This window comes from Emys orbicularis, chromosome 6 (genome assembly GCF_028017835.1).
Source record: "Emys orbicularis isolate rEmyOrb1 chromosome 6, rEmyOrb1.hap1, whole genome shotgun sequence".
In the NCBI taxonomy this organism is placed as follows: Eukaryota; Metazoa; Chordata; order Testudines; family Emydidae; genus Emys; species Emys orbicularis.
Window position 1 is genome coordinate 121,015,209 of NC_088688.1, and position 72,089 is coordinate 121,087,297.

General features: G+C 43.4%; 1 protein-coding gene across 1 annotated transcript; it reads left to right on the forward strand.

The window, feature by feature from the left end:
• The first annotated feature begins 8,431 nt into the window (after positions 1-8,431).
• On the forward strand, positions 8,432-42,485 carry KIAA1958 (KIAA1958 ortholog). Its single transcript, XM_065406885.1, has 2 exons — positions 8,432-9,605; positions 41,440-42,485. The coding sequence occupies exons 1-2, from the start codon at positions 8,432-8,434 to the stop codon at positions 42,483-42,485; spliced, it is 2,220 nt and encodes a 739-aa protein (XP_065262957.1).
• Positions 42,486-72,089: the final 29,604 nt, after the last annotated feature.

Sequence of the window (72,089 nt, forward strand, 5' to 3'; positions counted from 1 at the left end):
TCCATCAATGGCTATTAGCCAGAATGCTCAGGGATGCAACACCGTGCTCTGAGTGCCCCTAGCCTCTGTTCGCCAGAAGCTGGAAGTGGACAACGGGATGGATCACTCCATGATTCCCTGTTCTGTTCATTTCCTCTGAAGCACCTGGAATAGTCACTGTCAGAAGACAGGATACTGGGATAGATGGACCATTGGTCTGACCCAATATGGCCGTTCTTACATCAAAATAATTATAATAATAAAAAAGCTTAGTACAGAAACTCCCCAAGATAATGATCTCTTGAGATAGCGATGTGGTGAGATAATGACTTTGGCAAATAATGCATTTTAAAAATCTTGGCCTACTAGGAAACCTATCTTTATAAGTTTGCCAGTCACAAATCTAGCATTCTGGAGCGAAGTCCCTAAAACATAGTCCAATGCTCTGGCCGCTGTTGTTTGTCGTGCCACTGTTCACTCTACCGCTCCGTCCCCAATGGCCCTGCACTGTCACCTTCTGCTGCCACCTAGGGTGACCAGACAGCTAGTGTGAAAAATCGGGATGGGGGTGGGGGGTAATAGAAGCCCATATAGGAAAAAGACCCCAAAATCAGGACTGTCCCTATAAAATCGGGACATCTGGTCACCCTACTGCCACCTGCCACTGTGACCTCTGTGAGTCGGTCTCTCAAGGTTCCACCAGCTCTCAATGATTTCAGCTCTCAATGGGGGAACCTCGCTGCTAGTGCAGGCTGGGCTGTCTCTTCCACAGAAATACTGTCCCACAGCAGGTCTAAGCACTTAGACCTGATTATCAGTGATTTCAGCTCTAGTGGTCACTTAACAAACCAAAAGACTCTCTATGAAGCCTAATCAGCTCTATCTCTCTAAACAGGAGAGGGGGGCAGGTCAAATAGTGCCTGTGACTCTTAGGCAGAGCCCACACCACCAAGCAAAACAAGCTGTCCCCACCCTCTCTCTCTCTCTCTTCACTAGGATCTGGCATCCAAACCTCCTGCTTAGCGAGTACAGTTCAGTTGCGGGTGACCAGTGCTTAATTTGTAATGAAAGAGGTGCCGGTGCTCAAGCAAGTTTGTTACTTTCATAACTGAAGTGACAGGCCCAGAGGTCCCAGGGCTATGAACTGCCGAGCCTAGAGGTGTAGTGCCCAGCCCTGGCAAGCCCTAGCACAAAATAAGCACTGAGGGAGACCCCCTCATTCAGTCAAGCTAAGTACAGTTCTGCTGCCCTTTACTCATACAATAAGGATAACAACATTCCATGACCCCCACATTTAATACTTAAGGGATTTGTAACCCAACACCAGCCAAAATTGATCACTTGGGCAGCGTAGCTCGGTCTGCTGGCTACCTAGGCAGAGTAGGTGTGTTCATGTAAATACAGTCTGGTCCTGAAGCCTTTCCCCCCCACCCCTGGCTCATCACTAGCTTTCAGGGGAGAGCTCATTCAGACCTTGCTTATCAATAATCATTTGAAATTATTAGGTAGGCCAACACTGCCAAAACAAATATGCTGACATTGTCATAAATAGCAGCTGTATGAGGAGGCTAGTCTATGTTCATACTTTTCAAACCCATTATGCTTTCTCAGGTACGAGTATTTTCTCGTATACTGTGTATGCTTCTAAAGTGTGTATTAATGCAATTCAAATTTCCAACCAACAACTAAATTGGCAACACTGCATGTAACTGGGGGGGCGTTGGAGAAATTCGGGGGGGGGTGTACACCCCTCCTAGGAGGAGTCTAGGGAAATCCCTGCCCATCCCTGTCCTCTCCAGCCTCTGTCCGACTCACTCCTCGCTTGTCAAACCACCACTGGAAGAGCTTGTAGAGAGCCGAGAGGAAGGGGAAATGATGCAATGTAGGTGGCACTCTTTCTTCCCCGCCCCTCTCTTTAGCCCTCCCTTTCCGAGGTATTCGTTCTTCCCTCTAGGCAAGCAGCCAGAGGAGACACCTTGGTACATGGCTGTCACCTTTGTCAAATGCATTCCACGGTGTAGGTTAGTGAGGGAGGGTCTCAAGTCAGACTGGTTACTGATACTGGGGCTAGCTAGTGGACAATGCTTACGCTGGTGTAGTGTCTAGGAGAGAGCACTTTGGGGCTGCTTCCTGCCATCCTTTGGACTGTTAGAACTCAACAGTTTTGCCTGCAGGAGGCAGCCTGACATGCTCCTGTTTTATAATGGGAAAGAGGGATTGTAAGAGATCCCTTTGATATTATTTAAAATAGTTTGGTCGTTAAATATCTACTGTGAAAAGAGACGTTCTTGGTTACAGCCAATCACTTTCTGGGGTTGTACAATCACATGATGACTTATTGAATGTCCTCCTTTGACTTGAGGGAAGGGGGTTGCGACCTTAACACAGGCTAGCAGAGAGAGGCTTGTGGTCTGTACTAAAATGAAAGTTTGCAGTAATCACCATAGCAGCTGGTAGTAAATGAGGTTAAAAAACTAAATATGTCAAGGCATGCTGAGATCAAGCCTGATTCTTAATTTAGGGTCCAGATTACTGTATTGAATTTTCAGCACCTAGAGATGATTCACACAGGATTAGACATTGCTGGGCTCTAACCAGCAGAAAATCCTTCTAGAATAGTAAGGCTTTGCAGTTTTTAATGCAGTTAAAATACCAGCATTATTAACATTGGCAATTTAGCTCAGTTTTGCCAGCTACTGTATGATTTCCGAGTACTCATGTGAGTAGGCTGTAAAGCATGAGTCATCTTATTGAATCCTGCCAGTTAGATAGAAAGACTTAAACAACCTTCACAATGTGATTTAGCAAGTAAGACTGGACTGCCAGCCAGCAAAGAGCCATCTGAATGAATGGAAAAACTGCCCCTTTGGGAAGCCAATTCTTTTTTACCTTTTTTTTCTGACAACTGAATATAATTTTCCCCCTCTTCTATGAAGTTTCCAAAATAAGCTTCTAGGGTCAAATCATTTCCCTTTGCTGAGACAGAAGAGATAGGTTTGGCCCAGGGTACTAGGGGAAGCGATTTCTCTGTACACTGCTGCAATCTCTGGATTGCAATAGTCCCTATTGTTTCTGCACCTTCGGTTTGCAGGAGGGTATGGCCAGTGGCTTTGCAGCATGCTGGTTCCACCAGATTCATACTTAATCTTTTCTAGTGTGGTTCTACTCTGCAAAAGTGGCATTATGGGGTCCCATGTTTATTGTCCCTGTAATAACTTCGGTATCAAATGTACTCAATTTACAAGTAAAAAGATGTTGTTTTCTTCAGACTTCCAGCCCTTCAGACTCAACTTGAGCTCCCAGGGCCAAGCTGGCTTCTTTCCATCTTCTGCATTGTCACTAGCAATAAAGGTTCTGCCAGCCAAAATGGGCCTCCAACTGCATCTGTGCAACAGCACTGCCCTCCAATTACGCCCATAGCTATACCTCCGGAAGCCTGGGCTTGTCAGAGGATTTGCACAGGTATAGCCGATTGGAATGTAGTGAACAATGCTCCTGATGGTGTGCAAACAGAATCTGCAGCTCATTCCACCTTCCCTGTCCGCAGTGCTAAAAGGAGCCAAAGGTAGCATCTGCTTATTTCTATCAATGAAGTGAGCAGACAGAATCCTGAGAATGGTTGAGTAAGAAAGTGCCACGTTTACATAATTGCTTTGCACAGTAAAACGACTCTTAAGCCTTCCTACATGGGGAAGAGCAGGGAGCCCTTGTGGAACTGGTCCACCCAGTGTGCTGAGTCCCAGGCACTCTGCCAGAGTTTCTCAGGCTCTGTGGTGAAGCACTGGTTCCACTAGGGTTACCATATGTCCGGATTTTTCCGGACATGTCTGGCTTTTTGGTCCTCAAATCCCCGTCCGGGGGGAATTGCCAAAAAGCTGGACATATCCGGGAAAATAGAGAGGGGTCTTGGGGCTTGGGTCCGGGCTGGAGCCGCTGGGGCCAGAGCCGGAGCCGCTGGGGCCAGAGCCGGAGCCGCTCGACCAGGGCCGGGGCCGGGCCCGAGCCGCTCGGCCGGGGCCGGGCCCGAGCTGCTCGGCCAGGGCCGGGGCCCAAGCCGAGCTGGGCCGGAGCCACTGGGACCGGGACTGGGGGTGCTCGGCCGCCGGCCGGAGCTGCTTGGCCAGGGCCGGGGCCGGTGACCCGGGGCCCGAGCCGAGCTGGAGTCGCTAGAGCTGGGGGTGCTTGGCCGGGGCTGGGGGTGCTCGGCCGGGGCCGGCGCGCTCGGCCGGAACTAGGGCCGGCGCCCCAGGGCCCGAGCTGAGCCGGGCCGCAGACACTGGGGCCAGAGCCTCTTGGCCGGGGCCGGCCGGCCGCCGGAGGGAGCCACTCGGCCGGGGGGGCCGGACTGGACCGCGCCTCCTTGTGCCCCCCCCAGCCCCAGCCCCAGCTTACCTGCTGCCTCCCTGTTTCAGGCTTCCCGCGAACATTTGATTCGCGGGAAGCAGGGGAGGGGGAGGAGCATGGGGGCGGAGCGTTCAGGGAAGGGGGCGGAGTTGGGGCGGGGACTTTGGGGAAGGGGCGGAGTTGGGACGGGGCTGGGGGCGGAGTTGGGACGGTGCCGGGGCCCCGTGGAGTGTCCTCCTTTTTTTTTAATTAAAATATGGTAACCCTAGGTTCCACTGCACCTGGGGCCCTCAGGAACCAGGGAGGTGAGCACGGATCCTGTTTGTTCATGTGAAAAAAGGGAGGAGAAAGTTGGAAGAGCAATCTAGAATGGGCATATTTGACGTCCTGAGCTGTACTTTTACTAGGCTGTCTTTGCCCCTTTTTAGATACATTTTAAATCAACTTTCTCCAGAAGACAATTTTCTGCTACTGTGCCAGTGAAACTTATATGGCCTGAAATGTCAAGAACGTGCATTTACACTCTAATGGAAATACCAATAACTTCACCTTTTTTTAAAAAAAAGCACAGATGTGTAATATACAATACAAATTCTTAGTCCTGGGCATAGGATTTACTAGCTTGAATAGTGCCACTGAAAACAATAAGGTTACTCAAGTGAATATGCCTGGCAGGTTTTTCATGATCAGGCTCTTAATTGTATTTATTATTCTGCATGTAGGTCCCAACCCTGCAATGACCTCTGGATGGGCACTGGGAAGCAGGTTTAAAACAAAAGGAAGCATTTCTTTACACAACGCACAGTCAACCTGTGGAACTCCTTGCCAGAGTATGTTGTGAAGACTAAGACTAGAACAGGGTTCAAAAAAGAATTAGATACGTTCATGGAGGACAGGTCCATCAAAGGCTATTAGCCAGGAAGGGCAGGGATGATGTCCCTAGCCTCTGTTTGCCAGAATATGAGAATGGGTGACTAGGGATGGATCACTTGATGATTGCCTGTTCTGTTCATTCCCTCTGAAGCACCTGGCAGTGGCCACTGTCGGAAGACAGGCTACTGGGCTATAAGGACCTTTGATCTGACCCTGTATGGCTGTCTTATGTTCTTTATATGCACAAAGCTCATTGTGGCATCAGGGCCACAGTTTGCAAAGCTTGTTGGGAATAAAAGATGCTGTATTATAAAAATGGTATTCTCTATGGCAAGGGTCTCAAACTCGTGGCCCGTGGAGCTCTTCCCTGTGGCCCACCAAACATAAACATAAACTTAATCTCTGTTATTTTAGAAGAAGAACTCCGGTCATTTAAATTCAATTTTGTGCCAAATAAAGATGAAATTTCAAGTTATGTGCATTCCTTCTTGGTAAACCTTTCTTGCAATTGAAATAGCCTTTAGTTTAAAAGTAAAACTGCACTGGAAAAAGGGATACTGTCAAGTTAGCTTTTTAAGGATTTAAATTTTTTAGAAAGTGTTTTCAAACTTACATACAGTACTTTTTTTCAGAGTTTTTGCTTCAGAGAATGTTCTAAGGATCCCTGTAGTTTGGCTAGATTTGCCATAGAACTGCCATTATTAAAGCAGCGTTGTGGTAGCCGTGTCAGTCCCAGGATATTAGAGAGAGAGAAGGTGGGTGAGATTGGTCCAATAAAAGATATCACCTCACCCATCGTGTCACTCTAATAATGAAAGCAGGGCAATGGGAAAAAGGCTCCTTGGTTCCTATAACTCTTGCTGTTCGGAGTCGAAAAACTGCAGTGCTAAAAGAGTTGATGTATTCATTATTTTCCAACTGGTTAAAACAGTAGACTGGGGCAGCAGAGTATTGTGTTCAATTCCTGGCTCTGCTATAGATTTCTGGTGTGAATGTAGGCAAGTCACATAAGGTGAAATCCTGACCATAATTTAGGTCAAAGGGAATTTTGCCAATGACTTTCACGAAGATGAGGATTTCACCCACAGTCTCGCTGAACCTGAGATGGGAATAATAGTACTTTCCCACCTCATAGATATATTACGAGGCTAAATATATTAACAATTATGAGGTGCTCAGATATTACGGTAGGTAGATAGATCATTTGACTCTATCTAGGTTCATCTACAGATTCTATCTTGAAGTGAGAGTTGGTTGTTTTTTGTTTTGTCATTAATCTAGAATTGTATTGAACGTTTGACTAACTGGACCTCATTTCCAACTCTGGCCAAAGAAGATTTTTGTTGCTTAATTAAAAGTGAAAAGGTTTGGATAACAAGATAATGAACATTGACTATAGATTATACAGTCCAAAATAGTGTTCACAAGTACTGCAACTACCACAACAAATGAATTTTCATTTGAATTTTTAAGTGAATTTGCTTTCATTGTTTTTGCTAATTGTAAACATTCTGGTGAACAAGTTTACTGGCAAAAATGCAAAGGTGTCTGCCGGAATAGTAAACTTTATGCAAACATTGGATGCTAGCTGGAAATGCATATTTTGAATTAGTAAAAATGAGCATTCACATTGAAATCTTAATTCTAAATATTATATTAATCCAGTCAGAGAACAGAAATATACCAATACCATATCTAATTGTACAATGAAAAACTAACTCTCGGAGCTTCAGTATCAAAATACTTGCAACAAACTGCTTAGAAAAATATCTACAGTCCAAAAACGATATGGAGAAATTACTTGTGAACAATTTCTCTGTTTCTAGCTCAGTTATGTTCCATTTCCTTGCTTTTCTTTAACATATCTATGCCAGCATTGTATGGTTCTGAATTTTCCCATTCTTTTACTGAATCTTTCTGTTTGCTTAAGTGAATGAAGCATCTCTCCCATCTCAGATTGTCTCTTTTATGGCTGCACGTGATGCAAGGGGCCGAGAAACCATTATAAAATCTATTAGACAGTTTAATGCTTGCTTCACGCCTCAGCAGTCTTTGGGCTTGATCCTGAAAGGTACTTAGCAGCCTCAATTTCTACTGAAATCAATTGGAGTTGCGGGTTCTCACTAGTGGGATGAGACTTTGTCTGTAGGCTAACTTTATTTGAAAGATGGAACATGAGCAGGACATGCAGTTTGGGGCAAGTAAAAGACTGAAAATTCAACAATTTCTTGTCCCCTGTGTGGAGTGCCAGAAATGATATTTTCCCAGTATTTATTAACTTGGCCCCAGATTTCAATGCCTCTTGTTTCTGGGTTTCTAGATAGACATTTTTGAGAAGAGGACAAACACTATGTTTTGCTATTGATGCCAATGGAATCAAGTTTTGGCTCTATGAACTTGGAAGGTTTGATAAAGCAACAGAAGTTTTAATTCTCAATATTCTCAATATTCACTTTTCTAGACTAGCTTGAAGCTAGTAGAAAACAGGAATTTCTATTCGCCATTGGACACTTAGCGGCTACCAGTAGTCAGGCGGAAGCTAACAAAGAACCAATCACACAGTTACTTTGTCTTTAATACAAGGAAAGATTATCAATCTTAGGCCATCAAGTGGGTTTCTTTGCATCTCCTTTAAAAATAGTTCAAGAATTACATTAAATCTGATCAACGTGTGTGGAAGATTGGACTCAGTGCCTATAATGCTAGTTTCAGATTCAGGCTAAAAATTATAGTTAGAGGTTTTTTTGGCTTTTTTATTCAGTCTATCAGATATAAAGATTTGTACATGCACTTGTTTTAGATTTGAGTGTCAACATGTCGAATTAGATTGTCAATAGTAGCAAACTTGCCTGTTTAAAAAGCTATTTTATCTCACTGTAGATTTGAGGTGCATAGAGATATTTTTTTTGCCCTATTATTTTAAAGACAGCATTTTATAGATAGAGTGAGAAGAAAGAAGGAGCTTAAAAATTAATGCTATGTTGACAAGTGTCTTTTAGAGCCTATTATATGATAAAAAGATGATTTACCTATAACTTGTATATGGTTATTTGCCTTTGTAAACATTTTTGTATAAGGAATATATAGAAGTAGGTCTCAGCTCCTTTATTTGTAGAAAAAGAATGTGTGTTATGTTCTTATTTAACAGTACACAGTTACAACTGTTGAAAACATGTAACCTAAAAATTGCCTTTAATTTCCTTTTCTTTAGGAAAGGAGCTGTTGATCCTATAACATGGAGGATTGCCTTCATACCTCTTCTGAAAACCTTTCCAAACTGGTCAGTTGGGCCCACAGCCATGGGACCATCTGCAGCCTCATTCCAAATCTAAAGCACTTGCTTTCTGAAGGTTCCCATGGCAACCTGACAGCTATGTGGGGCTGTGGCGCAGGCCATGCGTATCATTGGCCACTGACTGCTACCTGCAGGGCTGGATCCCAGGAAAGAGTATGTTTCCAGGACAACAGAAGCTTCAACTCGGACAGTCCCAGCATCATAGGTGTGCCCTCGGAGACACAGACTAGCCCAGTAGAGAGGTACCCTGGGAGACCAGTGAAAGCAAAGTTGGATTGTAACAGAACCAGGGACTCCTGTGATTTCTCTTACTGCAGTGAGCCTTCAGAGCTAGATGAAGCCGTGGAAGAATACGAAGATGAGGCTACCCTCTTTGACATGGTCTGCGAGTCCTCGGTGACAGATGAGGATAGTGACTTTGAACCTCATACCCAAAGATCTCAAACCATTTCCCGCAAAAGGCCTGGAGCGGGCCAATCCTCATCATCTCTTTCAGGCTCCCAGTCTCAGGTCATCGATGAAAGTAGTAACAATGTGATCGTCAAAAAGATTAAGCAAGAAATCCCTGAAGATTATTATATTGTGGCTAATGCAGAACTTACTGGTGGCATTGATGGGCCTGCATTATCGCTGACGCAGATGTCAAAGCCCAAGCCTCAAACTCATGCTGGACCTTCCTATATTGGCCCTTCTAAGCCCACCCCTCCTGTAGCGCCTTCTCTCAGTGCTGAGCTAGACTTACAAAATGTGTCTGCTTCTCCCCCCGTCATATCGAGGCCTGCAGTTCAGAAGCCTGCAAGAGTAACTCTGGCTTCTCCAAACAGAGGACCAGCTAGCACCCCTACAGCCAACCAACAGGTAGCACTCCAGATGCCAGTCAGTACTTCCAATACCAGCAAACAGATTAGCATTCCTTTATCAGCCCTGCAGCTCCCTGGACAAGAAGAGCAAGCTGCTTCAGAAGACCTTCTCCAACCCGTGCCAAACCAGGTTCCTGCTGGCGAAGTAGCATTATCTCCTTCAATTAGCGCGGAGCCGGAAGTCAGCTCTAGTCAGCAACAACCTAACACTGCTCCTATCATCACTGCTGAGGCAACAGCACAGTCAATACCAGGTATGAAACTATGGAAAGCTCATACTGTCATGTAGGGAATTCAGTGTCATTCTAAAGGACACGTTTCTAAGCCAAGAATTGCAGCTGAGAAAGTGAAATATTGATCATGGTTACCATAGGTTACAGGAAGGTATTACTAGATAAATCAGTAGCTAAGCACCCTACATTGGAAGGGTGTTTGGAAAGCTTTCATTTAATAGAGCCCATAAGCACTTGATGTAGGATAATGTTAATCCAGGGATACTTCATAAAGGAACCAACAGACTTTTTCTCTAAAACAGATAGATCTCAAAGTAGGTTACATTTGACAGTCACATAGTTCTGTAGTGCAATATCTATATGGGACAGTATGCCGCTATCTAGTTATATATAAGGAGCTTTGAGACAGAAAAGCAGACTGTTTGATTCATTTGCTACATCAGAAAGATAAAATCTTAGTAAAAGCAGCCTACAGTAGTGGCCAGAGCTTTCCTCTCCCTTCCTTATTCCTATCAAGCGAGCTGACATTTGAAATGCAGAAGCAGGGGAGAGGTGTAACAGTAATGGCCGGAGGGAAGTTTGTCCTATCATAAATCTTTATTACGTTTTTTCACTAACTTGTAAATCACAGCAGCCTGGAGAGAATGGAGAGAGAGACACAGACCTTTAAACCTTAAAGTAATAGTGCGTATACTTTAAATGAAGCAAAAGAGATCCTGTCCCATTTTAGTGAACATTTTCTTTCTAACGTATCCTTGTGTTTCTTTGTGCCTCCCTCTGCCCTCAATGAAATGATAAGTCTAACCAAATAAGTATGATAAAAACATAAATTTCTCAAAACAACACATTTCTGTTGATTAATCTTTTCATGCCAGCAATTCTGGAGAGAAATCAAATGCTTTGCATGGGGAAATCTGGTTCTCGGCACCAGGTTATTGAACAGTTAGATACTACCTGTTACACTGTGATCTTTACTGTTGTTGTCAAACAAAATGTTAGCTGTATGTAAAATTTCCAATATTATTCAGTAAAACCCAGCAAAGCACCGTAAGATAGAAAATGCAGAAGTTAGTGTTTTTCATTTTGCAACCAGTGACTCTCATTTCTGTCCATTAGACACTTCCTCACAGCAGTCCTGTCATGTGTAAATTATTTGATGGGGATCCTTCTATAAAACCCCAGCTAAATTCAGATCTGGTTCTGTAGGTTAAGTCCTAGGGAGATGGATTGGTGGGCAGAGGTCAGATGTGGTAGTCAAAGGTTCATGGTAAATTCGTTTATCACATAGTTCTTCAGTTCATCACATAGCTATCACCTTCACATATGTTAGCAAGCCAGGTTCTGCAGTCAGTGATATCTATGGAATTTCAACTTGCTGAGTCACAAACTTCAGTGGGTGCATTGGTATAACCCAGGGCAGAATTTTACTCTGATGTGTGTTATCTCTGAGATTCCTTTGTTTTCTACAGGGCAGTAAAAATAATTTCAGTCTGCTGTAGCCAGCAGTTAACAGAGGAATGACTTGCAGCTGTCCTGCCATGGGCAATATTTTCATCAGCTCTTAGAAACAAAGCAACCTCAGGCCTGGTTATTACTGGGAATGGAGACCGCTAATGAAAATCTGGATGCTGCCCCTGAAGTGGTGCTGGTGATTCTCTAGGTTGACCTCTTCCTTGTGAATCAGTTCTGAACTAGTGTCCTAGGGAGACAGAGGTCTTCTCTAGGACAACGGTTCCCAAACTTGGTTCGCGGCTTGTTCAGGGTAAGCCCCTGGCAGGCCGCGAGACACTTTGAGCGGCTGTACCTGTGGACGCTCCAGGTAAACAAAGCATCTCGCGGCTCACCAGGGGCTTACCGCGAACCAAGTTTGGGTACCACTGCTCTAGGATAAGATGCAAAATCAAGGCTTTCATTAAAGATATCACAACACTTTTTGCAAAGGCAGTGATGTTATCTAAGGCCAGGTCTACACTACCGCGGTAGTTCGACAGCTGGCAATCGAACTTCCGGGTTCGATTTATCGCGTCTGGTCTGGACGCGATAAATCGATCCCGGAAGCGCTCGCCGTCGACTGCGGTACTCCAGCTCGGCGAGAGGAGTACCGCGGAGTCGACGGGGAGCCTGCCTGCCGCGTGTGGACCGCGTCTGAACCGCGGTAAGTTCGAACTAAGGTATGTCGACTTCAGCTACGTTATTCACGTAGCTGAAGTTGCGTACCTTAGTTCGAATTTGGGGGTTAGTGTAGACCAGGCCTTAGTTTCCTAGTAGTTTTAGCTAACTAAAATATTGTATACTTCCTGTCTTAACTCTTATGTAGTACTCCTATATGCTGTTAAACAGCTTCCATGTTCCACCCGAGAGGTTACTGCATTTCAGCAAAGGGTAAAGGGATTGCTGTGTAGGTAAGGCTTGATCCTGCAACCCTTAGTCATGCCAATAATGTATTGAATTCAATGGGGACTTCTCATGTGGGAAAGGAATAACTGGACTAATAAATGTTTGTTTGAACCACAAATTTGTATTAATAAGTGTTTGTACGAAAAAAACATAATTCTGCAAAGATGATTGAGCTGCTAAAATGTGAGACATGATTTTAAAACAGAGTGGGGTTAATTGACAAGTGAAAGAGATTCCGCACCTATCGTAAATTTTTTAGGCTGACTCCGGGCTGGATTTCGTAACAGAGAGCGATTCACTACAAGTGGTGAATGATTTCACGTGGAATTTGAATTCCACTAAATCGTGAGAGGCGGATTGTCCAGCCTACATGATACTTTTCTATCCTGAGCTCATTATAAACCAGGAGCAATATAACTTTTTACTCAGTAGGGAGAATGAATTGGATTTTAAAGCAGGAATCTTTGCCATTGGTTTATAGACTCAATTATAGTGATAGTTTCTTAACAAAATACTACTGAAAAAAAGCATGGAGTTTAAATTCTGTCTTTTCCCCAACAAATGCGTCCTTAATTCCACAGTAACATCTAAGGCCCTGATCCTGCTAAGATTGGTGCACATGCTTAACTTTATGCACTGCTGACGTCAGTGGGACTAACTCAGTGTGTAAAGCTAAACACATGGGTGGGCCTTTGCAGGATCAGGGCCCACACTGGTTAGTTGTGATTACTAGCTGCAGCCACCACAGTGAAGACATATTGTTTAACATATTCCTGTAACAGGGGATGCACCCTTGAGCAATTTTTTCCAAAGATTATAGTACATGCTCTGCAAAGTAAAAAGATTGATAATGGTATGTTTGGTATTGGACTGGATTTGGATCAGGCTCTAAAATGCGTGGGTCATACTGTTTTTTACAATTCTTCCTATCTACAGCGTCCATCCAACCTGACTGCCTGCTTCAGACCTGTGAACAGGCAGAGGATTGAAGAATTTTATACTTGCACAAGATTCTTGTCCATTGTACTTCCCTGCTTGCTCATCAAAAACTTGGTAGACAGGGTAGGGGGGCCAGTAAAACATGCAAACTTGGCCAGGAATCAGAATACAAAACCTTTTCCTGCTCCCACTGAATTCAGTGATAAAACTCCCATTGATTTTATTGGTATCAGGGTACGGCTTGTGTCTTGTAGATGCAGTGATGCAACTGGGATTCAACTCTTAGGTCTTGAAAGCCCTCTAACTTGTCTCTGCTTTAACTAAGGTTGTGTTTTTTAACAGATTTAGTTAAATCAGCTCAATCCCCTGGGTAGAAAACTCTTAAATCAGTTTTAAAATGGCTTAAATCAATTTAGCTTAATTCATTAAGGAATCGGCTTAAGTTGCATCGAGATAAGCCCGCTTGAAATCAGTTTGAGTGTCCAAACTGGGGTTTTGCACAGGTTTAACTTAATGTAATTTTAAAGTGATTTTAGTTAAACTGGTACAACTTTGTATGTAGACAGAGGACAGGATTTACAAAGATATTTAGGCCCCGAAAAATGCAATTGGACATTTACTGGAATTTATAAAAGCACTAGGTGCTAACTCGGAATGAGTTCAGGGCTCAGGCTGAGGATGGTGGCTTATATTGAATTAATTTCTTAAATTTTATAGTTTATTTTTTGAGCATAACACATAGGAACTCCTCTATGTGTTTACAAGTTAAAAATAAAAACTGATTACTGTAACCTGCTATACTCATTAACTCTAGCCAATTCCCCATCTTATGCCATGCAAGAAACGGCTAATATCTAGGCTTTTCTTGTGGAGCCACTGGGGGAGCTATGTCAGAGAAGCCTGTCCTCCCTGAAAGATTTTTGTCACCTTTCCTGTTGCCAATTCCTGACGTGTCCTTCAGGCCAGGAACCGGCAAGGGGAAGGTCTGTTGCACTGCTGAAGCTGTAATGTGACTAGGAAGCATCAGGCTTTCAGAGGGCAAGGCGTGGCGGGGTGGGATGCCCTCTGGGAGAGTATAGCTACATGTGGAAAAGGTCTTGTTGACTTGCTGGAGGGCAGGGAGGGAGCTGTAGCTCAGAGGGAGATGTAGGGAGATAGCGTTGCTAAGGTACTTAAGACGAATGACTAGTCTTCAGTACTGTGTTGCAGAACGCTCAGGGTGGGTGTGTCCTAGGAGTCAACAATACAACGTTTTAATTTATCTCTTTGGTCAGACGCTATCCCAGCAACATGAACACAGCAGAAGTGGGTTCCATTAAGATCCATTGAGAGGGTTTCACATTCAAATACACTAACTGGGAAAAGGACACCAAGAATTACTGGGTGAGGTTCGCTGGCCTGTGTTATGCAGTATGTCAGATCATAGAGGTCCCCCTGGCCTTGCGATCTTCGAAATGTGAAACGTATGTAATAGAGTAAAACCTCTGAACGGTAAGTGTGATAATGAGATTTGTCAGCTCCATGGCAAATCCTATCCATCCCTCGCCAGCATGATGGTGGTTACAAAGTTGGGTGCTGCTTTTCCATGAAAGTAGAGTCAGGACAAGGAACGGGACCCCTTCAGCCACCATCCCTCCCTCTGGCAGCGGCCTCCAACATCCTTCCTCCCCACGTGGTTACCAGAAATTATCTACACACCAAACGTGAGGCCAGAATGTGCAAGGGCCTATGCTGGATCTGCACTGGCCCTTAGGGAGTTTTGGGAGGCATTGTGCCTCAGCTGTGAGGTGTGCGAGGGGCGTTGGCCTGCTGCACTATCCTTTACAAGGCTGAAGCATGCTCCTTGTTGTGCATTTGGCTAATCTTGCTGTCCCGTGTGGGTGTACTGCCTTCTCCTCATCCCAGGGGGTGCTAGCAGGGATTCCTGGATTCTGTATACGCTCTTTATATCCTTCCCTTGCCGTGCACCGCTTATGCTGTCAGGTCCCCACAAAAATCATGAGATTTATAAAAATATAATACATTTTTGGTTCTTTTTATTTGCCTTCTGGGGTTTGGTTTTTTTTTTTTTAGCTTTTCAGGGACACATTTTCAGGCTTTTCTCTGCAACCAGAAGGACTAGAAACATCCTTTTTATATTAAATGAAAGCACATAATCACATGACTCCAGGATCTGGGACTTTCAGAGAAACACCAAATTATCATGAGACTTATGATAAAATCACAGGAGCTGGCAACAATATGACAGGGTCTAGCCACAGACCAACACTAAACTAAATCATAGGTTCCCCTTACAGTGTAAGTACCATTTTATCAGGCTATTTTAAGAATATGCTCCTAATAAGCAAAGAAGGCTCCTCCTTGCATGGGTAAGTATATGTGCATATGGATAGCTCTTTGGGAGACAGAGGATCAAATTCATCCCTGATGTAACTCAGCTGAAGTTAGTGGAATTATGCCAGCGGTAAATGTAGCACGGAGTGATCAATCATGTGAAAGTTACAAAACCTGATTTAAAATCTTCCCCGAACACTAAAAAAAACAACCCCTGCTAATCGATCTCTGTAATTATAATTTTACATGGCAGAATTGATGGCTTTTGGCTAAATCAGTTGCTGAAGGCTGCCTCTGGGGTCATATTTTGCTGAAAGTGGTCAAACGAACAATTAAACCACTGTTGTAGATGAGTGAGACAGTTTTTCTCTTAGCCTTAGAGTAAAGAGATCAGAGGCCACTGGCAACTCATTCAACATCATAATTTATTTCGATTCTAGCTCCATAGCTGAACTAAAAATAACTTGAGCCGAGATAAATCATTTAAAAATATACCCCTATGTTTGTAAAAGCTGCAAAGACCCTGCTTACATGGAAAAATAAAAAGAAATAATTATCCTTGAATCATTAGAAAATCCAGTAAATTAAATTAACCTCCTCCTACATTACTATTGGTCTCTGATCTGCCAACACTGGTTTCACTGCTTGAGTCCCACCCATAGCAAGAATACACCTTGGAAGATTGCATATAATATTGCTCAGCAGAATATCAGGCTGTGTATTTTTATAAGCACCTCCTATGTTTATGTCCCAAAGCAGTCAAACGATAAATTAATGTTTTGGGGCCTTAAATCTGGAAGCTCTGTTTCTCAGGCTGACATTTGAATTTGTCAGATATTGTGAAGGGGGGACCAATTTGAAAACGAAACAGGAACATATTAAAGAAAATGTATTTCACCCTTGAATAGTTGTATTAATATATTGTTTATGTCCTCAGTATCTACAACATAGCAATGGAAGTTTAATAATAATAATACAATAATACAAAATTATGTATTATTATTATGTGCTTCCTGCTATAGGTATTTATGGTGTCATCAATGTTTGCAAGAGAATCCTGAACTCAGCTCTCAGCAAGCATTATCAAATCTTTTAGTTTACTTTATAAATGTATCTATTTCAATTTTTAAAGTTCCATATGCATTTTCTTTGGTCAAAATTCACCCCAGGTATGGAAGGCTCATATAAAACCCTCTGCAATGCTGACAATCAGCAAAGGGTGTCATGAATGATACAAGGAATCACAGCATACCTTAAACAGGAAGCATTTATTAAAGAAAACAACTGCAAACTACAGATGCAAAAAATAGGTTTCTGCACTGCTTGAGTTCTGCCTTTGTCTCCTTGGGGTATGTCTACACTACGGGATTACTCCGAATTTACAGAATTCGATTTTTGGCAACCGATTGTATAAAGTCGAGTGCATGCGGCCACACTAAGCACATTAATTCGGCGGTGTGCATCCATGTACCGAGGCTAGCGTCGACTTCCAGAGCGTTGCACTGTGGGTAGCTATCCCATAGCTATCCCATAGTTCCCGCAGTCTCCTCCGCCCATTGGAATTCTGGGTTGAGATCCCAATGTCTTATGGGGCAAAAAAACATTGTCGCTGGTGGTTCTGGGTACAGCCTCACCCCTCCTTCCATGAAAGCAACAGCAGACAACCGTTTCGCGCCTTTTTTCCTGGGTGAACTGTGCAGACGCCATACCATGGTAAGGATGGAGTCCACTCAGCTCAAGACAGCAGTCATGAACATTGTAAACACCTTGCGCATTATCGTGCAGTTTATGCTGAACCAGGACCTGAAAAACCAGGCGAGGAGGAGGCGGCTACGGCAGCACGGCGATGAGAGTGATGAGGACATGGACATGGACACAAAATTCTCTCAAACCGCGGGCCCCGGCGCTTTGGAGATCATGCTGTTAATGGGGCAGGTTATAGCCATGGAACGCCGATTCTGGGCCCGGGAAACAAGCACAGACTGGTGGGACCGCATAGTGTTGCAGGTGTGGGACGATTCCCAGTGGCTATGAAACTTTCGCATGCATAAGGGCACTTTCATGGAACTTTGTGACTTGCTTTCCCCTGCCCTGAAGCGCCAGAATACCAAGATGAGAGCAGCCCTCACTGTTGAGAAGCGAGTAGCGATAGCCTTGTGGAAGCTTGCAACGCCAGACAGCTACCGGTCAGTCGGGAATCAATTTGGAGTGGGCAAATCTACTGTGGGGGCTGCTGTGATGCAAGTAGCCAAAGCAATCACTGAGCTGCTGCTACCAAAGGTAGTGACTCTGGGAAATATGCAGGTCATAGTAGATGGCTTTGCTGCAATGGGATTCCCTAACTGTGGTGGGGCGATAGATGGAACCCATATCCCTATCTTGGCACCGGAGCACCAGGGCAGCCAGTACATAAACCGCAAGGGGTACTTTTCAATGGTGCTGCAAGCACTGGTGGATCACAAGGGACGTTTCACCAACATCAACGTGGGCTGGCCGGGAAGGATTCATGATGCTCGCGTCTTCAGGAACACTACTCTGTTTAAACGGCTGCAGCAAGGGATTTACTTCCCAGACCAGAAAATAACCGTTGGGGATGTTGAAATGCCTATAGTTATCCTTGGGGACCCAGCCTACCCCTTAATGCCATGGCTCATGAAGCCATACACAGGCAGCCTGGACAGTAGTCAGGAGCTGTTCAACTACAGGCTGAGCAAGTGCAGAATGGTGGTAGAATGTGCATTTGGACGTTTAAAGGGTCGCTGGTGCACTTTACTGACTCGCTCAGACCTCAGCCAACCAATATTCCCATTGTTTTTGCTGCTTGCTGTGTGCTCCATATCTCTGTGAGAGTAGGGGGGAGACCTTTATGGCGGGATGGGAGGTTGAGGCAAATCGCCTGGCCACTGATTACGTGCAGCCAGACACCAGGGCGATTAGAAGAGCACACCAGGAAGCGCTGCGCATCAGAGAACCTTTGAAAACCAGTTTCATGACTGGCCAGGCTACGGTGTGAAAGTTCTGTTTGTTTCTCCTTGATGAAAACCCGCCCCCTTGATTGACGCATTCCCTGTAAGCAACCCACCCTCCCCCTTCGATCACAGCTTGCTTTCAAAGGAAATAAAGTCACTATCGTTTAAAAATCATGTATTATTTGTTAATTGATTATAAAAAGAGGGAGAGAACAGACGAGGTAGCCCGGATGGGGTTTGGGAGGAGGGAAGGAAAAGGCCACTTCAAAAGTTCAGAATAATGACAGCCTTTTGCTTGGGCTGTCCACTGGGGTGGAGTGGCAGGGTGCACGGAGCCTGCCCCCCCCCCCCCCCGCATTCTTATATGTCTGGGTGAGGAGGCTATGGAACTTGGGGAAGCTTCATGGAGATGTCCCTGGAGGATTTCCGCTCCATCCCCAGATACGTTAACAGACTTTTCCAGTAGCTGTACTGACCGCGAATGCATCCCAAGTCCTCAGGGCAAATTAATCATTAAACACGCTTACTTTTAAACCATGTTTTATATTTACAAAGGTACACTCACCAGAGGCCCCTTCCATGGCTTCATGGTCTGGGATACTGCCTTGGGAGGGTACTTCAGTCAGGCTGAGAAAAAGATCCTGGCTGTTGGGAAGAACGGAGTGCTGTGTGCTCTCCGCAAGCTCGTCGTCCTCCTCCTCCTCCTCATCTTCCCCGTCTGCAGAATCCTCAGGCATGGCTGAGAGTACCCCCTCCTCGGAATCCACGGTCAGGGGTGGGGTAGTGGTGGCGGCCCCCCCTAGAATTGCATGCAGCTCAGTGTAGAAGCGGCATGTCTGCAGCTCTGCCCCGAACCTTCCGTTTGCTTCTTTGGTTTTCTGGTATGCTTGTCTGAGCTCCTTAACTTTCACGCGGCACTAATATGAGTCCCTGTTGTGGCCTCTCTCCATCATGCCTTTGGAGATTTTCTCAAATGTTTTGGCATTTCGTCTTTTGGAACGTAGTTCTGCTAGCACGGAATCCTCTCCCCATATAGCGATCAGATCCAGTACCTCCCGTATGGTCCATGGTGGTGCTCTTTTTCGATTCTCGGACTGCATGGTTACCTGTGCTGATGAGCTCTGCGTGATCACCTGTGCTCTCCACGCTGGGCAAACAGAAAATGAAATTCAAAAGTTCCCAGGGCTTTTCCTGTCTACCTGGCCAATGCATCCGAGTTCAGATTGCTGTCCAGAGCGGTCACGATGGTGCACTGTGGGATAGCTCCCGGAGGCCAATACCGTCGAATTTCATCCACACTAACCCTAATTCGAACTGGCAATGTCGATTTCGGCGCTACTCCCCTTGTCGGAGAGGAGTACAGAAATCGATTTTAAGAGCCCTTTATGTTGAAGTAAATGGCTTCGTTGTGTGGACAGGTGCAGGGTTAATTCGATTTAACGCTGCTAAATTCGACCTAAACTCATAGTGTAGACCAGGCCTCGGTTTACCATAGACCACACCCTGTTTGGAACGCTGTACAGCAGAGACATCTAGTGGCTGTATAATATACTGCAACATATAAACATACAGTGGTGTCTTCACACCCTGCTCAGACCTCAAGTGCGCTGGCATGTAAGCAAGGGGAAACAGCAGCTTGGAGATGTACTGGGACCATGGAATCTGCAATTACACAGATCCAGAGGCCAAGAATTCTGCTATAATATCAGCAGCTACTATTATAGCTTATGAGGGTTCTCTGCCTGGAAGGGGGAAGGGAGTTGAATCTATGCCCCTACACCCTCCTAGAATTCCCTGCATTGTGTGTGGTCTTCAACAGTTTTTGCATTTATTTTCTTAAAACATATTTTCAGTTCAACTTCAAAATGGTGACTGTCTCCTGGGGAATGTTCTCTGGGTTCTAAGGAGAATTGTTTTAAACACAGATTCATAGTGCTGAGAATCTTTTAAATGAATTTTTAAACAGAGGTTTTCAGATGAAAAAACAACAGCACATAAAATGTCAAATGAGACAGTGTGAGAATGTCTGAAAGGAAAATGGGCCGTTTCAACAAATTTTGTAGCAATGACACCTAATGTAAACTCAAAAAATACCCCCACTCTGGCACAAATGAAAAAAGAAAAAGGGGGGGGGATAAAAAGTGGAGAAGAGGAGTAGTAGAAAGCAACCATTTTTGCAGAACCCGTATAAACCAATTTGTGCGCGCGCTCTCTCTCTCTCTCTGCCAGCTCTGCAAAAGGTTATCTAACAAATGTTATTGCTAGGAACATGCCAAGTCTTTAACGATACTGATACACGAAGGAAGACAACAAGACTCATATGAATTCCAGATCCATTGAAAACACAGGAGAAAACACTGGCAAGAGCCAGCATGTCTGGGCTGGACATTTATTTATTTGTTTTGTGGGGTGAGAGGTCACTTTCTATTCAATGTGATGCTTTTGGATAGTGCTCAGTTTTTGCTGTTGTTCCACTTAACACTGGGGCTACCCTGGTCTTATGAATTGTGGTGCCCAAAGCTAGAGAGAGGATGGGAGGGATCTGGTTGTGAGGTTCGCTGTCAGTGGAGCAGATGGGGTGGACAAGACAAGTGAGGCAACAAGCCTGGCTGGGATGCCTAGCAGGCACTTGCTTTGCTTGTCCACTTAAGGCTGGCCTCATCTACCTTAAAATAGGAATTGCAAATAGGGCCTGACCCAAAGCCCATTGACATCAATGGAAGGACTCGCACTGATGTCTGTGGGTTTTGGAGCAGGCCCATACTTTGGTATATGTGTGTATCAGAGAGTTGTCTGGTTTTGTTGAATCCTAACACTTTCAACAGCAACGGAGTCCCAGGGGGCTGTGCTTCCACCTTTCTCAGTGACGAGAGAATGCCACTTTTACAAGGGCTGTTCTACAAAGCCAGGGCACAGTGACCTGCCAGTACTTCCGTTTCCCTTTTATATTCATTACTTCACTTGCTAGGAAGCTTGCTGTATCCCGTCTCCCTGTTTGTGCCCTTGCAATGATGCCAAAATCCACATATAAAATAAAATGGAATTCTACCCATTGCCAAGAGTACATTGTTTTCTAGGTGTAGGTACTAACAAGAAAAAGATTTGCTGAAGAGAGAAAATATATGTTTTTAAAATTAGTTTGGGAACCCACAACACTCCCAAGAAACCCTGGTAGCAGATTTTTTTAATCACCTATAGTGCAATCCAGTGTATTGTTTATTGAGGCCCCAATTCAGCAAAGCATTCAAGCATGTGCATAAGTCCATCCTTGTTCAACAAAGCATGCTTCATGTTAAGCACGTGCTTAAGAGTATTTCTGAATAGAGATGAGCTGTTGTCTGGAGCATTACAGGTGAGCTGCAAGGCAGAAACAAATTGAAGTGTTTGTTTCCGTAATTGCTCCATTATAAAGTCAGACTCGTGAACTCTCTTCACCAAATCTTTTGTTTTCTCCTGCTTGTTCTGTCAGATGCCGCCTCTTTTCTCCTTTGTGAGGAGAGAGAGCTGCAGCTCAGGTTACGGCCTTGTGACATCCCTGTTCAGGTCCCCAAAAGATCTTGCCGGGACCCTTCAGAAAAGAGCGAGAAGTGAGAACCTGACCATTCAAATGAACAAAACCAAGCAGAAAATTGGTATGGAGATTGTTACTAACATCACAATGGGTCAGTAAAGGGCAAAATCAATTTCTTTTTGTTGTTGCTTTGCAGTTCATCTGTAAGTTGAGAGACATGGGTAGCTGAGAGAGCCTCATAAATAAGAATTAACATCGGCATGTTTTACAGTATGATGTCTTGAAATGTTAAGAGTAAGTGTAAAATCCTGACCATATTGAACTCGGTGGCAAATTTACTATTGACTTCTGTGCAGCCAGGTTTTCACCTTGGGGTGTGTGCCCACACTGCCACTGCCGGTGTAATTTCTAGCTTGGGTAGATGTACATGCACTAGCTTTGATTGAGCTATCGCATTAAAACTAGCAATGTAGCCACAGCACCACAGGCAGCCACTCAGGCTAGGCAACCAAGCACGATTTCTTCCAAAATCCTAAGTACATTAGTGTTGTGTTCACCAGAAAGCAACCTTTGTGGCTGATGGCTCATGGAAACTCCATTAGTCTGTTAGTTACAGAGGCAGCTCCCTTTTTATTTCAAGGGGTAGGGGTTAAGAACATAAGAACGGCCATACTGGGTCAGACCAATGGTCCATCTAGCCCAGTATTCTGTCCTCGGACAGTGGCCAGTGCCAGGCACCCCAGAGGGAATGAACAGAACAGGTAATCATCAAGTGATCCATCCCCTGTCACTCATTCCCAGCTTCTGGCAAACAGGCTAGGGACACCATCCCTGCCCATCCTGGCTAATAGCCATTGATGGACCTATCCTCCATGAATGTATCTAGTTATTTCTGCAACAGTAGTGGCTGCATAGTGCCTAAATTGACATGACATGGACAGCTAGCACTACTCCCTTTCAGGGCATGAAATTTGCCATGTGTTTATAAAAATTGACTCAAAAAATGATCTCAGGGGACACATTGATCATAGTCAGTTTGTCCCCTCCTGGAGAAAGGAGTCTCCCCTGGATGACTGACACATGGGACCCGACTTTTAAAAAGTCAGGTATGCAATTGTACATGCACAACTTAGCACATAATTGTGCACCTGCTATGCACATGCAATCACTATGATTTACATGACACAGCTCATTTGCTTTTAACATTCATCTTGAAATGTTTGCTGTCTTCTCTAATGAATATCACAAAAACATGATGTTCAAATATTCTTTCTATTCTTGAAAAGAACAGACGCTGTTTTCTTATTTCCTTTGTGTGGATACTGGCGTCTCAGATGCCATATGTGAAATTACTCTGGTACCTTACATTAATTAGTAGCAATTTTCCAAGATACGATTCTATCATATCTTTTGGCCTACTTACAGAAATTAGCATCTCCGTACCCATTAGGGTTATTACTTTCTCGATAGATGGTAATGAATGTTAAGCTTTGCATGTAGGGCCTAATTTATTAGCGTGTATGTCTCCATTTCTTTGCAATATATCATGTGTTCATTTTTATATTTTTGTACCGTATATCTTTGTTTGGAAGCTGCCCTTGATTAGTAGGAGTTGCCTCACAATGCCATTCAAGCCTCAGAGGAGAGTATGTATATTTAATAGAGGACACTGTCAATTTAAAGCCACAGGGGGAAGTAATGAAATTAAATAAAATAGACCCTGCAGGTGAGATCCTTGCTCTGGCCTCTTTATGCTGGATAATAGGACTACAGCGGCAGAAAGGGGGCAATAAAAGCCCTATTTCTGGCCAGGGGAGGGATTCTTCCAGTGCAGACACTGCAGAAGACAACCATAAGGCTACCCTTTGTGGACCCCCCCCCCCCCCCAAGCCCAGGAGCAAGACTGGTGTCAGGAGAGGTGTGTCAGAGCAGGGATCCAGCCCCCCGGGCTGTCTAAGTTATACTGGAGGCCTCTCCAGCCCCTGAAACAGCCAGGGATTGGGAGAACGCAAAGGTGGCTTAAAGCTGCCTTATCCCCCCTCCTCTCCTGGGCTGTAAGTGAGAGGCCCAGCACAGAATCTCCCATAAGAAGGTATACAGCAATTAGTCGCCTTAGAGTGGCAGTATTGTATCTTCATGTTTTGATAAATAAGATACCCATTTTATGTCAAATCCTGGTCCCATTGAAATCAGCGGAAGTTTTGCCATTGACTTTGGTAAGACCAAGATTTGGCTATTTATATTTAACCCTCATAGGTCACCAAGGCCCTAGTTCAGGAAAGCACTTAAATACATGCTTAAATCCACCCTGTTTAGGAAGGAGTGGATCTTAAGTATGTGCTTAAAGTTGAACATGTGCTCAAGTGCTTTCCTGAATCTGGGACTAAGGGCTTGTCTACACTTGAAACGCTACAGTGGCATAAAAAGTTGGATCCAAAGTGGCATGGTTTAAATCTAAATGCAAAGCCCATTTTGAGTAATGTATTCTTATTCCGACCGTTCTGTTGAATATTTACTCTCTTTTTTTCTATTTGTTGCAATTTTACAGAAATGGTTGAAGTAAAAATTATTTTCCCTACCAACTACACTATGACCATATTGAAATATTTTAATAGTTCTAGATTTTGGAGTTTGCAGGGGGCAGCTGCCCAAATGGGCTCAAAACTATGCTCACAAGATTTTCGAGAGCGGGGACTGAGGTTTGCAAATAGGGCGGACTTTGAGCTCTTGACTCTGCTCAATGCATTTGCGCTTCAGGCCTATTGCCTATTGCATGAACCACCGAACAGCTGACTTTTGATAACTAATGAGCTGGGCTGGATTAGAACCACTGACCTGCAGGTAAAAGATTCTGTGTTTAATCAACTTTAGGCCGGTAAGTGTGTTGGCTACATGTTACTCTCAGCATGCACCTATGACTTCCATTCACATTAATAACAGTAGGGCACATGCAATGAAAGAAGTATATATGCCTATACATTGAATAAACTTATTGTAGGCTTTAGATTAACAATAACACTGTATTCTGCTATTGTTTTTCAGTAACTACATATGCATGATGAAAACAACCCTTCAAGCTAAACATATAACCATTGGGGTAATACTTAACCATTAATTTGCTAAAATATCTATGTACGTGTGTAATTATTTTGTTCTGTGTTTGTACAGCACTTCGCACAGTGGGATCCCGGTCCATGACTGAAGCTCTTAGGCGCTAAAGTAATGCAAATTAATAATAATATTGTGATTACTAAAGCACCATAGGCATGCGTGGCACTTCAAAGAATGAATAAAGGCAGACTGCAATCTAAATTAAGACTCTTGACAGGAGGAGATAACAGCATAAAATCGGGGATAGAAAAGAGGAGGGAGAAAGCAAGACTATGGAATTATGCAGTCACTAAGGAAGCTAGGATGGGACTTTCAGAAGTGCTTAGTGATGGCCTAACTCTTCTCCAGTGGGACTTTTGCTGTTGACTGCAGAGTTATGCCAATGCTGAGAACTTTTGCTAATCCCCCACCCACCCCAGTGTGCTATGTCTAGGTGGTTACGCTTTTTACAAAGTGAATATTGTTTGGATTTGATGTAATGAAACACATCTGTATTTTCTAATTAGGGCTGTCAAGTGATTAAAAAAATTAATCGTGATTAATCACACGATTAAACAATAATAGAATAATATTTAAATATTTTGGATGTTTTTTTCTACATTTTCAAATATATTGATTTTAATTACAACACAGAATACAAAGTGTACCGTGCTCACTTTATATTTATTTTTATTACAAATATCTGCACTGTAAAAAATAAAAGAAATAGTATTTTTCAATTCACCTAATACAAGTACTCTATCATGAAAGTTGAACTTAAAAATGTTATTGTTAATCTAAAGCCTACAGTAAATGTATTCAATGTATAGTCAGATTTTCAGTTGGATTTTACCGGAAAGCTCAGAGAAAGGGAAAAAGGGGGCTGCTGCCTTGTTTGGTGGAGAAACTTGGCTAAAAGTATGTTTGTGTTCAGAAACATTCGGAGATGGGAGAATTCCAATGCATATCTGTTCTGAACTAGATCACCCGTCTGTAATGCAAATCTTAATTTGGTTTTGTGCCAAACATTACACTCAGGGTGTGATGGTATCAATAGATCTAACCTTTGAAAAATCTGGATATACTTGTGTCCCAATTATCTTTGCCCTAGATTGTTTTATTCTTTTTCTTATCCCATTCTGGCCCTCACCAAATCTATTTATCTATTTACTGCCCTCATATTGTGGCCAGTAAGGCCTGATAGATGGAGGAACTACATAAATTAGGACATTTTCTTATGTGAATGGGTGTAATTTTCTCTCCTGTCCACTAATCTGGGCAATCTTCCCCTGAGTGTAGTGTGCTCATGCCTTCATTCATGTATGTGCTGCCTTATGGGTCTTTTCCCCTCTCACTGATTCTTCCGAAATGCAAATGTCCACTCAGCACTCATCCTGCCAATTCTTTGGGACTTGCCCTGTGTGGCTGACTAGACCTCAGGAAACAAATTAAGGGACAGGAAAATTATTATTAGCATTCCAACTCCAGTTGTTCAGCCATATGCTGTTGTCTGTTTTGCTTTTCACTAATTTTCTCTCTCTGTATCGCTTTTTACTGCCTCCCTCTTCCAGTCTCTTGGGCTTTGTCTTCACTACCCGCCGATCCGGCGGGTAGCAATCGGTTTTTCGGGGATCGACTTACCGCGTCTAGTGAAGACGTGGTAAAATCGATCCCTGATCGCTCTGCCGTCGACTCCGGAAATCCACCTCGGCAGGAGGCGGCAGCGGAGTCGGCGGCAGCGCGGCAGCGGTCGACTTTCCCGCGTCCTCACCGCTAGGTAAGCCGACCTAAAATACGCAACTTCAGCTACGGTATTCACGTAGCTGAAGTTGCGTATCTTAGGTCGGACCCCCGCTGCAGTGTAGACCTAGCCTCAGTTTCTGCTAGCTGTCAAGTGAAGGGACAAATAATGTGCCCAACACACCACGCACTAATGTGGTTCTTAAATAAATTTGAATAACTTACGTTAGCACAAAGTAGGATAGCCGTAAATATATACATAAACCATGCATCCATAATTATGTACATAAAACTGTAGCCCATCTTAGCCCTTGCAGGAATTAGTCAATGTAGTGTCTGCTCTGAATTCATTCAGTAGCAGTGGTACAGATTATTCATATGCTATTGGAGAATAACAAATTATTTTTATGGAAATAACAAAACAAAACTAACAGCAAAAACTCCACTGTATAATTATGGCAGAGAGATAACAGTATCCTGAGCTCCATGGGCATACGCACACACTATTAGAGAGGAAAAGATTTGAAAATCCTGAACATATTTAAACAGACTCTATGGCAAACTGGAAACTTCAGCTTAATGTGAAACCAATGCAGCTAAAATAAAATGGGTTTAAATGTGAATCTAAAGATGGAAAGAAAAAATGAACCTTTGAAAATTATTTGCTGTGTTAAGTGTAATATTTTACTTTTTGTAAAGATTTTCTACCCTACAAAGAATCTTGTAAACAGCTGGATGCTAGACATAATTAAAGGGCATGTATGTAGGCATGTAACCTGACAGAAAGAAAGGAAATTCAGTTGGTAAATGTCCATTAAAAATAGTCCTACTGCATTGTAAATTGTGAAGCCTTTGGATATTGCGTTCTTGTTCTGCATAATTTGCTCCATTCATATGGGATAATGTACAGTCAGGAAAGGAAAGGTAAATTGTTTAAGCCAGTCACTCTGCCCAGCTAGAATCTTAGAAATAAAAGCACAGATTCTTTAATAAGGCGGTGTGAGGTCTATTACTACACTAAATCAAAGGGGGAAAGAGTGTTTAAACGAGCTTCTCTGGGAACCATGGCACCACGTTTTGTGATATCCGAGGGTGATGGCCATAGCTCACTACACGTTATGTATTACACCTGTAGTAGATAGTTCAGACAGATCAGAAAAGGGTACCTTTGATTCACTACCATTGGCAGTATAATAAAACGGGGTGTATGTGAGGGAGAAAATGTCTGCAATCTCTAATAAGCAATATATCAACTAAGCACTGTCAGGTTTTTGTAGAAAGTTCCCCAGCATGATTTATTGCATTAATTACAGTCATGTGGGCTTCATGCTCCTAAGCCTGAAATTGCAATCATATTCTAAAGTTGATTTAAGAATATGCTTTGGCCAAGACTAAAGTGCAGCTTATTATGATTAATGTAATAAAATATTTATTACATACTTCTTTTTCTTTTTTTTGTTTCTCTGTTTGCTGCCCTAGTTAGTGTCTCATTCCAAAGCTGTGACATACAATTAGATTTCAAATGACAAGGATCCTCATCTGTTTTTCATCTACCTCTTCATTGTTTCCCTTGTTTTTACATCCTTTCTGTTCATTTTCTCGCTGCATTTTCTAACTCTGTTTCTTATCTGCTGGCTGGAGTGCATTTAAATCAAGAGCAGGCAAATTGTGCTCTGTGAACGTGGCTCTCCCCTTTGAGATCAAGTGCATTGGTATCGCCAATGTGCTCATTAAAATAAAGGCATCTAAGCGCCCTAGTACAACACTGTGGCTCTTCTGTGGGGCAACCACATTAAAAAAAATAATTGGGGGGCCATGCATGGGAATGTGTTAATCCTCTAGCAGTATTGAGTGGGAACTAGAGATCAGTCAACCTAACTTCGATTCCTGGAAAGCTACTGGAACAAATTATTAAACAATCAAGGATAATAGGGTGATAGGTAATAGCTAACATGGATTTGTCGAGAATAAATCCTGCCAAACCAACCTACTTTCCTTCTTTGAAAGGGTTACTAGCCTAGTAGATGAGGGTAGGGGAAGCTGTAGATGTGATATATCTAGACTTTAGTAAGGATTTTGATACAGTCCCACATGACAGTCTCATTAGCAAACTAGGAAATTGTGGTCTAGATGATGATACTATAAGGTGGGTGCACAACTGGTTGAAAGATCGTACTTAAAGAGCAGTAATCAAGGGTTTGCTGTCAAACTGGCAGGATGTATCTAGTTGGGTCCCCCAAGGTTCCGTTATTCAATATTTTCATTAATGACTTGGATAATGGAGTGGAGAGCGTGCTTATAAAATTTGCAGATGACACCAAACTGGGAGGCTTGCAAGCACTTTGGTGGGCAGGATTAGGATTCAAAATGACCGTGACAAATTGTAGAATTGGTCTGAAATCAACTGAATGGAATTCCATAAAGACAAACGCAAAGGTATTTCACTAAGGAAGGAAAAATCAAATGCCCAGTTATAAAACGGGGAATTACTGGCTAGGCAGTAGTATGGCAGAAAAGGATCTGAGGGTTATAGTGGATCACAAATTGAAGATGAGCTAACAATGTGATGCAGTTGCAAAAAAGGCTAATATCATCCTGGAGTGTATTAACAGGAGTGTCATATGTAAGACATGGGAGGTAATTCTCCTGCTTTACTCAGCACTGGTGAGGCCTCAGCTGGAGAACTGGGTCCAGTTCTGGGCGTGCACTTTAAGAAAGGTATAGACACATTGGAGCAAGAATAATGATAAAAGGTTTAGAGAACCTGATTAACGAGGAAAGGTTAAAAAAACTTGGCATGTTTAGTCTTGAGAAAAGATGACTATGGGGGGACCGATTACAGGCTTCAAAGGGCTGCTATAAAGAGGACTGTGATCAATTGTTCTCCATGTCCCCTGATGGTAGGACAAAAAGTAATGGGCTTAACGTGCAGCAAGAGAGATTTCGGTTAGATGTTAGGAAACATTTTTAACTATAAGGATAGTTAGGAACTGGAATAGGCTTCCAAGAGAGGTTGTGGAATCCCTATTATTGGAGGTTTTTAAGAACAGATGAGAGAAACACCTGTCGGGGTGGGCTAGGTTTATTTGGTCCTGCTTCAGTGCAGGGGGCTGGACTAGATGGCTTCATGAGGTCCCTTCCCGCCCTACATTTCGATGATTCTATAAAGAGGAGACTAAAAGGTTAGGTGGTACATGTTCCTCCTGTTCTCTGCCCCTTTCCTCCTCACCTCTGAGGGGAATAAATACTGTGTATTATTTATCTGATATGATCCACAGCAAAACAGGCACCCAAAAAGGCATTTTCGGTAACTCTAATCTTAATCAATATGATCACAACATACTATATTATCATTATCATCATTGTGGTAATTTCTAGAGGGCACAAACTGGGATTAAGGTTCCTTTTTGTATTTTAGGCACTGTACAAAGAAATAATACAAAGAGTGTTCCTGCCCCATGCGCGCTCACCATCTAGGAAAGAGTAGTATTGGTAGCCTTGCCTGTAGCGTAACATCTCTAGTGGACCCAAATACCATCGGGCTTGAGATTGTTTTGGGCATGAACCATGGAGGGCCACATTTTCAAACCTGGCATATAAATTTGTGCTTGCAGTTTTGCATGAGTCATCCAGGTAGATAGGCATCTAGCGCCGCAGTTTGCATTCATAAGTTCTGTTTGCAAATCTCACTTTTCGAGTGTGCAGATACACTGACACAAATGTTGAGGTTGAGGCATGGAAAATACGGGCCATGGTTTTATTTATGGCCCAGGAGCTTTTGTATTTTGTGTTTTTCCTTCTGCTCCCAGATTAATTAAAAATAGATGTAATTCAACAAAGGAGGCATTTCTAAGAGCGTCATAACGTTTTTCTTTGTCTCCCCGAACGTCATGTTTTTCTTTGTCCGCCTTCGTTCTGAGCTGTTTTCTGCTTTTCTCTCTTCTACTAGCTCAGAATACATTCAATACCATACATGGATGATATTGACTGTGGCCCTGACTCAGCAAGTCACCCATGTTAAGTGAAACATTAAGCACACACTTAAGTTCCATTGATTCCAATGCATTTTAAGCATGTGCTTAAGTGTTTCCTGAATTGGGACCTATGCTTTGCTCAATTGGGGCCTCACTGGGGAGAAAGGTGGAAATTCTGTGGGAGGGTTGTGTGTTATGCCTTTCCTGGATTGGTACTAGCTAGCCAAGTCCTCTTGGAATGCATCACTTCTATGATGTATCATCCGACCTCTAGTTCCCAGGGTAAATTACATGGTCACTGACACGTTGTTCTGATTTTCCTCAGCCAAATAATCCACAAAGCTAATACGTTACTATATAGTAATTGACGTGAAAGGTCACCTATACCAAGTCATTAATACAAAGTCGTGGGCAAAAAGGGAGTATGTTTTCTATACTTAATATTAACACCAACAAAATTACGTTTGCTAAAATTGTCTCCTGCTCTATACTTTACTTTAAAATCTACATTTTCAATTTAAAGCATCCGTTTCAGGAAAGAGAGCTCTACATTGGACTATTTCTAGTCAGAAATTATGGAAAGATTATACTCTCTCCACAGTTGATATTTACATGGTAGCTTTACAATATAAACCTATTTTGACACATACCATGCCTAGAATTAATCTAATCTTCCTGAATTTTTTCATGTGTGCTCCTTTGGCAGAAGAGCACTTTTTGCTAAAGTTGGAGGTGATTGAATAAGGCTTAGTCAAGATCAGGTACCACGGTTTGAATAATCAGTTTTCATATAGCTCGAAAACAGCTTGGCCAGGAAAGTTCAGATGTGGGTTATTATATTGTCCTCCCTGAGGAGAAATGTTTTTGGGTGTAGTTTGCTGGGTTAAGGAGGGAGGGTTTTGGAGATGTGTGATCCAAACCAATGAGAAGTCAGTGGAATTCATATAATCTGCAAATTGTATTGGCAGAGATTTAGGAAATCTGTAGCTGAGCCAGAAGATATATGGGGTTATAGATCTCCTCAGTCATAGGTTGCAGGCATTTGAAACTTGTTTTTGAAGCTGGCCAAGCATATGTGACTAAGGCCCTGATCCTGTAAAGACATATGCACATACTTTGAACTTAACTTCATGTGCTTGAAATTAAATATGTTCATAGTCTTTGCGGGATTGGATCCTTATGATGTACTGAGAAGGAACTGCAAACTATTACTTTAAGTGTGTGTGAAGGTGCGGGTGGGCAGGAGGAGATTCCTGGTCCAGATCATAGGCTAAAGGGGCTCTGTAATGAAGCATGGGATCTGGGTGTCAGAGAAAGAAGACAGTATAGAACAGGGGTCGGCAACCTTTGAGAAGTGGTGTGCCAAGTCTTCATTAATTTAAGGTTTCACATGCCAGTAAAAGGTTTCATGTGCCAGACCGGCAGCGCGGGCGGCAGACGGAACCCCAGACCGGCAGCGGGCTGAGTGGGGCCGGCGGCCGGAACCCCAGACCGGCAGCGGTCTGAGCAGCTCAGCCCACTGCTGGTCTGGGGTTCCATAATCCAGGCCAGCAGCAGGTTGAGCGGGGCCGGCGGCCGGGACCCCGGCTGGCAGCAGCGTGCCACTAAAAATCAGCCCGCGTGCCGCCGGTTGTGGACCCCAGTATAGAAAGAGCCAGCCTAGAACAAGGCGGGGGTGAGTTGTGCCTCTCTGCCTTAGGGAGCAACCTGCTTTGTCTCTTTCTGATTTTGGCTACTGTATGTTATCATCCTGGTTTCTAAGAATAAAAGTAGTGTTGTATTGCAACCTTCCAGCCAGAATATTTTATGTGTTGTATCTAACTTCTCTGTTTGTATGCGGTGAAACATAGATCCATGTTCATAGATCTTAGATGGTCAAAAGATTCTCATAGATCATAAAGGGGTCCAAGTATTTCTATGAACTACTGCCAAGAATCCTGCAGGGGTTATAACTATCATGCGGAGACACAGTAGGCACTCACACAAAGCATATAAACCTCACAAGGGCTCCTGTGGCGGTTTGCTCCATGTGAATACCTTACCAATGCAGAAATAGTGCATTCCATCTTCCCAGGCCAGTGATGCACACCAATGCATCACACAGCAGTTGAGGTTTAAAAAAAATTAGGTATTCGCAGACAAAAACTTCATGACACAGAGCTAAGGCTGTAAATAGGTTTCAGTAGCTTAAGTGGGAAACAATGTAAAATAACGTTGTAGTTAAAAAACACCAACCCAAACACACAACAAACAGCCTCCAAATCAGACAGCCAGAAGTGTCAATGTTAAGGTTACACTTAAAACAAAATAAAATAAAAACAACCAAAAACTTTGAAAGTACGTTTCAGGCCCTGCATTCCGAGGTTGCTACTAAAGTGTTGCAAATATTGAAAAGGAGAAGCACCAGTCTCCTAAATAACTAAAAGAAGGGTGGGTCAGGAAGGGGGGTGAGGAAAGTGTCTGTTTAATTTGAGGTAGGTTGTTTTCTTCTAAATAACTAAACAGGCAGGGCCAGATCCTCAGCTGGTGTACATCTGCAAAGCTCCACGGAAGCCAAAGGAGCTCTGCCAATTTACACCAGCTGAGGATGTGACCAACTATGTATCAGTTGCACTTACTGTTTCTGGGCCTGATCCTGTAAGGTTCTGAGGGAGTTCAGAGAACTCAGAGCCTTGTAGAGTTGGGCTTCAAATTTTGTAGCATTCATGGGTGAAATCCTGGCCCCAATAAAGTCAATGGCAGGCTTGCCATTGATTTCAATGGGGCCAGGATTTTACCCCATATCTTTAAAGGATCTGGTGGTCAGGTCTGGATTTAGGGCAAGTGACCCAGGCAACTGCCAGGGGTGCCTGTCTTGGGAAGTGCCAGGCTCGGGGTGTTGTGCATGAATAAATATAGATTTACAGATCCTAGCGTACAAATTATTCATCTTATATGACAGGGATGAATCATGCATGCAAATTATGCATCCAAGTTGTGAAATGGGCTCCAAATGCGATAAAAAATAAGGTGTTCAAAAGTTTAACAAACTGGGTGGGGCGGGGGTGTGCTGAAGATGCTCCTCGCCTGGGGTGTTATCTGGTCTAGGGCCGGCCCTGATTGTGGTAAAAGTGGGAGAAAAGAATACATGCTGAAAAACCAAACTAAAACTAGAGCCTGCCTTAACATCTGTTCAGATGTACATCCTGTAAAAAGTGGACAGATAACTAATGTTTATTTTAGAAACTCTTACTTTACTGAGATATCAGGTTACAAATATTCTTGTGCTCATTTACGTGGAATCTGCATTCACTTTTCTTCAAGGAAATCTGAATATGTCTTAATTTTGGACTCATGAAATATTTCACTTGTAATTTTGGGGAAGTTAATTGATCATAAATGTAATTTGTGTTGACCAGAAAACTGTAAGAGCATGTGCAAATGGGTTTTAAGTAAGAAATATTAGCAATCTTAGAGATTTTACATGCAATTGAAAGCACTTGATGAAAACCTTAAAATATAGAGTCTTTGGCCTAAGCATTGTGGTGTTTAGAGGAGGGAAGTTTAACTGATAGGCAGAATTCCATGGCAATATAAATGACTAGGGTAAAAATTCAAGCAAAATGTCTGGTGTGGGGTTTTTTTCTTAAAAGTGATCCTTAGCCACTGTGTTATTCCTTTGATTCTGCAGAGTTCAGCAGTTGTTATATGTCAAAACCGATAAATATATATTTTGCAACTGAAGCCCTTCTGCACTTCGTGTGTGTGTGTATGTGGGCGGAGGAGGAGCTGCCAAGCAAAGTCAATTCTGAACAGATAGCGAGGGAATAAAAATGCTAGAAATATCATTCTACAAGAGCTGTGCTGTCTGTTGTTATGGGCTCTCTTACTCTTGGAGTGGTCCTGCATAGTCTCAGGCACGATTTATCAATGAGACCTCTGAGTCTGGGAAGAGGTGGTTTCCCATCTTTACAACACTGAGAAGAGAGAGTGACTTTCCAATGTTATTTCTAGGACAGAACGAAGAGCCAGATTGCTGTCTTCTGAATTCCGTGATCATAAAAGTTGCTTGTATTCTGGGTATGGCCTTGCCTGTCAATGTAACATTAGCATTTACTGTGAGCAAGTCTCTAGAATAACTGTATTGTAGTGCTAGGCATGAAGCCTGCAAGGTGCTGTGTGTTGTGTTTTCAGCACGGAGTTGTGAGCACTTAGCACCACACTGGCATGTTTTTGACACCAGGGCATGTTTTTGTTCGCTTGTATTAAAATATTCTGTAGGCAGTAGGTTTGCACTTAAGAATCTGTTCTAATCAGAGAGAGAATTGGGCAGTGAACAAACTTTGGGTACGTGTAAGCTGCAAATGAATGTGTAATTGCAATGCGGACAGGCATACCCACGCTAGCTTTAACCTAGCTAGCCAAGGTAACAATAGTAGTGTAGACATAGTGGCATGGGCTTCAGGACAGGCTAACAACTTGAGTATGCACCCCAGCTCCCTAGTGGGCTTGTACTTTGGTTGCTAGTCTGTGCTGAAGCCCGTCCCACCGCATCTTCACTACTGTAGATTAAAGCAATCACAGGGATGCCTACCTGTGCTGCGATCACAGGGATGCCTACCTGTGCTGCAATCTGAAGATCAGGGCTGTCCCTATAAAATCAGGATATCTGGTCACCCTACTGCAATCAGACCTTCCCTTGCAGTATAGACATTCCCTTTGACTGGTGACACGTGCAGCTTATAAGAAAACCACATCACAACTAGCATCATATTTCTGCCAAGATCTAACTGTCTATAGGTTCAGTTAAACTGAATTTGAGACTCCCTGTAGTAGCTCCATCTGGTGACTCTCAGTAATGTTATAAACCGAATGCTTTTGAACCTTAAAGAAACCAGCATCTGAGTCTAACTAAAGCAAATATTTGTTTCCTTTGTGTATAACTACAGAAGAGTTTAAATGCAGCTGTGTTATTCAGTGTTACCCAATGACTTTTCATGCTGAAATAACCCTCAATTTGTAATTCAATTGTTAGTGTTAGGCCTTATCTGTACTGCAATCAGAATAGAAAAAATCCAAACCATGGTAGTTACAACTGAGTTAAACACAGCTGTAGTTTAGTGAGGAAGGATGATCTGGTTGTTAAGTTACTTGTCTGGGAATCAGAAGATCTGCGTTCAGTTCCTGCACCACCAGAGACTTTCTGTGTGACTTTGGGCAAGTCACTTAGGCCCAGATCCACAAAGGTAGTTAGATGCCTAAATATCTTTGAGGATCTGTCCCTTAGTCTCTTTGTGCCTCAGTTTCCCTTCTGTAAAAGGAGAATAGTATTTCCCCACCTTGTGAGCATAAATACATTAAACAACGCAAGATGCTTCAATACTACAGTAAAGTGGGGCTGCATAGATCAGTATGGACAGTTTTATTTGTTTCAAAGCTATTTTATTAACTAGTGCTGCCAGCAAACTCGGTCGCGTACAGTTTGAGTAGCCTAGGTTCTCAGAAAAAAACTGGTCAGAGCTCTGTACTGAATGGAACCCAGCAGTGTTTCAGGTTGTTACAAGCAGGGTTCTGGCCTGAGAATACACAAGATCGTATCAATGCTATATATGTTTTTATTTTTTTTCTTTCTATCAAGCAGCAAAATAATTTGCTAGGACTTCAGAAAAACCCGGCTCAGCAGAGTGCGTAATGCAAATTCAGCATGACACAGCAAGGGCGGGATATGGACAGGAAAAGGGGAAAAGCGAGACAAGGGTGACTATGACAGGAACCTGTAGTTACTCAGTTAAGAGTAACATTAGGCACCGGGATCAGTGGATATTGACCGCTCACCTTGGACAGGGATGTAGACCTTTGTCCCCCTGACCCAGATCATATGTCTGAGACCAGGAAATGAACTCCAGTTCCTTACCAGCACTCCTAAGTGTCAGATCCTTATTATATAAGGCCTGTACACTTTTTTGTGGCTACATTAACTTTTTTTTTAAACCTTCCCTTCTTCCTCATTTCCTATAGGTGAGATGGGGGGAGTTAAGATTTTAATGAGGCCAGGGAAAATAGAAACAGAATTATTTGCCGCCTTCCAACTCTCATAGAATACAGGTTGCTGTTTGAAATCTCTGTTGGGTCGACATTGGTTGTGTCAGAATTATAGCTCTACGGCGTGATTCTGCACGGCATTACCCCTGGCTTACGCCAGTGGAGGTGCGGCGTTTTAACGTAATGGGCATGATTCACCACAGTTACATCGGCATAAAATCAGAGTAATACAGTGGCAAATCAGGCCCATTTCGCCAGACTCTGAGCTGATGTAAATCTGCTGACTACCATGAATCTCTGCTGATTTACACCAGTGGAGCACCTGCCCCATTATGTTTAAAAGTCCCTGCCTCCCATGCAAAGTGACACGCCAGACCACTGAAATAATTAATCAGAAGCTAGTTAAGGCACTGATTTGTTAATAGTTAATAGTAACTACCAGGCATCTTTAAAGCACAGAGGATTTAGAACAGCTTACTTGCAGATATGAAATTTATCTTCACAAGTTCAGAAAAGATGAGTGACTGTGTGTTGCTCCTGTGTTGTGACAAGCCATCCTTTAACAAGTGATGATTTATGGCATATTTAACAGGAAGCCGTTGTATGGGCTATGTATACAGAAGCAGTATTTTAAAAGTGTGTCTGAGGGTGGGGGTGGAAATGTGGGCTGCCAGTCAAAATACTGATGACTTATAAATGGTGGTTGCTGTACTGAAGTAAATGTTTGTTCCCATGCTTTAAACAGCATCAGCTCTTTATTTCAACACTGTACCCTACCAGAATAAAAGGATTTCTCCCAGGCATTGATCCAGGTTAGTCTCCATTGTGGTATACTGGGGGTTCTTTTATATCAACATCAATATTGTGGTTAGTCTTCAAAACAGAGCTGTTACTTTTTAGTCGCATGTTCACTGCAGAAACCTGATTCAGCAGTGTTCGTTTGACAGCTGGCATGTGCTTCAAAGGGGATGTTTACAGTCCTAGACCCTTACAATTCCACTTATCCTGCATGGGAATCAACATCCCATGGGCGGGTTCCACTGAATGCCTGGCCTTGTGGTTAAGAAGCAAGATTGGGACCAGGAGATCTGATATGGGTTCTGTTCCTGGCCCTTCTGCGTGACTTTGGGCAAGTCACTTAATCTCTCTGTGCCTCAGTTTCTCTATCCATAAAATGGGGCTGCCAATACTAGTTGTCTACTCTGGAGGAATGCACCTTCCCAATCTTGGGTTGCTCTGGGGGCTGGAGAGGCCCCCAGGATAATTTAGGCAGCCCTGTCTGAAATCTCTGGAGCCCCATCTGTCGTTGACACAGCCTTCTGCTCCCAGACGCACCCTGGCACACCCCCTGCTCTGCAGCTTTTGATGGGGGTCCTCGAAGAGTAGCCTTATGTCTGTGTTCTCCAGTAACCGTCCTGGGGGAATCTTCCCCCGGCTGGAACCAGGGCTTTTAGGGCCCCTTTACACTGCACTGGCCCAGTGTATAGGGGCCAGAGCAGGAGTGAGGCTCTCATTCCAGGACAGAATTAAGCAGCAGCACTCAAGTGGATTAGGGACTGAACCTACAAGATCCCGAGCACCTCCTATGTGGGGCTGACCTCTCTCTGCTCCCCCCAGAGTTAATGAGAACACTCAGTGCCTCACAGGAGCCTCAAGGGAGATGATCTTCAGACATAGGCAAAAGCTGGTTTTGTCATATGCTGAGGCTCTATACATGCTGTCCATCATCACCTAGACAGCAGAGATGACCTATTTCAGTTACACAGGGAGAAAGGATCATTCTGCTCTTAGACCCTGATTCAGCAAAGCACTGAAGCACATGAGTCAGTGGGATACTCGTGCTTTGTTGAATCAAGGCTTTAATACCCCAATAAGGCCATACTGTACATACACCAAAATGGAAGGATGTGATAACGGAACCCTTTACGGTGACAGCAAGGGCAGGATTTAGACTTGTGTCTCTTTCAAATCATGTCTGTTTAGTTCCCTGACCTCCCTCTTACCCCCCTCCATAAAGAAAGTTTTACTAATGCCAGTAGTGAAAAAGTAATGCAGCTGTTGAAAAACAGTTCATTTTTATTCATCATCAGCAGAAGTGCCAGCTGATTTCTGATTCCAGATCCTTATTGTTGGTGATGATGAGGTTGAAAGTAGATAGACTACAGTTGGATTTTCAGATACTAAAGTCATCATGTTTTGCTGGCTATTAGGGAAAAAAACCATAGTTACTTGTAAACTAAGCAATTTTCAATATGGAAGTAATTAATGGAAAATAAATATGAAGCAGCATTTTTGCAGAACTTCTGTTTTGATCCTACTCTTGGAAACATGCATCAGACGATAAACAGTATGGTGACTGTATTATGCTTTTTTCTTTGTCTTGATAAGTGACTATAGGACAATATAACTCCTCTGTTTATCTGAACAATAGATGAAATACTGGAGTTGAATAGATATCTCAAGATGCATCCATGTTGAGTCCTTGGAGACTCACTAGTTCTCATGAATTATGTGTATATTAGAAACATTTCATCTTTGTCACAATGATCAAAAGAAAAATGTAAATATGACACCTTGTCAGAGTTAAACATCTGACATCCAAATTACATACCTGTCAACTTTTCAGGAAGAAAACGAAAGTGATAAATAGCAATCAAAGAGGACAGGCATCCAGTACATTGTTTGGCCTTTGGTCCTGTCTCCTCTTTAAATTTCACAGATTTCCTCTTCCTCCTGCAATTCACTGCAATGAGCAGGGGATCTGGGGTGACTGGAGAGCAACCCTGAATATCATTGTTATGGTATGTCACAGTGCCGTCAGGGCACCTGGGCTTCTTTCCCTTCTGCAGGCAGGGCTGAGAGTGAGAACCATTCACAGGGCTAACAGGAGGGGGGACTGGAGGTGCTGGGATTGTTTTTCATGAGAGAATGGACTCTTCTAATCTAATCTGGGGAAATGGCCAGTTCCAGCTCCTCCTAGTGCCCAGAATTGAGGTCCAGACGATATGTAGCTTCAGACCAACTGAAAAATCCGATTTATCCTCCAAAACGCTTTAAAATGTGGATGATGCCAGTGTTTGAGGGCTAGCAGACGAAAGTGAATTTGTGAGCATCACCCACCAAACATGGCTGAGTTAACTGGCCTGATGTTATTTTGGCCTGATTTAAACAGGAAGAGTGGGTAGTGCACATTGCCTTGTATAACATTTGTAATATGTAAATTGGATAAATCCAGCTGGTCGCTAGGTGTTACTGTGTTCTCACTGAAATGCAAATGCCGGGACCTATCTGCGGTTATAAATAAGGACACTTTTAAAGGTAACCTGCAAAGGGCAAAACACAATGAAATTGTATGTAGTGTTTTTTTTAATGACATATAAAAAAGGCCTGAATCATTTCTGCTTGTTAATTGGAAAAACGTCAGAACCGAGTTCCTTTAACTACAACAGAGCATAGCTAATTCCTTGTGCTTGTCACTGAAATATTGCCTCTTTGTGTTTGTTGTTGATCATTTTCTAATACCATTAAGCATTGTCATATTCCACCTTTTGTGCTTCTAAATTACAATCTTGTATAGATGGGTAGTTTGCACATGTAAAGAAAATAGTCTTTCAATATCACATGTAATTTAAATGTTTCCTTTTTATGCTTTTAATGCCATGATCAGCAAGAAAATTAGTAGCGCAACAAAAGTTATCTTTAGTGATGGCTTGAACTCTGATTAACAACTGTGGTTTGATTTGTCACTGATCACAAAGGCCTATAAAAATATCCTTGTAGACCAGCATAAAATTGTTTCCAGATTTTGATCTTCTGCCAAGGTTTCCAGCATGAAAGAAAGGTCAGTTCCTCAAGGAGAAATGGTTCCACTCTCAAGAAGAAACCTCATTGTGTAGGTGATCTTAAGTCTAAGTGAATTTGTGGAGTGCTGTCTTGGTAGCTACTGATGTTTTTCTTCTCTGTCCCCTAAAGATGAAATATTTTATATCTTTCATATCTGTACACTTGTAAACAGGGGTGGATTTAGGGGCAGGTGACCCAGGCGACTGCCTGGGGTGCTGGGCTCAGGGTACTGTGCATGAATAAATACAGATTTACATATCCTAGTGTGCAAATTTATCGTCTTATATGACCGGGATAAATCATGCATGTAAATTGTGCATCAAAGTCGCGAAATGGGCTACAAATGCAATAAAAAATAAGGTATTCAAAAGTTTAACAGATGGGGGGTGGGGAGCGCCAAAGATGGTCCTTGCCTGGGGTGCCATTTGGTCTAGGGCCGGCCCTGCTTGTAAACTATGCATTGCACTGTAGTATGGTTATTTGCAAACCCTTTGTGTTTGGGTGTGTTGTGTTATAATACTGTTCTGTACATTTCTGTCTATATTTATTTAGTCCTCGAAAATGCATCTCATTAAAGATACTTTTTAATGGAATAAATATGATGCTTTAGTTTTTGTTTTGTTTTTTAATTGGAACCAGTACAACCTCTGGTTTCACAAATGAAGCAATTCAGAATGGGTTTAGCTACTCGAATTGGGCCCCTGCGCACAGCAGTGGAATCAATCTACAAGTTTTCTATCTCACATTTGTTCGAAAATGCAGACTTGCCTCTAGTCCCAGACTTTTCCACAAATCTCCATGCGCCCAAGTGTGCGCCAGTGACAGGAGGAGCTCATTTTGATTGTTTTTTTGCCATACTCTAGTAACATCATTTGTGAAACTGAAGTTGGCTTTTCAAACATGAGACAGGTATGTAATAATGTTTTCCAATGATCTTTGTGAAATTGATTTTTTTTCCTTTCTTAAGGAAATTATTTTGGGGGGAAACACGTCGCACAAACTCATTGTTCCCTTGTCTATTCTTTTTCCTCTGTCAGACCAGGATGAGAGAGCAGCGGAACTCAGCAGGGAGCAGAATGAGAAAACCATTCGCAGCACTCAGACGGCTCTCCGTAACTTCAGAGAGTTTCTCATCTCCAAATATCCCTCAGAAACCCGGGAAATCTATGTCATCCCTTGCAAAGAGCTCGATGCATACTTAGCTTCCTTCTTTGTGGATGCCAGACAGAAGGATGGCTCAGAATATGAGCCAAACAGCTTGGCCAACTATCAGTGCGGGCTGGAGCGCTATCTCAAAGAACACAGGTATGGATACAGTATTACAAGGGATAAGGAGTTCAAGAGATCTCAAGAAGCTTTGAAGCAAAAGCAGATAGAGCTGAGGTGTAAAGGTAAAGGAAACAAGCCACACAAATCCATGAAGCTGACCTTTGCTGATGAGCTTATCCTACGCAAAAGAGGCTTGTTGAGTCGATATAATCCCGAGGGGCTGCTGAACCTTGTCTGGCTAAATAATACTAAGGCGTTTGGACACTGTACAGGTTTTCATGGGTCCACCCTCAAATGGGGGGATATCAGGCTCCGGGTGACAGAAACAGGCTTGGAATACTTGGAGTGGATGGGGCAAGAGACTGGGGATATGAATGCCAAAACCAAGAGAGGAGGGACTGATTCCAGAGTCTATGCCACCCAGCATGCTCCACAGACCTGCCCAGTGCAAGACTACAAGGAGTACGCTCAAAGACGGCCCCCTGCAATGCGATACGAAGATGCTCCTTTCTACCTGTCCATCAAGCCGGTTGTCAACCTGGCTGCACTTCATTGGTACAACTGTCAAGCCCTGGGAAAAAACAAGCTTGCAAAGATGGTAAAGACGATGTGCGAGAAGGGCAACATCCCTGGCAGAAAGACCAACTTCAGCGTCTACCAGAGCTGCAGCACCCTGTCCGAAGCACAGAGTAACCAGCTGGTGCTAATCTGTAACAATTTAAGTCAACAAGCTGCCCAGTCTATGGCAAGCCACTCCAGTTCTGGCAACTTCATAGTGTCGGCTTCTTATGACTCTTCCTCCGACACGGCCTGAAAGGTGGATTTCAATTGAACAGTTTTTTGTTAAGCTCTGAATTTATGCCCAATAATACACATCAACTGTGATTGTACACTATTCCCCACACCTTCCCAGTGTTAATTCACTTTATAAAAAATATAAATATATAATATATTTTTCTTTTTACAAATAAGTCGATAGAAATAGTTTAGTATTACTAACATAGTATTTATAGTGTTTAATACAAAAATGAAAGCTACTTATGGGTTATAATATAATTGCAGATTTTACAAGGGCAAAATGGTTCTCAGGCAACACAAGAGAGACTGGAAATACAGTTTTTAACATGCATGCAAACAATGAGTGTAAATCCCCATGGAGGCTTACATCTCAAATCGGTTTTAAATCGTTTTGTAAAGCTTCTTATTTTAACAACATGATCTCCAAGGTAGAGGGAGACAAACTTATCACTGGCTACCTGAAAGCTTGTTCTTGTTCAGCCAGATCAGGAAATAAGAGATGTATCAGTGTAAGCATGTGAAATCATTTAGAGCAGTTTTTGTTTTCTTATCGTTGTGGTCCCTGAGACTCATTTATGCCAGCTGGAAAAATATATAATATTCCTAAACAAAGTCCACTGAAGACTATTTTTAACTATTTTTTGTTGTTGATTTTCTGTGATCAAGAATGTCGCTGGTCTTTAGACTATGGAATATTGTTTTGAACAATATGCAAAGGTGTAATGGCAAAAAGACTGTTATACAAATAATCTTTACTGTTTCAAACTAAGCATTGGTCATTAGTATTTTGTTTTATGTCATCCATGGAAATGCAGCGTGAGCTTCTACTAAATTAGAATTTCAGCTACTCTTTCAATTGTCCGGGGAATGCAACAGTGCTGAAAAATCAGAAATCTTTTCCCAAGCCATAAAAATAGACTACAGATAAATCAAATGTGTCTTCACTTGTCATTCAAAATCCATAGGAGGCATAATGAACAATTTAAATCATTTTTATATTTAATATGTGGGGGGGAACTAAATTCTTAAAATACTAGAAAACACAATGAGATAAATTCAGCTAACACACAATTCCCATTGAAGACAATATGTGTGAATATTAGGGTGACCAGATGTCCCGATTTTATAGGGACAGTCCCGATTTTTGGGGCTTTGTCGTATATAGGCACCTATTACCCCCCACCCTCTGTCCCAATTTTTCATACTTGCTGTCTGGTCAGCCTAGTGAATATGAAAGCAGAATTTGGCCCTTAAAGACTAAATAATGACTGTTATCTTTCCAGCTGATTTACTTTGCAGTATAATTGTTCATTAAGCACAGGGAAGACACTGACAAATTAAACATTTCAGTTGGAACCATTACATTATAATCCCTAACCTTTAAAATTGAGTATGATCATTTTGGTGGTAATTGAACTGAGTTTATGCTGCATTACATATGAAAATGCTTTGCTAAGGTACCCTAGCACTGCAAAGATGAGACTTTAGACAAAACCACTAGCGACTTGATTTGATGGCCATGGAAGTTAATGGCAGTCCATCCATTGACTTCAATGGGTGCTTGATCAGGCTATAGGTGAACAAGCTGTCTGTTTCTTTATTGACGTTCTTTAGATCTGCAACTCTGTAGTGAGTGAAATTTAAACCAGTGGAGAATAACGGGAGGATGAGAATAAGGGTAGCAAAAAGAAGTAGAAACTGACCAACCCAACACTGTGTTTGAATATACTTTAACTGATGCGAGGATGAAATTTTCTCCTATGCAGAGGATTAGCGCAAGGTTCTATGCATCACTTCAGCCTTATTTTGAGGTCTTCAGTGGAACGTTAATAGCACGTCGGCCTTGTGGTGGCCCTCTGCACAAGCATGAATTTCACCCCAACGAATCTCTCTCCCACCTGACCTTGTAACACATATCAGCTGTAAAGCAACTTGCGTGTGGCACAATCTGCTTTTGAACTCCCAGTGATACTTACATATCAGTGCACCTGTGGCACTGCAGGGCTTTGATTTCTTGTGTGCTTGCTAAGCCAGAGTTTTGCACAAGAGGGTAAAATCACCAAGAGCTACTACTCTACCCATCTTTCCGGCCCCTGAGTTACTAATAGATACCGTACCCTTTCTTCCCCACTGTTGAGGACTTTGGGGTAGACGTTGGTTTGGCTGGAGTCAGGTGAGGGTAGCTGATAGTTCATACTGAAAGTTCTTACTGGCTCTACAACAGGCATTGGTCTTGATTTTGAACATTGCATTTGAGGACAAAACTTGCGCCCATGGATATTAGCGTCGGGTGTGCCACTGAGTTCAGTGGATCAGGCTATTTGACCCGTTAGGGTGTGTCTACACTGCAGTTGGAGGGGGCGGGGGCTAGCAACGTGAGTATGTACCCAGGGCCACTGATGTGCTTGCGCAGCCTGTGCTGAGCTAGCTTGGGTATGCAACCTGAGCTGCAGTCAGACCTCCAAGTGCAGGGTAGACATAACCTTAGTAAAGGAGGAGGAAAAATAAGGGACAGTAGTGATGGTGATGGGCCTTCCAGGGCTTCTAGATGGTGCCTGCAAATAAATGTGCCAATGTCCCACACAGTTTGGGTATCCAAATGCCATTCCTGTGACTCACCCACATGCCCTGTCCTAACATGCTTTCTTGGAGAGACTTGTGGTGGTGATGTACAAGGTGCTGTAGAATCCCCCTGCTTGGCCTCTCTGCTCCCACAGAACGGAACTGCAGTGTCTTTAGGGCATCCGGCTCCTCCCGAGGCTGAGCAGGAGACACAGGGGACCCATTGAACCTAGTGGCAACACCACCATGAGAGATAGTAATGCGTCCCTCTCTTGGGAACCCATTTAGGTAGGACCTGGAATTGTTAGCTCAGGTGAATTGGTTTGTGGTGTGATTTCTGCCTTGTCATATTTTCTGATCAACCTTTGTATCCCTGATTGGCCCCATACAGCCTAAAAAGAAACACATTTCTCCACCAAACACTTGAAATGTTGCTTTGTGCATGTGAGTGTTGTGTTTTAGGGTATGTGTCTACACAGCAGCTGCAGCAGAATGGGCAGCGGCTTGCTCTAGCCAACCAAGTACGTCCCCAAAGGGTCAGGTGAAATTGTACTCGGGTGGGTTGCCGGAGCCGCTGCTCATATTGCTGCAGCCACCAGCTATTTTTATTGCTAACTTCTGCAGAGCTAGCGCATGTCTGTCTACCCAGGCTGGGAATTATACCTCCCAGCTGAAGTGTAGTCATCCACTTAAACTTACCAGAGCCTTTTAGTATAATCAGAGTAGATCATTAAGGAAGAAAAGGCACTAAGATTGCTGAATGCACTTGGGGAGCAAGAGCAGTTCCATTGCTTTTTGCTTCTCAATCCATATTTCCCATACCCTTCCTGCCAGCTCCCGTTCCCAGCATTTGTCTGTTTGGCATTTACAGGTTTGAGTTTGGGATCACGTCATAGGCAGGGTGTTAATCTTGATATAACCATGAAAGATGGCAGCTCTGCTAGTTCCCATGCTTAGGAATCAGTGTGTATTTTGGAGATTGGGAGGGAGGGGTGTGGTTATTGCATTTATTTTATTTTTAAATACATGTTTTAGCCTTTTCTTTTGTACGTTATGACAACCCTAATGAGTAACTCAGGGTTACAATACTGAACTTGCCATGCCAGTGGCAGAATGCTGAGAGCTTTGCTAGGGATGGGCAGCACAATACAGAGCTCTCTAGATAGACTCTTTGTTGAGGTAGCTTTGAACACATCGGGCCAGAATCTGATACCTGTATAGGAGGGTTGCCACTGGCTGTGCCTCCACTGCCAGCCTGACCGTCCTCCCCCTAGCAGCTTGCCCCCACACCCATCCCACCCCAGGAGCCCCTGGCTTGTCACACACATACACACAGAGCAAGACCAGGGCATTAGCTGGACTTCAGCGTGTTGTCCCTCAGCTGCAAAGCACATGGCTGGCAGCAAATAAAACCTGGTCTGCCACATCCGCTGACCAGGAACCAGCAAGGCAGCAGAAAAACTGACCAGGCCAGGCGGCAACCCTACTGAGTAGCACCATACTCCAACGGTAGATCCATTGATGTCAAAGGGCAGTGGGAGGAAGGTACTATTCAGTCTGAGTAATGGTATCAGAATCTGGCCCATAAAGGAGGCGCTATATACTTCTTTATGAATATGCCTGCTGTACGTTTTAATGTAACCTGTCAAAATGGAGCTTTGAGAAGTGAGTTCAATACTGATCTCTTTTTTAACTTTGAGAAAATGAGTGTAATGACTCTTCCCGTGCGATATTTGCTTGTTGAAATAGCTGTAAGGGGGAATGTTATTGTCTCTGCAGTGTGACGCTTTCCTGCTAGTAAAGCCATGACAGTGCAGCCAGGGCATAGTTCTGTAAGTTGCCACAAGCCTTTTAACCCTTTATTTCTACAGAAACCAAGGGCTAGATTCTGTCACCCTTACTCCATGATCGGTCCCAATGAAACCAAAGGGGCTAGTCGTGAAATAAGGTATTACTCATAGCCGATGACCTGAGCCATGTGAAATGATGAAGGAGTTGGGTAACTTGTAAAAATGCATTGAGAGGCTTTGTCTGTGCTATTGACTGACTTCTGTCCTAATATAAACACTGGCAAGGGCTCTGTGCATTTTAAACCAAGTTAAGAAATGTAGCACAGTTTAAAAGTGTTTAGGATGGTTCGCATCAATGTGACAGCCCCCATTTACACCTAAGCAAACCCACTGGCTTGAGTGGGGTAACTTGGGCGTAACTGAGTACAAAATTTGGCTCTCTATTTTTTTTTAAAGTCTTAATACAGCTACTCAAACCCTGAGCAGGAGAGAGATTTCCAACCCACTGTTTTTGTTGTGCAAAGTAGGCTTGCATGACACATTAAAAAGCATGACACTAACAAGTGTAGTAAATGTAAGGCAAACAGTCTGTTTAAAAAGCCAAGAAACAAACCTGGAAGTGTGTTATGATCACCCATTAAAATAGACACAGGTGAGTTCATCTGAAAGTGATCCTTCAAATACATGCATATGAGTCTATTTGAATGATTGGACATTCAGATATGTGCACCTCTGGATACTAGAACTGAATGCTTATGCCTTGTTTTAATAATCACCGGTGTGTATCTCTGGTGTTATTGTGTGTTTGCACAACATACTTGTTTCACTATGTGATACTCCATACTTGAGATGGGTGAACTCTGGAGTTTTGTGAACCTTACAGTCTATTATTTGTGTCAGAAAAGGCGTGCACAACTAGTTCAAGTATGTGAATCTGACCTGGTTACACAAACTTCCACATAGCTATGCTTTTAAATACATGCAGTTAGCATAAAAAGCCTACAGGTTAACTGTAGTTACATTGCAATGTGCATAAAAAAACCCTCTTCAGTTATTGTGTAATAATTCTACAATAAGTGTACAAGCAATGTAATGTTGGACAATATAACAGTGCAAAACAGCTGTACTTGTCACACGCATCTGTTTCTTGAAGGATACCAACATTGTGGAACTATTTCATATTAATGTGCATTTCTCAGAAGCTACAGACCATTGGTATTTAATCTATAATGTACTTACAGCTTTGTTTCTGCATATGAGGTGTTTTACAGGTTACATTAATACACACACTTTGCTCAAGTATTTGATTAGAAGGAAAACCATGTTTTATTACTCTGTGGGTATAGCTGATGTGCAGCACAAAACAGCATTGCCTAGTAGGAGGTGGCTTCGTGCTTTCATACAGCCTGGATTCTGGGCTGGACTAGGGGCCAAAATGGCCCTAATGTAAATTAAAATCCCCATAGCACCATGTACTATCCTTATTCTATTCAGATTCTTATATGTCCCTCATTGCCATGGTATCTGAGCACCTTCCAAGCGTGCATTAAATGACATGACTAGCATCTGTTATGTATGGTTCTTTCTTTCTCTCTTCCCCACCTGTAGCAACGCGAGGACTCACTGGCACGGCGCCTCCTGCTGGTCGTCTTGGGAATTAGCTCTTCAGCATACAGAACGCCTCCTTCTGCTGGTGTCTTGCCCACCACGGGCCCCCGTGTCCCTCCCGGACACTGGTGCTCCTTTGGTCAGGGTTCTGCCCCCAGCAGTAACCCAGTGTCTGGGTCTCCCCTCCCAGGGGAACCCCCCACCCTCTATCCCCACCTTGCCTCAGTGGATATGCATTTTGGACATGAGATGCTACTTCTGTTGTCACATAAAAAGGCCATTCTGTTCTGACTCAGGCTAGATTGGTATCCTAACCCACCCAGGGACAATGAATTTTCTTCTTGTGCTTTCATGTATGTACTGGAATCTATTCTCCCATTAAGGGGGAATAGTACATAGAGAAAAAAATCCCAAAACATGGATTTATTCATGGACAGTAAACTCAAACTGTACCTTAGAACTATTTTTTAAAGTTCTGATTCTGAACCCTTTTGATTAAAAACCTTTAGTTGAAATACACCCATCAGGAGGAGCCAGGGAAGCCCTCCAAAACAATTAAACCACTGTGGTTCTGCTACCATGCAGGCAGGAGGCTGCAAAGTAGACACACGAGGCTATGATATAACTCCTTCTTGTTTTAGGAATCCCAAGTGTTATGAAACAATGTGTTACCATGGACACTGGGCGCTGGCTTCTCCACACTGTTCCAAACTGTTCCAGCAGTTTTATGGTGGTGTACTTCCACCGTAGCTGATAGCAGGGCCGGCTCCAGGCACCAGCCGAGCAAGCTGGTGCTTGGGGCGGCAGCTTGTAGGAGGCGGCATTCCGCCCAATCCTAGGGCGGCACGGCCGCTTTTTTGTTGTTGTTGTTGTTGTTGTTCCGCTCCGGCCGCCCTGTAGGGGGCAGCGGTGTGGAGGACGGGAGCGCCCTGCAGCAAGCCCGGCAGGGCAGCCCACGTCCTTCCCTCCCAGCCGACCGGAGCGGCGCAGAGCCCTCCCGGCAGGGGGCACGGTGGGAGGGGCCGCGTGGCAGCGCCCCACTGAAGCGCCCCCTTCTCTGTCTCCCCCCGCTCCCTCCCCCTCCCCCCGCTAGCCGGGGCACATCTGCAGGGCAGGGAGTTCCCCTGCACCCTGGCTCTGGCCGCGCCGCGGGTTTGGTTGTTTTTTTTTTTGCTTGGGGCGGCCAGAAAGCCAGAGCCGGCCCTGGCTGATAGAGTTACCCCAGTGGAAGCTAGTGGGAAATCAGTCTGTGATAGTAAAGTGACTGCAGAGGTCAATATGGCAGCCATTATAAACTTAGCAACAGAGCCTTAGTTCTAGTGTATCATATGTGTCTGTGTATAAGTAGTAGCTTTTCTCCTGATCGTCAGAACACAGCCGGTCATTCTGATGCGAACTGCAGCTTTCTCTATGCTATTTTTCGTAACATCTCTCAGCAGTGCAGAATCAACAGCGCAGCGCCGCTCGTGATAGAAACGATAGGAGTGCTAGCATAGACAAGCTGCCATGCCAGTACTTTTATCACCCTGTCATCTCGATGGGATCAGAACAGGGTTACGTTCTGTTGGTAAAGGCACTACACCAGTGGTCCGACCATTCCAGGCACCAGCACAGCTGTACCACTGGGGGTGTAATCCTGGGAGATTTAAAGAAAATTGCCAGGGTAAATACAGGTAACTAGTTATGCATTCGTGGCTTGCAGTCTCAGGAAGGAGATAGCTAGTTCGTTATTCTTGATAATAAGCCGTCATGTTGGGGAAATGGTCAAACCGACAGTGATATGTGGAGTCCTAGTTCCTCCTGGTGAGGAAACATCAGTTTAGTACAAAATTGGCTTGTAACATGGAAGTAACATTTTTCATACAATATAGTTTCCCTATTGGTGTGAGGAATTTCTTTTCCCATCTTCTGTACTCTCACTGAATCGATTAATATTAGGAGGTAATAGATACAAAATTCTATTAGTTTGATTGTGCAAATGATGTATTTGCTGCTAAATGAGTTCTCTTTGTATTGATAATGGACCTACACTGGAAAAGGGATTAGCAGGTTAGTTCATTACAGAGCAGTGTGAAGTATCTTTAACAGTCATAAAAATAACAGGAGTACTTGTGGCACCTTAGAGACTAACAAATTTATTAGAGCATAAGCTTTCGTGGGCTACAACCCACTTCTTCGGATGCATAAAGAGTGAACCATATATTGAGGAGATATATATACACACACATACAGAGAGCATGAACAGGTGGGAGTTGTCTTACCAACTCTGAGAGGCCAATTAAGTAAGAGGAAAAAAAAAAAAAAAAAAAAAAAAAAACTTTTGAAGTGATAATCAAGATGGTTCAGTACAGACAGTTTGATAAGAAGCAAGTGTGAAAATACTTACAAGGGGAGATAGATTCAATGTTTCGAAAGCTTATGCTCTAATAAATTTGTTAGTCTCTAAGGTGCCACAAGTACTCCTGTTATTTTTGCGGATACAGACTAACACGGCTGCTACTCTGAAATTTAACAGTCATCTGTTTTGAAGTTTAATTTGGATCTTCAGTAATGAATGGACACTACATCCATTATAGTTGGGATTTTCAATAGCCTAAGGGAGTTAGGTGCTCAGTCTCAATGAAATTCAATGGGATTTTGGTGCCTAAAGCTGTTACACCCCTTTGAAAATCCCAGTTTATATCCATTGCATTAATGGTTATGTGTTTTTTTTCCCATTGTTATTTTCCACTGTCTATAAATCTCATTTTAGTAATTGAGTTGCCAACTGAGGTGAAAAATTAACAAAACACAAGTTTTTATTTGGCACAAAAATTCTGATTATTTGATGCTGAAAGAAAATAGACCTTTTAATTCAGTTTCAGAGATATTATCCTTGCTATTTTTTAATAGTCTACTTGTTATAAAAAGACGGTTTGACACTTCCCAAGCCTGGAATTTGACCTGCTTTATAATAGCTATAATCTTGTGGAAAATGTCCTGCACATCCTCAGGGCAGTCGTCTCAGCTTGTGTAAATTGCAGTGTAGCTCCATTGACTTTCATGGAGTTAGGCCATCTTAAGTTTGTTTGAAATTGGGGCTAACTTTGCATCGCGCAACCCGAAACAGAACCTGCAACCCAGTAACAATTTTGCAATGATTTCAGATTTTATTGTGTGTCCTGCTCTCACGGCAACCATCCAGCCTTGTGTTACAACAGAAAGCTTTGTAAAGGAGATAGAAGGGTTTAGATGTTTTTATTTAATAAGTTAACAGGTTGTACTAGTTTTTCTCATCTTAGTGTTTGGTTACAGGCTACTGTAATGTATATGGCTTCTAGAATCTTACTGGTCAAATTAGACTGTGAAATGACTATGCAACTTTCACTCTGGGGTAATCCCCGGTTTGCTCTGCATTGCTGCTGATTGGATTCCCCATCTGTGGTTAAAAGTATCTAATGTTTTTACTTCTCACCTAAGGAACATCAGGCTTGAGAACAGACCAGTTAAAAAATAATTTCCCAGGATTTAAGGCTTGAGGGAAAAAAGCAAAGTTTAGAAGAAAAGGAAAAAAAGGATATAGACTGGGCTTCTATCTGATTTTGAATAACTTCATTCAGGAAGACAAATATGCACATAGCAAAGAAGTGGCAGAGCAGCCAATGAATTATGATTGTGGTAGTAATTTTCTAATGAGTTAATTTTTTTTCCTGTGTGCCAGTCATAGGTCCAAATCTTACAAGCCCCGACTTAAATGGGAATTCTATGCATGAAGTACTTGCCAGATTGGATCCTAAATGTAACTCATATATATGTGTGTGTGTGACTTGTACTACATCTCTATACATAATATATATACTGTACATTTATATAGATACAGAAAGTATTAGAGCATATACAGAAAAAAATCTTACTCATTTGTTCATTAATTTTATTTCAGAATTGTTTTCTGAATAGCTGCTCTTCCTGTGACCTATAAAATATATTTTTGGGCCTTATTCCTCCTCCTTTGCTCAGGAAGAATCAGGCTTGTTTTAGGTAATGTTTTAGCTGAAAAATGAGATCTTAATAGATTATAAAATCATGCCATAGTGATTCTTGCCAGTTTCGTAACACGAGATGAAGGAAGGAAAGAAAATGCTTTCTAAATAAATGTGCTTCCTGCCCATTGATCCATACTCACAACTTCCATGTAGTAGAGAAGGAGTTTTAGAGGCTTGATTGACTAAACTCTTTGAGGGATGCATGCGGTTTAAGTGAGGGCAGAACTTGGTCCTAAATGTGTAAATTTTAGCCAAACCCCAACTGTTCTCTGCAGAATAGAAAGGAGGGATTTCATTAGGTAGGGAGCATAAGACTGCCACAGGATGGAGGTGTCCATAGTTCTTCGGCACTTCTCCTGGTCGATGGCATGTGTTCATAGATCTTGGAGTTCCAGTCCTTTTCTCTTCAAACTTCTCTTGACCAGAGTCTTTCTGTCATATCCTGTCTTGCTGTCCTCTTCCTCCCATGCTTTCTTTGCTGGTTGTTCTTCTCCAGTCCACCTCAAACATGCGGTGTCCAGCCTATCTGTCATTGAGAGCTAGGGTGATCAGATGTCCCAATTTTATAGGGACAGTCCCGATATTTGGGACTTTTTCTTACATAGGCGCCTAATACCCCCAACTCCCGTCCCAATTTTTCACACTTGCTATCTGGTCACCCTATTGAGAGCCCCAAGTTCATTTTCCCCCAATCTCTTCCATGTACATCCTGTCTACTTTCTGCTTGCCTGCCATCCTCTTCAGTATGTTATTTTCCACCGCCTGTTTCTTCTTTTCTTCCAGCTACGTTAAACACACTGTATATCAGGCAGGGACAAACTCACGCAGCATAAACTTTTCCTTTCAGTTCGTTACTTAACTGCCAGTCCCATAGCTACTTTCCACTGCCACTCATGCACATTGGGTGCTCTGTACACTCAGCTGAAATATAAAGTACACAATTGTCAAGCCTGGCTACCAGCTCTCCTTTTTGGTTTTTAATGGGCACTGACATGCCCAAATTTAGTCTTTGGGTTTCTGAAATGCTAGTTTGAGAGCTCAGGTGTGGAACTGGCTGCCCTCCCTTGGACACGTGTGTGATTTGGGCCCTACGCTTCCAAAGATAAGGACCTATTCTCTTTGTCCCCTAGGACTTTGCACAGAACTCACATTGAAATGAGGGTGAATCTCATACATAGAACAAAGGGTCATTATAGCTTTTCGAAATACAATCCATACTGTCTTTTACTATAGGTTTAAAAATTAAATAAATACAGCATTTTTTCTTGATATTTCAGGTCATTTATTCAGACTCCACCATCTACACTGCTGAAATCTGAGAATCCCTACATTTGATAATAAAAACAGCAACAGAGACTAACACAGAATCTGGCATGTCCTACGGAGATTCAGATCTTTAGTATGTGAGAAAATAATGTTTCCGTTTTGGGGCTAAATTCTGCTCTCGGTTACTGTCATGCAACCCTACTGGGATAACTTCAGTGGCATTGCACCACTATAGACTAGAGCAGAATTTGGCTTTTTGATAGGACCCAATTCAACAAGGAATTTATCGTAAGCAGTGGAACTTAAGCACGTGCCTTATGCCCTGATCCAGCAAAGCTGCTAAGCACGCACTTTAAGCATGTGAATAGATACTGACTTCACTGAGATGACTCATATGTTTAAAGCTAAGCACATGCATAAGTGCTTTGCCGGATCAGTATCTTTGTATCTATATTATTTCTTGTCTTAGTGAACAATACCCGTGCAATGTAGCGTTCTTGAGCTGTCGCAATCTACCAGGTTATGGCAAGGTAGAAGAGAAAGAGATTGGATTACCAAGAAGAATGTAAGTAAAAGGTTGATGAAGATAATCTAGTGGCACAGAGAAAGAGAGAGAGAGTTTTGCAAACACAAAGAGCTCTTTGTCTTCTTTCTAAAGAATGCAAACATAATCTTGGTCTTTGACCAGCCTTTTAATGTCCTGTTTTGTTTTACACGGGAATTAAAAAATATTTTCCATTTGTTTTAATTATCTGCTCACTTTAACTTTGACCTTTGAAAAATGTTTTGCTATGGCAACCGTTGGTCTCATGGTGAGCAGTGCTAGGAAAACAGCAGCAAAAATAAATCTTTTAATTTATTTTACCTACTATGTTTAATCCCTTTAATCCGTTAATGATTTGTGTTTTCTTCCTTTTTGCCAAACAGCAGGTTTAGCATGAGTTTTGGGGACATATGTTGTTTCACTATAACAAAATTTTCACCTAACAATTTTCCTAAGTGATCACTCCATTTTCAGTATTAAATCTTAATCTAAAACCAACTTTATCTTACTGACTTTTTCTAACTGAGCCCTCATTATAGTTAAAACTCAACTTTTTAACAGAACATTTTTTAAAAAGTAGAATTTGTTATTTTTCTTTTGTTTTATAAACAGTGTTTGTTAAAAAAATTACTGTCTTGCCAAAAAAAATGATGATTTCTATGCATTGTGTGATTCAGTGATGTTGAGATTTTGCATGTCTTGTAGGTGCTCTTACATATGTACATTTGTGATATTTGTAGAAATGTTAACCATGTCAATCAATGGCTATTAGCCAGGATGGGCAGGGGTGCAAAACCATGCTCTGAAGTGTCCCTAGCCTCTGTTTGCCGGAAGTTGGGAATGGGCGACAGGGGATGGATCACTTGAGATTACCTGTTCTGTTCATTCCCTCTGGGGCACCTGGCATTGGCCACTGTCAGAAGACAGGATACTGGGCTAGATGGACCATTGGTCTGACCCAGTATGGCCGTTCTTATATTCTTATGTATTGCTGCTATAACCACTTATTGTAGTTAACGGAAAAATCTGTACTAAGAGGCTGTGCCAGTTAACAGTTTTATGTATGACATGATAAACTGTGTGCTCTGCTGTTTGTTTAATGTTGTGAGCCAGTATTTAGTGCCTTCTGTAGAAGGAAACAATATGTTGTGGTTGACAGGAGGTGCCAAATTTACAATATCCTGTTCCACACAAGTGACTACACACCAGGTTAAAAAAAATCATCTCCATCTTTAAAAAAAATATATCTAAAAGTGACTGGAAAATGTCATGGATTTTTCTTGTTTATTGATTTTACTTTACAAAAAATAATCAAAATGTACTATTTACTAAATCAGATACATGTGAAAACACAGAGTGATTGGTAAGAAGGGACATGTTGCTGGACAGCATTTTTTTGTTTGTTTGTTTGGTCTGCATGTGTTGCAGAATAACAGGAGAAGAGTTTGATATCTGAAATGGTGATTTTAGTATCAAATCAAATAATTAGGAAAACCTTTTAAATTAGTAATGGAACAGTCTTAAAAACTTCATTGACCTTAAACTGAAGTGATACAGTAATGATGCTTTTCTATGTTAGCTTTCCTAGTGGTCCTGATTCTGATCTCCCTTGCACCCTGTGTTAATGAGGAGGAACTCCACCTAAGTCAATGGAGCGCCGTTCCATTTCTCAGCTCTATTGAAATCAATGGAATTATGCTGCTGCAAAACTAGTGTGAGATCAGAGTCAAGCCCAATATTTTTGGCCTCACTCTTTTCGGGTATCTTCATGCCAGAGCCTTTGTATCATAATTCTGACATTTCATTTTCAAAAAGTTACTTTTGTACTCTCACTGAAGAAGCTGAAAATATGAACGTAAAAACAAAGTAGATGAATTCATCTTGATTTTGATGTGAGTTTTAACAGGGTGAAATCTGTAGATTCCTTTTTTAAGTGGAAAACCAAATAACATGAGTTTACTGGAAGGGTTTAGGGTGGAGAGGGATGATCTACTGAAAAACTTGGGAAGACTTTTCAAACCAAAATACCAAGTTGCCAGAAAAGCAATATTACAGTACTTGAAAAATATCTGTGATTAACATTCATCCCTCGACTAACTGTATTAAAGTCAAGTCTATACCCCAGGAATGAATTTGACCTAAAAAAATCTTAAGAGCACTTGGAATTGCAACCTTCCTCCAAAAAGACTGTTAAGCCAAGATTTTCCAAAGTGACTAGTGGGTGCATCGCTTTTTGGGTGTCCAACTTGTGACCTCTTAAAAGACCTGATTTTCTGAAGGTGGGTGCTCAGCACTTACTGAAAATCATGCCCCTATGTCTCCCAAAAATCAAGGCAAGCAAAATCACTAGTCACTTCTGAAAAACTTATCCACATTTAAATGTATAAAGTCTAGTTATGACTCTTTGGTGTGTCCCAACCTCCTACATAGTGCTTTTCAGCAGTAGACCTCAAAGCACTTCACAAGCTTTTTAATATTTACTCCGTATCACACCCCTGGGAGGTAGGGCGGTGCTATTATCCCCATTTTACAGATGGGGAACTGAGGCTCAGAGAGGCTAAGTGACTTTCCCAAGGTCACAGAGGAAGTCTGTGGCGGAGCAGGGAATTGAATCTGTGTATCCCATGTCCTGGGCTAATGCCATAACCCTTTCATCATCTCCAGAGATTTGGGGCCTGATTACCAACTGGTGTAAATTGGTGTAGCTCCATTGGCTTCAGTTTGGGTCCTTTGTTGCTGAGATGACTCCATTTAATATTTGCTACTTTTAAAGTCAGCTTTGACCAACTGCAAGTTGATTCTCCACGGTTCTGTCCGTCTGGTAACCATTGACACCTGAACAAAACGCAAGTGCAAAATTCCGATTTGGGAGTGTTTACACCCACTTGGTACAGGTTTTAAATGGCTACCCGAAGTGTGAAGCAGTGGAGGACCATGCCCTTCATCTGTGCTCCTACGCTAGTCACTGCAGTGTCCTGCTCTTGAGTCTCTCCTGAATCAGAGTCACTGCTTCGGAGGTAAACAGCAGCACAACAGCAACAGTTATTCGACATTTTTCTATCCAATGCCCCAGTTTGCCAAAAATTACACTGGGTCCCTACAGTACAAAAGCTGGTTTTCATGGCTTCCATGCCTTTGTCACTCATTGCGGAAGCTGGATATGTTTTTGCCAAACTAGATGACCGTAGTGATTGATGTTATTCAGTTAGTGCACTGCAATCTGGAAAGGTGATCATAACTCTACGGGCATAAACCTGGGAATCGGGAATGGACTGCTGCCCTCCGAGTGTAAAAGGCTCTGTTGGTACATGTTCATCTCCTACCACTGCTTATGGAGTCCCCAGCTCTGTGAAAGCTACTAATCTGGTTGTGCTAATACTACGGTGGACTGAATACTGCTTTCCACTTGTGTGAGGCCTTCTACTCACTTACACAGTTGTCAATTACGCACCCTTGGGGTCATCTCTTTTACAATCACTGATGTGTCCGGGGAAACCTTATATCAGTTTAACCACATTACAGGAAAAGGTATTTTTAGAAAATATTTTAATGTTCTAGGCTGGGATTCTGAAAAGAGCCTAAGGGAGTTATATATCCTAATTCCACTGACATTCAGGTGCCTAACTCTCTTAGGCTCCTTTGAAATTCCCAGCCCTAAACGTAACCAGTTATTTTAAAACATAGATCTCCGTATGAAAAAGTAATCTATTTTTAGTATGAAAATGTGGTTCTGTGTAAAAATAGCATCCTCTTCCTCAGCAAATCTGTGTATTCTGAGTCTCATTTGCTTGTTTTAGTGGGGAAAATGTAAGATTTCGATGTATTTTAATACTTCAGAACCAGTTCATCTCTGGGAAAGCTATTTGGATTCTTTTCTGATTTGTGCATCATCAACAAAACTGTTAACTAAGATCCATTTGCAGAGCCATCCATTCAGCCCCATTGCCTTCAAATTATGCCCTCAGTGGAGGAAATAAGATTGCACCAGTGTAACAGAGTGGGGAAAATGAGGCTGAACAATGGTAACTGAGGACATAATCTTGGTCACTTGATCTTTGTTATTGGTGGTGGGTGAGCCATAAAGAACCCATCTTGGGACTCAGATCCTAGGCTAAGATTGCCACTTGTTATCTTTGCACATTTGATTTGGAGTCAGCAAGGAGCAATAAGTGTGGAACCCCACAATGCCATTTTTACAAAGTAATTTATCACAGTAGAACTGCATGAAGTGTCAGATCTTTGGCTGGTGTCAACCACTGAAATCAATGAAGTTACTGCTGTTTGCACCAGGTGAGGATCTGGCCCTTATGTACATTAGGTGTGATTAAAATAGTCCATTTTTCTATAAGGTCTATTTACCTCTCCACAAAGACAGATGTCACCTTTTGTTCTCATACGTCTGACCCTCAGATTTTAACTGGGATGGAATAAACACTTTATGGCATACATCTGCTTCCCGGTAATTCATTTCAGAGCTCTCCTGGAAAAGTGCTGCTGTTATACACTTTGCAAAAGAAACAGGGAAACACTGAATAGGTGAGGAGAAGAAAGTGAATACAATAATTTCATACGATGGCTGTGTTCCTGCCTTTTCTCACCTCAGATCATTTTAAGTATTTCAAAAGAACAAGTTAAGTTGCTTATTAATTGGAGTAGATCACTAACTTTTGTCTTGCCATTGACTGATCTTCAGATTGCTAAACGATTCTGATGTTTTAGCATTTCAGCTCATTGTTTATTTCTCCCCATAAGGACATTTTAAAAGTCTAGTTTTGCTGAACAACAGATTGATTTCACAGTATGTACAATGTTTGCTACTATTGTAGTGTGACTTTGTTTTTAAATATTTGTTTTGGTACAGCCTTAAACTTCTAGAACTAAGAAGATCATTTCAAAATTAAGCAACCGATAACGTCATTGATGTCTGTGATAAGTGCATGCTTTATTCACAGTATTTTGTCTGTACTTGGGTATGGTGACCAATTCTCATTTATGTAATAAACTGTTTTCTGCAAAGGTGGCTACTTTCTTTAATCACATGAAAACAATGTACTTACAAATTTGAAGCACATTATGGAAAAGAACCCAATGCACTCACAAGCCTTTCAGGTCTGGATATCAACACAGCTGTGAAATTCTTGTGAGCCTGTAAAACATTCTGAGAAGCGGCATGCAAACAAGCCCACCAAAGACTAGTTCTTACCCTGCCCGGTATAACTTCATTGACTTCACAGAGGCTCTGGTTCGGGAAAGCATTAGGCACATGCTTAAGCCCATCCTTATTCAGGAAAGTGCTTAAACATGTGCTTTAGTCACTGTGACTTCAATGGGACTGAAACCCATGCTTCAAGTGCCCTTCCTGAATAAGGATGCTTTCCTGAATCTGGGCCTGAGGTTGGATTCGGTGAAGCTGGGGGTATATTTTGGCTCTAAGTGTCCCATTTTGCTTTTAGAAATCCCATAACCAGGACTGTTCCTCTCACAAGAGAGCAACGTTTTCAATTGAAATGGGGTTTGCCAAGGCCAAGGCGGTGTCTGTGTTTTGTCCAACTAGCCAGCGTGGTGACATGCCTTCCTAATGGCTAATCTGTGCATGTGCGTGTATGTGTGTGAGCAATTTTAAAAGTTCTTTAGGTAGTCAACAGAAATTACTTAAGGAAGGGTTTTGACTTAAACCTACAACCAGGGGTGAAAGTAACTTAAAGAACTTACCGGTACACCGGAGTCCTGCGCGGGGGCGTGGCCTCAACCGGAAGAGGCGTGGCCTTTCAATATTTAAAGGCCCTGGGGCTCCGGCTGTGGCTGGGAGCCCCAGGGCCTTTAAATCACCCTGGAGCTACCAGCTGCAGAGGCGGCTGGGAGCCCCGGGGCTCAGGGGCGAATTAAAGGGCCCAGGGCTCCGGCTTCCGCGGAGCTCCGGGCCCTTTAAATCACCGTGGGAGCCCAGCTGCCGGAGCTCCGGCAGCGCTTTAAAGGGCCCGGGGATCCCCGCAGCGGCAGGAGCACCGGGCCCTTTAAATCCCCACCCGAGCCCGGCTGCCGGAGCTCCGGTGGTGCTTTAAAGGGCCCGGGGCTCCCCGCAGCGGCTGGAGCACCGGGCCCTTTAAATCACCGCTGCGGAAGCCGGTCCAGTCCGGACCAGACTGGCTTACTTTCACCTCTGCCTACAACAGAAGTAGACTCAGATCCAAGGGTACGTCTTCACTACCCGCCGTATCGGCGGGTAGCAATCGATTTATCCGGGATCGATATATCGCGTCTCATTAAGACGCGATATATCGATCCCCGAACGCGCTCACCGTCGACTCCGGAACTCCACCAGAGCGAGCGGCGGTAGCGCAGTCGACAGGGGAGCCGCAGCCATTGATCCCGCGCCATCTGGACCCCAGGTAATTCGATCCCCCCCCCCCAGTGTAGACCAGCCCCAAGGCTGTAAATCTGGCATAACGGTCTCTTCCCAAGCCTGAACTTTCACTGTCCTACAATACGGTTTTAAAATGTAAGACAAATCGGAGCCACAAACTCTATTATTTTAACGATGCCAATAAAGCAAAATATCCCAAATTAAAAAGCTGCAACAGAAGCCCCCAAAGCAGCTGCTTGTATGATGACAGCAGTGTTGAAGGAAGAGATGATCAGACAATCTCAAGTGCTTACAATAGGGGCATGACAAAAAGATATAAAACAACCAATGATAAGCAAAGGCAGCATGTTCCGGGTTTGACTGGGGAGAATAGGGCAGGCAAATGTGAGATGATTAAGTGGGGGGCGGGGGAAGAGCTAGTGAGTTGTTTTCTCCATTTGTCCCAGCTTTGGATCCCCATAAATTGACGAACTCTGCTAAATGGGGAACCATGTTGCGGAGCAGTAGCCATTTGCGTGGTCATTGTGGTGCTCCTTTGTCCAAGCCCATGAAATCTCTTCTGAATGTCTGGTGATCTTGGGATGCATTGACGAACTGATTAGAAGTTAGTTAGTTTTAATGCTGGTTAGCTTTAAAGCCTCTGCAGTGACTCCAGCAGTAGGCAGAAAGAGGGACCAGGGGCAATTTATATCAGATCTCCATACTCAGAACATCTCTGCTTCTGCAAACAGTGGAATGGGTGCAGGTTCCCTCCTCCCCCATTATGCACTTGACTGACCATCCCTGGGACAGGTCAGCATGATCTGCAGCCATTGTACATGGCCTTCTGGGACTTAGACATGCCATGCAGCTGTGTAAATGCTGATCAGGACTGGGCCTTAAATGTTTCTTGCCAATATTTATTCCTCAAACTGATCTTGTAAGCTTTGCTGTATTTCTCAGCTGTGCAACTAACCCATAACCCTGTCATGCTTTTATTGAAATTTCATAATCCAGACATTGTTTACAAATGACATGTTAATTGATGTAGAAGTAGCTCAGGGATATTATGGCACAATGCCTATTCAGATGTGTTTTAAGAGACAAGAGCTCACACATTAGTGAACTAGGGTTTGAAATTAATTTATAATTTATTCTAAAAACAAGTGGAACTTGGCGGCTGTCCCTGGAAAGACATGTGAGATATCTCTTTAGAATAAGCCAGCATTTGTCTGTGTTATAACGCTAGGTTTTGGCAATGAGAGTCATTTTGCAGCAGTTTGGGAGAATACTTTGAAAAAAGAATGAGAGAGAGCTGTGAAGTGATCTCCTTTTTTATGTAAACACTCTGTTTGTAGATCCAAATTCTGGTAGGCGCCTAATGGAAAATCTGCAGGTCGGAGTGGAAATGTGGGGCAGAAACTGACCATCGCTATCCCTCCAAAACCTATGGAGAAACCACCCCAAAGTCCCTTCGTGAGAAGAGCAAAGACTGAAATGGTGGTAGCTCGAGGTTAGAATTGTAGATGGGGCTTTGGAACTCACCTTAGCTCTACATGTGCTTGTTCATTAAGCACACTTGTTTTGGCATAGACTTCTCACTTTCTTTTCCATACAAAACAATTTGTAAGACATATGGTATTGAGGAAGATTCTGTGTTACTCATTAGCATTTGGAAGGAGATTCCAGAATGTAGTAAGCATGGAGCTCTCGTCTAAGAGCACTTTTGGAAGCATCTCTCAATACTGGGTTGTGTTTGGGGAGCTGCATATGTCTGTTCTCCAAGAGAGAATAATGGAAAGTGTGTCCTTGTTTGTTTTGATAGGGTTGCCCTGGACAGTAATTTCAGATTACAGGATCAACGACCACTCTTGCTCTGTGCACAGAGCTCCCTTTTATGTCAGGGAGCAGTGTGCATGCTGATCAGTGAGTGGCTCACAGTATCTTGCAGGCCTCCTTTTGGAGGAAAACGACATCTTTTGGAAGTAGGAATGATGCTGAGATATTAAAATAAATCACATTTTCAGCCTCGCAAACTTGATGGTGTCTCATTAACCTGCCTTGCAAATTTCCACGACCTTGCTCACCTTAAACACAAAAGATATAACCCCTGCCTCAAGGGTAGTGCAGAACGTATAGAGCTAGCGGATCCATAGGGAAACTTAAAGTTCTGGTATACGGTAAACACACTACAGCGCTTGTTAGATAGCCTCATGGGGGGAGGGATAGCTCAGTGGTTTGAGCATTGGCCTGCTAAACCCAGGGTTGTGAGTTCAATCCTTCAGGGGGCCATTTAGGGATCTGGGGCAAAAATCTATCTGGGGATTGGTCCTGCTTTGAGCAGAGGGTTGGACTAGATGACCTCCTCAAGACCCTTCCAACACTGATATTCTATGACTTGGAGCATGTACATATTTTTGATAGGGAGGAAATAATATCACAAGTTGTTTTTTTTTATCATCTTAATTGTAGAAGGCTAGTGAGCAGATTTTGCACCGGGTAAATTTTCGCTATGATTTTGCAACGTGCTTTAAAAAATATTGACATTGCGGGAGCGCCCTAGAGAGAGTCAAACAAAACTAAAAAGGGAACATTTTCCAATGAGCCTGTCACTTGCCTGTACCATTGCTACTCAGGCTCCACAGGGCTTTTGAAAAGGGAACTTAGGCAAGCACCTAAGCGACTTGAAAATGTAACCTGAAAAGTCTAACTTAGAGCTGACATCCACCCAATGAGTCGTATCTAGATATTGTCAGTGAATCCTATCCATGCATGAAGCTATCCTTCATGTGCACTGTGACAGTGTACCCCATAAGGCTTTATGGGGAGGGGGTGCTTATGGATGTATGTATGACATGACTGGAATATGTTTTGTGCTGCCTGTGCCAGGTAACATATCTCCGTAAAGGTTATGGTCTACTATATCTATTCATCCTATTTGTACATATATATATATCATTTTCTACTTGAGGTTAGGAATATGGGCTGTATGCTTGCTTGGTTTCTAAGTAAGCTTCGGGAGGCATTTGGCCAGCTTCCTTAGGAAGGAATTCGCCAGGTTAAGTACCTAATCAGGAAACACTTGGGGAACAATGCATCTTGGAATGCTCCAATCCACATAAGAAGTCTTCCTGGAGACATGCAAGATACCATGTGGACAATGGCTTCGGCCTGTGGGGACTGAGTCATGCAGGGACATGTGACTTGTCCAGGTGGCTCCGGAACTCCATCTTGGAGCTGGACTTTGCATAGGAGGGAGGAGGGGGGTCTCCTCCCACAGGAGAGAGTCTATTTAAGCCTGGGGGAGACCCCTCCATCTTGTCTTCAGCTGGCTAAAGAAGGAGCCTCTCCACCCCCCCAGGATACTTGAAAGAAACTGAAACAAAAGACAGACTACAGGGGTTGTGAGAGATTGCTGGACCCAGGCTAAAGGGAGAGTAGCCTGTAAAAGGGAGCATTCTGGAACTGGTGAGGAACTTATCTGTATTTAGTTTGATTAGGCATAGATTTGCGCATTTTATTTTATTTTGCTTGTGACTTACTTTGTTCTGTCTGTTACTACTTTGAACCACTTAAATCCTACTGTCTGTATTTAATAAAATCACTTTTTATTTAGTAATTTACTCAGAGTATGTATTAATACCTGGGGGAGCAAACAACTGTGCATATCTCTCTATCAGTGTTATAGAGGGCGAACAATTTATGAGTTTGCCCTGCATAAACTTTATGCAGGGTAAAACGGATTTATCTGGGTTTAGACCCCATTGGGAGTTGGGCATCTGAGTGCTAAAGACAAGCACACTCCTGTGAGCTGGTTTCGGGTAAACTTGCAGCTTTGGGACTAGTAATTCAGACCCTGAGTCTTTGTTAGAGCAGACTGGAGTGTCTGGCTCAGCAAGACAGGGTGCTGGAATCCTGAGCTGGCAGGGAAAACAGAAGCAGGGGTAGTCTTGGTACATTGGGTGGCAGCTCCCAAGGGGGTTTCTGTGATCCAACCCGTCACAGTGGCGTAGTCGAGCAGGATCTGTGCACAGCTGATTGCTTTGAGATACTGGTAGTGATTTTAAGTGAGTTTTAAGTGTGGTGGCTGGAGAACAGACAAGGTAGTTACTGGTTTGTTATTTTCTGTTTGCTTATTTCGGGAAAGGGAAGTAGGGACAGAAAAGGAAGCAAAATAAGTAAGACGGAAGATCAGAAGAAACTAAAACTGCACAGGGTACAAATTGCCCAGAAAAGCTGAACGCTGGGCACTGTGAAAGTCTTGGTTAACTAAGAATCCCCTGAGCTAAGTGCATCTCAGTTTCAGTGAACTGCAGAGGGGTTGTGGCCCAGGCCAAGAAAGCAGGACAATGAGTACTACTAGTGATCTCAGTTTCAGTGAACTGCAGAGGGATGGTAGCCCAGCACAAGGAAGCAGGACAATGAGTACTAGTGACGCTGCTAATAAACTAAAGCTGGCCAGGCTGGTAGCAAAAGAGAAAGAAAATGAACATAAGAGACAGTTGGAACTAAGACAATTAGAAATTAGTGCCAGGGAGGCAGACCATGCAAGGGAAGAGGCGGAGGCAGCGAGGGCAGCAGCGAGAGCGGAGGCAGAACATGCAAGGGAAGAGGCTGCCCACAAGAGAGCTATGGAGGCAGAGGCAGCGAGAGCGGAGGCAGAGAGAGCTGCCCACAAGAGGGCTATGGAGCTGGAGGCAGCGAGGGCGGAGGCAGAGGCAGCTGCCCAGGAGAGGGCTATGGAGGCCCAGAGGGAGGCCCAGAAACATGAACTGACTGTTATGGAGTCGAGGAGACAAAACCCTCCCCCTGCTGGCTCCACTTCCCCAAAAATCCACAAATGGGAGCGACTATGTCCACAGTATGACGAGTCCAGCGATATCGCCGAATATTTCATCACCTTTGAGAGACTGTGCACCCTCCATGCCATCCCTGAAGATCAGAAGATGACCACATTGATAGCAAAATTGTCTGGCAGAGCTCTGGACATATTCAATAAGATGCCCATTGATGATGCTTCAAACTATGGTAAATTTAAGGAACTGGTTTTGAAACAGTTTCAGGTTACACCTGAAACCTACAGGGTTAAATTCAGGAGCCTTAAGAGGGGATCTGGATTAAGTAATGTGGCTTATGCCAATGAAATGAGAGATTTGGTAGATAAATGGGTGCGGGGGAGAGGCATTACCAGCTTTGAAGGGATGTGTGATCTGGTTACTCAGGAACACTTCCTGAATATGTGCAGTGATGAGGTAAAACAGTATTTGTGGGACAAAAAGGTAAATGCAGTGGGTGAATTAGCTGAGTATGCTGACTCTTATGAGCAAGCACAAGCTGCAATCAAACATAAACCACTGGCGGAGGGGTATAGGGTTGTGGGAAAGCAGAATCACCGTTTTACCCCTGGGTCTGGGAAAAAGGAGGCTGGGCGGTCACCTCCCCATTCCCCTGGTACTCGTCCCAAATTTCCTGTGCAAGGAGAGGAGCCCAAGAGGTGCTATCATTGTAAGTCCACTGAGCACCTGAGGAATAAGTGTCCCTTGCTAAGTGGAAACAGGCAACAAGTAACACATGAAGCTGTGGCTCCTCAGAGCCAGGCTGTGGCCTCTTTCCACACAGGATTTGTAAAGCTTGCTTCCACACAACCAAGCAATGAACATATGCATGCTGTTAAATTAAATGGTCAAATGCTTCTTGGATTAAGGGACACGGGTGCTGAGATTTCTGTGGTCAGGAGGGACCTGATCCAGGAAAAGGATTTGTTGCCAGGTAAAATGGCAGAATTAGAGCTAGTAGGGGGTTACAAAGTCCTTGCACCTTTAGCTAAAGTACACATGCAAACTCAGGGTTTGCAGGCTGAGCTGACTGTTGCAACGGTGGCACACAATTTTGCACCGTTTCTACTGGGGAATGATTTCTTTAGTATGGCAGAATCTGTCCCAGGGTTAGTTAGCAGTGAGAAGGAATCTTGTGCTAAAAGCCCCAGAGGGGGGGGTGAAGTCACATGAACTGCTGGGGGAATAGGAGAGTGTCTCTTAGATTCCTCTGCAGCAGTAAAGGATGCAGCTTCGGGGGCAGGGCTGGTTGTAGCCAGTTCCTATAGCCCCGGGGCTCAAGGGAAGTTCCAGAGGGAGGAGCTGGATAAAGCTAGCTCCTGTCCCGTAATCATCTCCCCGGGGGAGGGGGATGTACCACCTTGTAGCAAGGAGGCCACCACCGCTGCTGACTGCAGGAAAGTTGCAGGTCAGCAGGGGGCCGGGCCTGCCCTGGGGTGCACAGAGGCGTGTGTCCCAAAGGTGGAAGATGGGGTCCTGGGGACCGCTGCGGTGGGAACAGGCCCCAAGGACTCTGTAGCTGGGTGCCAGCCCAACCCGAGTGAAAGGGGGGGAATTTTGCTGGCCAGTAAGCGGTCTGTCATAGCTGGTAGCTGTAAGTCCACAGCTGGGGCAGGATCACCTTCCCTTTTGGGGAACACAAAAGTGTCGGACCCAGAGGGGAGCCCAAAGAGGGAAGCCCAAATGGAAGGTCAGGGAGGGCCAGAGAGTCCACCCACCTTTTGTAGGGAGGGGCTTTCCCAGGAGGGGGGTAAAAAGTCTGCATTCAAAAGGCCAGCCCCCTCTCCTGTGGATCAGGTTTTAAGGGAAACCTGGGGGTCAGGTCTCCGGGATGAGGGGGTCCATCCAGCTAACCCATTAAAAATAAAAAGTGGGGTGCCCAAAGGGGTCCAGAGCACCCCAGGGAAAGATGTTGTTCTTGCTACACTTGCAAGAGATAAAACTCTCTCTCCAAGACAGGAGGGGGGAAATCTCTGCATGGGAGGAACTTCACAAGGGAGTGGGGCCCAGCCCAGAGAAACTCCAGAGGGAGGGGCCGAGGGCAAGCATGGTCGTAGTACACCCTTTCCTGGCCAAAGACCCAAGCACATGCCCGAACTAGAAGTCTTCCCCAAAGAGGCAGAAGAATCTGCATCAGCGTGTCTACCAGAGGGCACAGAGAACTGGAAAAATGCAATAGGGGCTAAACAAGTCAAATTGAGTGAACGAAGCCTGTCCACCGTAGATTTGCTGTTAACCTTGTGTCTTTTGCTAATTCACCTATGGGATAAAATAAAAGAGTTCACACTAGTGGTAAACCCTTTAAAGACATGGAACATACCTAATTTGTGGAAGAAGCTGTTATACATGCTGGGGATGGTAACAAGACAGCCCTACCAGCACGTTACTTTACAGCCCATACCTGTAAAAAGCAGCAAAAGCATAACAGGCCCATGCTGCTGTGTAGAAGGGGAAACTGAGGCACACCGCCTCATGGCATTGGTGGCTAAATGCCAAGATACCCCCACTTTAACGGATATTGCTGCCTGCATTCTGTTAGCAATACTACATCCCTACCTGTTTGCAAGCATCTGGGGACCAGGAACCCCAAAACGGGCTAGAACCCCTAGGAGTGACATCATATGGTTTCAAGGTACTGAAAGGAAGTGTGACCAAAAACAAACAGAAATTTTACAAGTACTGCCTCTGCCATGGACAGTGTCCAAGTCTCTGGCAGTAAGTTCAGGGGGAGGGTGTGACAGTGTACCCCATAAGGCTTTATGGGGAGGGGGTGCTTATGGATGTATGTATGACATGACTGGAATATGTTTTGTGCTGCCTGTGCCAGGTAACATATCTCCGTAAAGGTTATGGTCTACTATATCTATTCATCCTATTTGTACATATATATATATCATTTTCTACTTGAGGTTAGGAATATGGGCTGTATGCTTGCTTGGTTTCTAAGTAAGCTTCGGGAGGCATTTGGCCAGCTTCCTTAGGAAGGAATTCGCCAGGTTAAGTACCTAATCAGGAAACACTTGGGGAACAATGCATCTTGGAATGCTCCAATCCACATAAGAAGTCTTCCTGGAGACATGCAAGATACCATGTGGACAATGGCTTCGGCCTGTGGGGACTGAGTCATGCAGGGACATGTGACTTGTCCAGGTGGCTCCGGAACTCCATCTTGGAGCTGGACTTTGCATAGGAGGGAGGAGGGGGGTCTCCTCCCACAGGAGAGAGTCTATTTAAGCCTGGGGGAGACCCCTCCATCTTGTCTTCAGCTGGCTAAAGAAGGAGCCTCTCCACCCCCCCAGGATACTTGAAAGAAACTGAAACAAAAGACAGACTACAGGGGTTGTGAGAGATTGCTGGACCCAGGCTAAAGGGAGAGTAGCCTGTAAAAGGGAGCATTCTGGAACTGGTGAGGAACTTATCTGTATTTAGTTTGATTAGGCATAGATTTGCGCATTTTATTTTATTTTGCTTGTGACTTACTTTGTTCTGTCTGTTACTACTTTGAACCACTTAAATCCTACTGTCTGTATTTAATAAAATCACTTTTTATTTAGTAATTTACTCAGAGTATGTATTAATACCTGGGGGAGCAAACAACTGTGCATATCTCTCTATCAGTGTTATAGAGGGCGAACAATTTATGAGTTTGCCCTGCATAAACTTTATGCAGGGTAAAACGGATTTATCTGGGTTTAGACCCCATTGGGAGTTGGGCATCTGAGTGCTAAAGACAAGCACACTCCTGTGAGCTGGTTTCGGGTAAACTTGCAGCTTTGGGACTAGTAATTCAGACCCTGAGTCTTTGTTAGAGCAGACTGGAGTGTCTGGCTCAGCAAGACAGGGTGCTGGAATCCTGAGCTGGCAGGGAAAACAGAAGCAGGGGTAGTCTTGGTACATTGGGTGGCAGCTCCCAAGGGGGTTTCTGTGATCCAACCCGTCACATGCACTACAATGTCTCCATACATAATTTTAAACAGTTAGAACTTGACTCTGCTGCAGACTGATGACTAGGCATGATATATTTTTGCAAGTGCATAAATACCCTGAAGTTAATGGGATTTGGGGATGATAAAAGCAAGGAGGATTTGGCACACACTACACAGACGAAAAATGCAAATGACACTGTCTCCTGGCAGCCTTGGGCATCTCTGATTTAGGCCCGGTTCTAAAAAGCACTTAAGCACATGCTTAATTGTAATGACTTTGTTGGGATTTAAGCATGTGCTTAAAGTTAAAAACATGCTTAAGTGTCTTGGGGCTTCATCCAAAGCCATGGAAATCAATGGAAATCTTTTCATTAACTTTAATGGGCTTTGGATAGGCTCATGATGACCAGGGATGGGAACGCTCACATACTTAAAATGAAGTGTGTGTTTGAGTGTGGTGTTGGATCAAGGTGCTAGTCCTTTCCAATGCTGCCTTGCTGTGTTAGATAGTACGGATTGCTAGAATTAGTGGATTAAACTGCTTTCTCCTGGAATGCAGGAGATTAGAATGCAAATATAGAATAGATTTACAACAAAAATGATCTGTTGCCCAGATAATTGAATATTTGGTGGCTCCTGTTCCCATACTTATCTGACACACTGATCCAGATGGCAACCTGCCTTCCTCGTTACCATCTGATTACTTCAGCTTTGTTTTGTTAAAAATAATCTCTTCTTCTGTGTATACCTGAGCTACCCTTGGTGATCATGGTAACTATCAATTTGTGAATCAGCTAGTTTGGTTCTCAAGCTTTAGTAACAACGTAAGCTGAGTTATATGGTCTCTTCAATCGAAAGAAAAAGGTGGGGGAGAGCGGGGAGTTGTGTGTAGAATAAAAGAGTTATGAGGATTTTATTTGACATGAGCAACATCTTACAAGTGTTGAGTGTTTCATTCGAAGTATCGCAAAACAGCTTGTTCAGTGCCTAGCACAGTGGGGGCTGACTGGGGCTCTTAGTTGCTACCGCAATACAAATAAATAGTAATCAAATATTAGAGACGAGCCTGAACCAAACCTCGATGTCTTGAACACCCTGGAACTTTGGAAAAGTTTGGGCACCACCAGTGCTTAACCACCTGTCAGATTATATCCTGGACCTCAGAGACGTCTGCCTTCTGCTGGGGCTCAAGGAAGCTGCACTGGCGATGCCGTGTCTCAAATCTGTAGTCCACAATTTTCAAATCTGTGTGTCTAAAACTAGGCTCCTCTGTGGATTTTTTAAAAAGCATCTATGGCTATTAGGAGCACAAGTCCCACTGACAGCGGTGCTCCTCAATCCCTTGGGCACTTTTGAAACTCTTCCCCCCATATTGGGGCTCATAACCAGAAGTGGCCTGGTTTTCAAAAGGACTGAGTGATGGCTGCTCCCAGTGATAGCCCTTGGGCCAGCTGGCAGTGTGACAGAATCCTAGAAATGTAGGGCTGGCAGGCACCTCGAAGGGTCATCAAGTCCAGCCGGAAGATGTCTTCACAGCAGGCACTCTGGGAAAGCAGAGGGGGGCAGGTGGCTTGTACATAAATTTGGCACGAAGTGGACACTGTTGATTAGGTGTGCTCAGCAATTGCTTCAGGCAAGTAGAAGGCATCAAATACAGGGCAAGGGCTTGCCTGTGGGTTGCCAGAAGCAGGGGGCACAAAGTACCGAGGGACCTTTGCCTACTGTAGTCACTGGAAGGTGAGCTAACACAATGGGGGACTCATCCAAGAGGACCCACTGGAAGAGTGCAGCTGTGATGCCTGCAGTTCCCTTCCCTGCTTGACCGGAGACGTGATCAATGCAGCTGAGGAGAGGGGCCACACAGGGGGCTGGGGCTGTTCTGACAGCTTTCTAATTTGCATTGATAGTGCAATGGGCGTGAGAGATGCCCCAGGCATGGTCTCCACACCAGCAGCTGGGGATGGCATAGGAGCTACCACTGTGGCTCTAGACACTACTCAGGGATTGCCTTGCACTGGGAGGGAAGGCTCTAGGAGCCGGATCTCCTGACTATAGGGAGCAGTGCAGAGCAGCGCCAACATGCCAGGGCATCAAGTCCCAGATCTGCACCAGTTAGAAAGGAACCAGTGTGGACAGTATCAAGCCTTGCTTTGAGATGAGCCAATTGTAGCAGCTCTGGCAATGCTGGTGCAGCATTAGGAAGGCCTCGGTGTGTGAACGCAGAAGGTTTACAAGGCGAGCAGGTATCTCCTCAGTGGGCAGTGGCCACAGCTTAGTTCAGTACTGCAGGCAGACTTTCAAAGAAAGGAGTGCTAGCTACCCATAACATTTCCTGCGGTAGCCTGGATTTTCTCTAGCTATCTCCTATCCAGTTACATACCAGGGCCAGCCCACCTCAGCTTGTGATATCGTAACCCAGGGGGCCAATGCTCCTGGCTGGTGCCAAATGTTCTTCTGCAGCAATGTCACATGCAATAGTGAGACAGTAACTAGGCAGCCAAACCTTGCAAAAATGTGGTTGCAAACAGAGGAACATGGGAACGTCATGCCTTCTGAATTGTTTGCCGTGAACATTTTTGCTGCTAGTGAATCCTATGCTGCCTGACAATTGCCTTTCCGATTGAAAGGAGAATAGTCAGCTGTCTTTAGAAGTCCTTTGTATGTTTATTTAATAGTTGTAGTATATAGAAAGAGGGTAGTATCCCTTTAAATAGTTTGTAAGCT

Coding starts and splice junctions, on each gene's coding strand:
- KIAA1958 (XM_065406885.1), top strand. CDS start 8,432: ATGGAGGATTGCCTTCATACCTCTTCTGAAAACCTTTCCAAACTGGTC. Junction 9,606..41,439: donor AACAGCACAGTCAATACCAG/GTATGAAACTAT, acceptor TTCCTCTGTCAG/ACCAGGATGAGAGAGCAGCG.